At 58.5% G+C, this 60,948-nt stretch overlaps 3 protein-coding genes across 3 annotated transcripts; 1 reads left to right on the top strand and 2 right to left on the bottom strand.

Annotated features, from left to right (window-relative positions):
• Window positions 1-12,211: 12,211 nt before the first annotated feature.
• Window positions 12,212-25,614, bottom strand: ABCD1 (ATP binding cassette subfamily D member 1). The gene is made up of 10 exons (XM_056108687.1): window positions 24,429-25,614; window positions 22,312-22,492; window positions 17,354-17,496; window positions 17,111-17,279; window positions 16,893-16,987; window positions 15,578-15,723; window positions 14,362-14,507; window positions 13,458-13,542; window positions 13,247-13,372; window positions 12,212-13,147 (listed from the first exon to the last, which is right to left on the bottom strand). The coding sequence occupies exons 1-10, from the start codon at window positions 25,350-25,352 to the stop codon at window positions 12,940-12,942; spliced, it is 2,223 nt and encodes a 740-aa protein (XP_055964662.1). The 5' UTR covers window positions 25,353-25,614; the 3' UTR covers window positions 12,212-12,939.
• A 444-nt stretch (window positions 25,615-26,058) lies between these two features.
• Window positions 26,059-44,857, top strand: BCAP31 (B cell receptor associated protein 31). Its single transcript, XM_056108714.1, has 8 exons — window positions 26,059-26,144; window positions 26,734-26,841; window positions 28,381-28,481; window positions 33,051-33,198; window positions 43,159-43,294; window positions 43,832-43,955; window positions 44,283-44,383; window positions 44,611-44,857. The coding sequence occupies exons 2-8, from the start codon at window positions 26,750-26,752 to the stop codon at window positions 44,647-44,649; spliced, it is 741 nt and encodes a 246-aa protein (XP_055964689.1). The 5' UTR covers window positions 26,059-26,144; window positions 26,734-26,749; the 3' UTR covers window positions 44,650-44,857.
• A 2,475-nt stretch (window positions 44,858-47,332) lies between these two features.
• On the bottom strand, window positions 47,333-53,002 carry SLC6A8 (solute carrier family 6 member 8). The gene is made up of 13 exons (XM_056108689.1): window positions 52,145-53,002; window positions 50,756-50,887; window positions 50,335-50,584; window positions 50,021-50,153; window positions 49,614-49,748; window positions 49,426-49,529; window positions 49,219-49,343; window positions 49,010-49,122; window positions 48,797-48,934; window positions 48,611-48,713; window positions 48,419-48,519; window positions 48,131-48,301; window positions 47,333-48,050 (listed from the first exon to the last, which is right to left on the bottom strand). The coding sequence occupies exons 1-13, from the start codon at window positions 52,404-52,406 to the stop codon at window positions 47,910-47,912; spliced, it is 1,908 nt and encodes a 635-aa protein (XP_055964664.1). The 5' UTR covers window positions 52,407-53,002; the 3' UTR covers window positions 47,333-47,909.
• Between the last annotated feature and the right edge of the window lie 7,946 nt (window positions 53,003-60,948).

Below are 60,948 nucleotides of genomic sequence, written 5' to 3' on the forward strand. Positions count from 1 at the left end.
TTAAACCAGAGGGTAGTTTTGAAGACTCCCACCACGGAAAGTACCAAAGAGTTTGAAGGCAATTAAGACAGGCAAAATTGGGGCTGGAGTGATAGCACACTGGGTAGGGCATTTGTCTTGCACATGGCCGGCCAGGTTTCGATTCCCAGTATCCCATATGACCCCCCCTAAACACCTCCAGGAGTAGTTCCTGAGTACATGAGCCAGGAGTAACCCCTGTGCATCTCCAGGTGTGACCCAAAAGGCAAAAAAGACAGGTAAAATGGAAAATTCTGAAAGAAATAGTAAGTAGAAATTTGACATATTATGGAGATTGTGTAACAAAGTTAGTAGCACTGGAGCACTATCCTCCTCTTGTTCACTGATTTGCTTGAGCAGGCACCAGTAACGTCTCCATCGTGAGACTTATTGTTACTGTGTTTGGCATATCTAATACGCCACAGGTAGCTTGCCAGGCTCTGCAATGCGGGCGGATACTCTCGGTAGCTTGCTGGGCTCTCCGAGAGGGATGGAGGAATCGAACCTGGGTCGGCTGCATGCAAGGCAAATGCCCTACCTGCTGTGCTAACGCTTCAGCCCAACAATTTTAGTAGTCGAAATAATTAATATTGGTTCTGGATATACAGGCTCAAATATAAACAACTTCTAGATGAAGAAAAATCCATAAATAAATATAGTAAGATCAATTTTTAAGTTGTATTTATGATTTTGAAGTAGGGAAGCCGTTAATAATGCAATTTATTCATTTTGCTTGTTTGTTTTGGACGACACCTGATGGTGATTGGGGACTGGAAATACAACCCAGGGCTTCACACATACAAGGCAAGTACTCTATCACTGAGCTACAGCCCCAGTCCCAAATGAATAGGTTAGTTTTGTACTGGAACTAAGCCCAGAGGTTCTTTTTTAAAACAAATTTTTTATTCAATATAATTTATAGGTTCGGCCCAAATCCGAGTAGGCTTGGAGATCTCAGCCCCGGAACCCGCGTGACTTTGTCCCTCTGCCAGTACCTTCATGTGTGCGGAGAGTGGTCTCAGCATGGTGGTGGCTGGTCCTGGAGGTCTTTGGCTGCCGGAGCCCTGGTCAGGGAGGGGAGGAAAGCTCAACCCGCTCCCCTCCAAGGGGCCCCGGCGGCGAGGACAGTCAGGCGCAGGGGCAGGAGACTGCACTGTTCTTCTTCCGGGAGCTGGTTTTTATAGTCTCTGAGTCTTGGCCGCTGATGGGATTACACGGTGCCAGGGGGCCAGTTGGTGGGTGTGACCCCCCACCTACTGGAATTTGGAGGATCTGGGTGGAGGATGCTCGGCCCAAATCCGAGTAGGCTTGGAGATCTCGGCCCCGGAACCCACGTGACTTTGTCCCTCTGCCAGTACCACCAGGAGTAATTCCTGAGCTCAGAACCAGGAGTAACCCCTGACCATTACTGGGTGTGGCCCCAAAAGGCAAAAAATGTCATAAATATTTTTAAGAGAGAAGGGAGGTGATTATTTTACTTTATTTTGGGGATTTTGGGGCCACACATGGTACTGCTTACTCCTGGCTCTACAATCAGTCGTTACTCCTGTGGGAGGGACTTGAGAGACCACAGAGGGTGCCAGGAATTAAACTCCAATTGGATGCGTGCAAGGCAAGCGCCCCACCTGCTGTACTATCACTCTGACCCCAAGTCAAGTCATTAGTATTTTTGTTTGTTTGATTTTTGGCCACACCCAGGGATTTTCAGGAATTATTCCTGACTCTCTGATCAGGGATCATTTCTGGAGGAGTTTGGGTGACCATATGCATGCCAGAGATGGAGATCAAACTCTCCTACATGCTGTACTATCACTCCAGCCCTGAGCCATAGGTATTTTTTATTATTTTAATGTAGGAGTATTGCTATTTATGCAGCCATTGATTAGGCTGATTGAACTGGGCATGAAGTCCACCTTACTTTTTTTCTTTTCATAAATTTATTTATTGAATCACCGTGAGAGCAGTTACAAAGTTTTTGGGTTTAAGTCTCAGTCATACAATGATGAAACACCCATCCCTTCATCAGTGCCCATTTTTCACCACCAAAAACCCCAGTATACCCTCCATCCCACACCCTCCCCTTACCTGTGGGGCAGATGATTTCCACATTACTCTCTCTCTCTACTTTGATTACATTCAAAATTTCGACACCAGACCCACCATTATTATTTGGGATATTACTCCAACACTCAGATCTGCCAAAAAGTCAACCGTAGACAATTTGTATTCTATTGCTGATTATGAATAACATATGATGCCATGCGGCCGCAGTAGTGACTGCACAATTGTGGAATTCTGAAATTTTAACAATTAAATCTGGAGGGATTTCTGCCAAAACCTGCTGGGTCCCGAGATTTGTTCCTGAGTCTCTGGGATCATGGCCGTTAAGCAGCTTGGTCAGGAGTCAGAGAAGCCATTCGTGAGCGGTGACTCAGGGTCTCATTGGGGCAGGAAGGAAAGGGCTGGTTCCACCCTCATCCCGTGAGGCCCCCCATGTCTTGTCACTTCGGGCCCAAACCTGACTGTCCAATGGCCTCTGGAGGATGGCGGCCTCTGAGCCTCCAAGGGGGAGCAGGTGGAGGGACAGCACCCTTTCCCCCCTGGGGTGGCCCAGTGCCAGTAACCTACTGCGGGGACCAGACACATTTCTGCCAAAAACCGCTGGATTCCGAGATTTGTTCCTGAATCTCTGGGATCATGGCCGTTAAGCAGTTTGATCAGGAACCAGAGAGGCCTTGCCTCCAATCATATTGCTGAGCCAGAGGTGGTTTGTGGGTGTGTCTCCCACATACCTAACTTTTGGCCGTTTACTTTCTTGGTAAACTTGGCCCCAAGTTGTTGGGGTCTGGCCAAAGGCACAGGAGCAATTTTGGGGTATCTAGAAGTCTGAAGGCACCATCAGGTTGCTGATGCACTCGCTTCACAGGTACAGATTGACCTGCTGGCGGCACCATACCTGAGTCATGGGTATTTTTATAACATGTTATATACTTTTATAGGAATACTGCGTGACACATCATAAGACACCAAAATGACTGCCCTCCGACATCCTGATGGATCTATCACATCTTCCAGAAGGGCAATGGAGAAGATTATTCATGACTTCTACTCAGATCTCTTCAATAGCCATGTCTACCTGCCGACATACCAAATTCCTCAGGATGGATATGTCATTCCCAAAGTTCTCCCTTCCAAAAACCAATATGCCATTTTGTCGATAAGCGAACAGCAACCGGCCCAGACAAGGTTAGACCTGAACACCTGAAGAACCTGCCGTCAGTACTCATCAATACACTGGCTCAGTTTTTCACACGCTACCTGTCTGAATGCAAGGTTCCGTCCCAATGGAAAACCAGCAGGACTACACTACTGTACAAGAAGGGAGACATTGGCAACTATTGCCGAATCTGCCTGTTATCTATCGCCTACAAGCTGTTCACTCGAGTCGTCCTGAATAGGATTGGCAGAACAATAGATGAAGGAAAACCGTGCAAGCAAGCCTGTTTCCGAAAAGGATTCAGCACAATCGATCATATCCACACGATAACCAAGCTCACTGAGGTTTCTCTGGAGCTCAAGATGCCTCTCTAACATTCATTGATTTAAAGAAGGCCTTTGATACTGTTGAGAAGGAAGCGATCATCAAAGCCCGAGCCAAACAGGGCGTTCAAAGTCACTACATCAGGATCCTCTGTGAGCTGTATTACAGATTCACTACCAGGATCTCACTATTCTACAGGGAGGTGATCATTGAAGTCAAGAGAGGGATTCAGCAGGATGATACCGTTTCACCGAAACTCTCCAGTGCCACCCTCGAGAACGTCAGGCGACAGCTGGAATGGGAAGAAATGGGAATGAAGATAGACGGTCAGCAACTACACCACATTCACTTCGCTGACGACATCGTTCTTATAACACCAAACATCAGCCAAACTGCACAAATGCTGGCCGACTTCAACCATGAGTGTGGAAAGGTTGGACTGCAGCTGAATCTCTTGAAGACAATGTTTATGAGAAAGGTGTCATTCCTGACGTTCCATTCTCTCTCAACAGGACGAACATCTCCAAACGCTACAGTTATGTGTACCTAGGTGGAGAAGTCAACATGACGAATGACCTGGCACCTGAGTTGCTCAGGAGAAAGAGAGCAGCTTGGACCGCCTTCAAGAACCTTGAAGAAATAGCTAAGAGGGCGAAGAACCTTCGGCTCCGGGAACATCTCTTCAATTTCACTGTTCTTCCTGCATTAACATACGCCTCAGAGACCTGGGCCCTACAAAAACAGGATGAGAACGCTATTCGGGTCTCCCAAAGAGGAATCGAAAGAGCTATGCTTGGAGTATCTCGTTTCACTCAAATTAGAGAAAGAATCTGGAGTTCTGACCTCTGTTGACAGTCAAGAATCAGGGACACTGTCTCGTTTGCCAAGGCATCGAGAATCAGATGGGCTGGACACATAATGAGATTTGGAGATGACCGCTGGACTAGAGCCACTGCTGACTGGATTCCACAGGATGTCAAAAGATCACGTGGCCGCCCACCTATGAGATGGTCAGACTTCTTTGTCAAGACCCTGAATGATTGGTTTGAGGCTCTTCGTGTTCCTAGAATGAGCAGATGCCATTGTGCTAAATTAGCACGCGACAGGTACAATTTTAGACATTTACTGGCGCCCACTCGAGCAAATCGATGAGTAATGGGATGTCAAGTGATCAAGTGATACTTTTATAAAGGACTATACATTAAATGGGTATAATGCTTCGGGCAAGATTGGCATTTTAACAATAATTATCCTTTCCATCATGAACAGGGGATGTTTCCATTTCCCCATGGACTCTTTAGTTTCTTTTGTTTTATAGTTTTCTTTGTATAAATCTTTCATCTCTTTAGTTAAACTGATTTCCAAGTATCTCATTTTCTGAGGCACGATTCTGAGTGGGGTTGTTTCTTTTTGTTAATTTCTCCCTCTTCTATTTCATTATGAGACTATAAAAACCAGTTCCCGGAACCGCGTGGCCGCGACTTCTTATTATGACATCTTATTATCTCATTCCTACTTTGGACAAACTGGCAGGCTACCGAATGTAGCCTGCCCACACGGCAGAGTCTGGCAAACTCCCCGTGGTGTAGCCAATATGCCAAATACCAGTAACAATGATGGGTCTCATTCTCCTAAAGAGCCTTGAATACAGCACTTTCCGAAAAATCTCAGGGCTCGGATGAAGGAGACGTTACTGGGGCCTGCTCGAGCTAATCGACGAATAACAGGATGGTCGTGATTCATGATTATTTCATTATCTGTATACAGAAAAACCAAGGGTTCCTGAACATTGATTTCATAGCCACCTGCCACTTTACTGTACAAGTTTATTGCTTCTAGGAGCTGCTTTGCAGAGTAGGGTTTTCTAAGTAGAGTACCTTAGCACGCCATCTGCAAATAGTGAGAGCTTGACTTCTTTTCTGTTCTGGATGTCATTAAAATCTCTTTCTTGCCTAATCATTATGGCCAGGACTTGCAAAACATTGAATAGGAGTGGTGAGAATGGGCAGCCTTGTCTTGAACTGATCTCAGAGGGAAGGCTTTTAGTTATTCACCATTGAGTATGATGCTTTCTGTGGGCTTGTGGTAAGTGGCTTTAACTGTGTGAGGAAAGTTTCTTCAACACCCATTTTATTGAGAATTTTTATCATGAATGACTGTTGAATTTTGTCAAATGTCTTCTCTGCATTCATCGATGTGATCAAATGACATTTTTGGCATTTTGCACCATACCAGCAGTGCTCAGGGGTTACTCCTGTCTCTGGACTCAGGAGCTACTCCTGCCAGTGCTTGGGGATTAAACCCAGGTTGGCTTTGTGTAAGGCAAATGCTCTCTACATGCTGTACTATGATTCTAGCCCCTGATCAAATGATTTTATTTTGATACAACTTGCATAGACATGGTGTATTACATTGATTGCCTTGCACATTTTAAACCATCTTTGTATTCGTGGGATGAATCCTACTTGGTCGTGGTGTCGGATTGGGTTTGTTAAAGTTTTGTTGAGAACCTTAGTGGCTGTGCTCATCAGAGATGTAGGGCTGTCATTTTACTTTCTCGGTGGTGTATTTGCTTGCTTTTGGTGTGATTTTGGAGTGATTTTTGCCCCCTAGAAGCTGTTTAGGAGGATTCCTGTGTCTTTTACTTTCTGCAAGAGCCTGAGAAGTATTGGGAGTAGATTTGGAAGAACTCATTAGTAACTCATTTGGGTCTGAACTTTTGCTTTTGGGGAGCTTTTTGATTACCATTTCAATTTCTTTTTGGTTTGGGGGCCACATCCAAGGGTGCTTAGGGGTTACTCCTGGCTCTGTACCCAGAAATAATTTCTGGCAGGCTGAGAGGACCATAGGGAATGCAATGGATTGAATCTGGGTTGGCCTCACGCAAGGCAAACACCCTCCCCACTGTACTAGCACTCTGGCCCCTCTATTTTCTAGTAATTGGTCTGTTCCGGTGTTCTGATTTCTCCTGATACAAGCTTGGAAGGTTATAGGAATCCAAAAATGTATCCATTTTTCCAGATTCTTCAGTTTTATGGCATAACAATTTTCAAAGAATTGGGCTGGAGCGATAGCACAGCGGGTAGGGCGTTTGCCTTGCACGCAGCCAACATGGCCGACCCGAGTTCGATTCCTCCGCCCCTCTCGGAGAGCCCGGCAAGCTACCGAGAGTATTCGATATGCCAGACACAGTAACAACAAAGTCTCCAATGGAGACGTTACTGGGCCCGCTCGAGCAAATCAATGATCAATGGGAGGGCCTTTTTTTCCCCCCCGTGATTCTTTGATTATCCGTGATATCTGTTGTGACATTTCCCCTTTCATTTCTGATTCAGTTCACCAAGGTTTTCCCTTTCTTTGTAAGTCTTGCTAATGGTTTATTTTTTTAAAAAAGATCTTGAGCCCATACAGATAGTACAGCGAGAAAGACACTTGCCTTGCATATGGCCAACGTGATTTCAATCCCCAACATCCCTATGGTTCCTGGATCCTGTCAGGAGTAATTCCTGCATGCAGAGTCATGAGTGACCCCTGAGTATCACCATGCTTGGCCCCCGAACAAAAACAAAAAACCAAACTCCCATCTCTTGGTTTTATTGTGGCTTTTGTTTGTTTTAGTTTCCACTTTATTGATTTCTGCTCAGTTTTATTACTTCCTCCCTTCTGTTTGCTTGGGTTCCTTTTGTTAGTTTTCCAACTGCTTAAGCTGAGCAGTTATGTTATTTATATGGTCCCTTTCTTGCTTCCAAATGAATGCTTGCATCACTATAAACTTTCCTCTTAACTTTCTCTGAGTCCCATATGTTCTGGTAGCTAGTTATCTTCATTCTTATTTGTTTCCAGGGATGTTTTTATTTCCTCTCTATTTTCCTCTTTTAACTGCTGGTTGTTCAGTAGTGAGTTGTTTCATTTCCACATGTTCAAGTTTTTGCTCATTTCTCTGTGAGATTAACTTTCATTTTCAATGTATTATGGCCTAAGAGTATAGTTGACACAGTTTCTATCATCTTGATTTTACAGAGGTTTCATTTGTAACCCAACATGTATTCTGTGTTGAAGAACGTCCCAGGTATACTAGAGAAGACTGTGTATTTGACTTTTGGGGGATGAAGAGTTCTGTATGTCTTCCATCTCCTTCATTTCTTCCTTCAAAGCCAGTGTTTCTTTGTTTGATTTTAGCCTAGTTGATCTATCCAGAGGTGAGAGAATGGTGTCAAAGTCTCCCACTATTGTTGTGTTGCTTTCATTATCTTCCTTCAAATCTCTTAGCAGTTCCTTTAAGCATTTTGATAGTCCATCATTATGTGTATAAATATTTAGGAATATGAATATTTCACAATATACATATCTCTTGATCATTAAGAAATAACGTTCTCTTACCCTTATAACTTGTTTTTGGTTTTCAGGCCACACAAATTGTGCTCAGGACATACTCCGGGCTCTGCTCTCAGGATTTACTCCTGGTGGGGCTCAGAGACCATATGGCATGCCAGAGATCAAACCTGGGTCAGCTGCATGCAAGGAAAGCTCCCTATCCACTGGACTATCTCTCCAGCGATCCTCCTTATAACTTTTTTTCTACTTTTTGGGTCACACCCGGCGATGCACAGGGGTTACTCCTGGTCTGCACTCAGGAATTACTCCTGGCAGTGATTGGGGGACCACATGGGATGCTGGGAATCGAACCAGCTTGGCTGCATGCAAGGCAAACGCCCTACCAGCTGTACTATTGCTCCAGCCCCTCCTTATAACTTTTAAAGCTTAAAGTCTACGTTGTCTGATATAAGTATGGCAACCTGGCCATTTGAAAGAAATTGTTGGTTTGAAATATCATTTCCAGCCTCTGACTCTGAGCCTTTGCCTGACTGTTCAAATGTGTCTCTTGTAAACACCAGAAAGTTGGGTTCAGTTTTTTGATCTACACTGCCACTCTGTGTCACTTGATTGGTACATTTAGGCCATTGATGTTGAGTGAGATTATGAACATGAAAGAGATTCGCCATCACTGTGAATGCCCCGTCACTGTGTCTTGCAAAGTTGTTTTCAAGGCTGTGAAGTTCCTGAGATGTTACTTATCTGTGAAGTTCTGCATTGTTCTTCGGACCTGAATGCTAGTCTAGCTAGGTATTCTTGAGGACATGTTCAAATATCGTTGAGTTTTTGTTTAGTATCTCCTACCATTTTTGCTGTGCATCTTTTTGTTTGTCCTTTGGGCCACACCTGGGGGTGTTCAGGGCTTATTCCTGACTCTGAACTCAGAAATCTCTCCTGGGGGAGCTGAGGGGACCATATGGGGTGCTGGGACTTGAACCTGGGTCGGCGCCCTGCAAAGCAAGTGCCCTATTCACAGTACTAGCTCTCCAGCCCCTCTGCTGTGAATCTTAAGGAAGAGCCTTTTGTATGTAATTTCCTTCTTTGATCTTGCTGCTTTCAATATTCGATCTCTTTCTTTGGCTTTTGTCATTCTGATTATAATGTGTGTTGGATTATTTTCATCTGGGTCTCTTTCAGCTAGGACCCTTTGGGCTTCTTGAAACTAGATGCAGACACTTCTCAGCTATGGGAACTTCTCAACTGTGATTTCTCTGACTGTTTCTTTGTCAATATCATTTTCCTATTCCTCCAGTTCTCAGAAGAGTCTTGTTGTTCCCCTTGAACTCATCCCATAGTTGTTATGGGATCTTCACTGACTTTGTGACTTTTCCCTGTCTTCTGTTGTTTTCTAGAGGTTTCCTGCTTCTGATCTTGAAGCTCACTGATTTGTCCTCAGCTGCCAAGACCTTCCACTGAGATTCTGATTTCACCTGAGCTCTGAGTTCTGTCACTTCTGATTATAGTTTTGTCATTTCTGACCTCATACTTCCTTGCACCTGTATCACAGCTTTGAGCACTTGAAACATTCTCAGCATCTTCTCTCTAAAGTCTTTATCTGAGATGTTAGCCAGCTGGTTCGTACTGGTCAGGTCTTCTGAGCTACTTTCTTCACTCACTGAGCATGGTGGGGTTCAATGCTGCTTCTCCATCACATCTGTTGCATCTGGGGGTGAGTCTTCCTAATTTACCACACCCATGTCCGCACACCAGGAAGCTCTCCAAAGGATTCTGATGATTGTTGCTCTCTTCCTTCTCACTAGCTGTCTGGAGTTTTGTGTGAGTGTTCCAGGGCTACTTTTCCTGTCATTGACCTGCTTTGTCTATTCTGGTTGTAATTAGTTTTCTGTGACTTCATGCTACTACTTTCCAGTATTGGTTACATGTGTGCATTTTGGTGGGAACAGGTGTTCAAACTCAGGGCCTTGCAGGAGCCAGAGGTACTCACCACTAAGCCACACCCGGCCCCAGTGTTGGCCTCTTATGCTGCTAAGTGATTTGTTCCCCAAGGTTGACTGATAGCAATGTCTCTTCCAAACCCACTTTCATTTGTTATAGTACAATATACCATTATATGTTTCATTTTATTTGGATGGGTAGTTGAGTCAGATCTGGTGGTACTCAGGACGTAGCCGTGGCTCCTAATTTCTTGAACGGGCTATTTTAAGCACTGTGCTCGCTCTCATCCATTCTCCTCATCTCACTTATCCTTACCTTACCTGCTTACCTATCCGCCTATCAGCTCTCTATCTGTCCATCTACCCACCTACGTTCCCAGTATCTAGCATCAGCCTCTATTATCCACCCAGCTACTGGCGCTTCCATTCACCTATCCGTCGCTTGTCTAGTCTATCTGCCCATCTCGCCTTTGCCTGTCTGGCACCTGGCTGCCTGCCTAGGTAATCTGCCTTCCTATCACTTACTACCCACTGTCTGTCTATTTAGTTCTTCATTCATTCATTCATCTTTTTCTTGTTTGAGGGCCACACCTAGAAGCACTCAGAGCTCACTCTTGGCTGTGTTCAGGGATCACTCCTGGTGGTGCTCGGCGTACCCTATGCCGTGTTGGGGATAGAATCTGGGTGAGCCACGTGCAAGGTAAGTGCCCTACCTACTGTACTGTCTCTTTGGCCCTGTCCATCCTTTTCTCATGATGCTGGAAATCAAACCAGGGACTCCCACCTCAAGACGTATGCTCTATCACTCGGCCACCTCTGCGTCTCTCTGCCTCTCCCTTTCTGGCTATCATCATTTGCCTGTGTTTCTATGCATCTGTCTGGCTCCACACGTTTATGCTCCCTATGGACCATGAGATTTGCACACACACACATTTGTCCTGTGTGTCATGGACTAGTGTCTCTAGCAATCTTTCATACCTCCCTACCTATCCATCCTGTTTGTCATCTGTGTCCGACTTGCTTGTTGTCCACTGTCTGTCAGTCTATCCCTCTCAGTTCTGTCATCTGTCATGTACCTAGAACCTTTCACCTAATCTGTCATCTACAAATCATCTGTTTTTTTCTTTTTTTGCTTTTTGGGTCACACACGGCGATGCACAGGGGTTACTCCTGGTTCTGTACTCAGGAATTACTCCTGGTGGTGCTGGGGGGACCATATGGGATGCTGGGAATCGAACCCGGGTCGGCTGCATGCAAGGCAAACACTCTACCCGCTGTGCTATCGCTCCAGCCCCTCATCTCTGATCAATGCATGTGCCATTTCTCGTGTAATCTTTAAAATATTTGATTGGGGGTGGGGTGGACAATACTTGGTGGTGCTCTGGAGCTATTCCTGAGATTGGGGGTTGCTCCCGGCAGTGTTCCGGGGACCGGGTGGTGGAAAGGATCAAACCAGCGTCGGCTGTGTGCCCTATCCTCTGTTCTATCTCTCTGGGTCCATTTCTCACAAATCTCTCATGTTCCTTGTCCAAGAACCTTCTATCATCTAACACCTGAGTTACCTTGCAGGGGGACGTCCAGATGGCATTTTCCCTTCACAGAGCACGATGCAGCACCAGCAGCGGCCAGAACCTTTGAATTCCAGAACACTTCCATCATCCCAAAGGGAAACCTTGTCTCCAAAGCAGTCTCGGCCCAGCCCGACACCACTACTCTGCCTGTGTCCCCACAGATGCAGCCCAGGGGGTGGTCTCGGGCTGCTGACCCAGGTGGCAGACTTACCACCGTGAGGGTGCTGTCCAGCAGTGGCTGAGGCAGCCCGGGAGCCCCGGTGCGTGTCGGGGGCACTGCGGTGGGGGTGTAGCTATGGCCTTTGCGTGCCTCCTGTGTCCTGCCTCCTCTCCCGCTTCACCCTGTCAGTCCCGGGCCCCAGCACCCACTTTCATTCTTTCTGGCAGCGTGGCCCCCCAGCACCCTGATGTGTGACTTGAGGGTGATGGTGGGCTGTGGCACGCCGCTTCTTCTCCACTGGCATTTGCTGTCCTGAGGCGCCTTTACAGTGTGTGCACTGGAAACGCCCCAGCCAGAAAGAGGCCATCGCCGCCCCAACATGTGCCCGAGTGCCATGTGTGCTAGCACTGAACCCCACCCAAGCCCCTCTGAGCAAGATGAGAGAGGCCAGGAGCTGGAGCAATAGCACAGTGGGTAGGGCGTTTGCCTTGCACGCGGCCGACCCGGGTTCGATTCCCAGCATCCCATAGGGTCCCCTGAGCACCGCCAGGGGTAATTCCTGAGTGCAGAGCCAGGAGTAACCCCTGTGCATCGCCGGGTGTGATCCAAAAAAAAAAAAAAAAGGATGAGAGAGGCTGGACTCAGTCTCTACCAGAGGTTTTACTGAAAAGGACCAAAGGCGGCTCCAGGCCCAAGGGCTGAGGGCCCGGAAAGGCACGGCGGCGGCGGCGACGACGGCAGCGGCGGGGCCTCCTCTGGGACCAGAGGCCAGCTTGGCAGTCCCAGCGCCCCAGCTGACTGACCCCTCTTTGGCACTGAGCTGGAACGTGGGTACCCTCCCTCCCTGCATCCACCCCCGCTTGCTCGGGCTGGCAGTGTAGGCTGGTGGGGTGATGGCTGCCTCCCCCGCTGGCACGGAGCTCAGGTTGGCGACGTCGATGCTTCCAGACGGGAAGGCAATAAATTAGCTGTGGCAGGAGGCAGGGGGCACGTTCTTCACGGGGCTTGCTGGGAAATGCTGTGCAAATGTGGCTCAGCGCTCCAGGCGCCCGGCGGCGCGAGGGCGGGACGGGGACGGCTGTGCCCGGGGCGCCGCTTTGGCAGCTTCTGTGGCATGAGGGACATCGCACGGGATGGGAACTGGGGACCAGCAAGGGGCCACTGAGTCTTTCACACGGAAAAGACTCCACTGGGGTGCAGGAAAGAGGCAGGCAGGGCGCGGCCCCTCCATCGTTTCCTTGCCTGAGGTAGGGGCGGGACCGGGACCCCACCTGCTTTGTGGCCGACCTGGGCGGAGGGAGAGGCACGGTGTGGGGACCGGGGGCTGCACTTTCCTTCATGTGATCCGAGGGCTGGGGCGCTGGGCAAGGAGAGAGGCGGTCAGGTGGTGCTCTCCGGCTCACCTGCCGCCTCTTGGCCCAGAATCTGGCACAGCTCTTGCAGGCGCTGCTGCATGGCGGGAATGCCGGCCAGCTGCTGCTCAAGCCGCTGCTTCTCCTCCGTCAGGCTCAGGCGGGCCGCCGAGTCCAGTTTCTCGAACTTCCAGCCGCCCTCCCCGTCGAACTGCAGCAGGTGCGTGTGGTACTTCCTGCGCAGGAGAGGGACAGGGACCCAGGTGCAGGGGCGCCCCAGCTGGAGCCAGGGCCTGGCCCGCCCCCCGGCCTCCACGGGGACAGAGGGCACCTACCACAGAGAGGGCCGGTGCGTGATGGAGAGCAGGGCGATGCCCGCGTCCTTGGCTGCCTGGAAGATCTTCCCTTCCACGTCAATGCTCACGGCGCTGGTACACTCATCCAGGAGGGCATACTTGGGCCTGGGGGCGCAGGGGAGCAGGCTACTGACCGGCCCCTCGCCGCCTGAGACCCCACCTCCTGGAAGCCCCGGGGCAGGGGGCTCACTTGTGGTAGAACATGCGGGCCATGCCAATCCGCTGCTTCTCGCCCCCCGAGAGGACGTCCTTCCAGTCACACACGGCGTTCCAACCTGGGGGGCAACCAGCACCTGAGTCAGCAAACCGGACCTGGAGCCGCATGCGGGAGCCTAAGCCACACGCCTGCGGGGGCTTATTTGGAGACAGGCATGGGGAAGCGGCAAATGGTGGGGTCCTGGGCACCCCCACCTACACACCACAGCTCTGGGCTCCAGTCTCCAGGCCTCTGCTGCTGGTCCCCCTTTCTGCTCTCGTCAGCAGCCCCCTCATGCTCTGACTGGGTGGGTGCTGGGTAGGTGCCAGCCACAGGTGGGGAGGCCTCCTTGGCCCCTCTATACGCCCCGGCTCCCTGCAGCCTGGGAATGCTCACCACCGATATACAGAGTGACCCTCTCTAGCCTGCTGCGGCAGGGGTGGGAGTCACATGGAACCGTGGACATAGTCCCCTGGTGGCCCTTTCTAGTACATTCGCATGCCCTTGCCAGTCCTGGCCCTTCCTCGGTCCTCTCAGCCAGGAGGGAACAGGACAGCACAGAGTGGGAGTCAGTGTGAATGGTGGGCACGTGGGGTGCCCCCGAGGCTGAGCACTGGCACACTCCCACGGAGAGGTGTCAGGGCCCCAGAAGGTAGACACAGGAGTGCTAGTCTTCCCCTGCCGCCCCCCAGGCACCCAGGAGTGCAGATAGGGGGACCTAGGACCCCCATGGAGTGTCCAGTGCTCACCTTTCACTGCCAGCTGTGCCCAGCAGGGGGCTCCTGGAGGCCCTAGCACTTTGGACTCTGTATGGTAAAACAAGTTGCCACCCACGGCCAGGCTGAGTTTGGGGACAAAGGGCGATTGATCCCCACCTGCCGGCAGGGCCCACCCCTACCTCCCTCCCGCTGCAGGATGTGACGCAGGTGCACAATGTCCAGGATGGCCTCCAGCTGCTGCTCCGAGCAGCCCTTCCTCCGCATGGCCTCCTCCGAGTCGGGGTAGATCACCTGGTCACGTAGGGAGCCCACCGACATGTAGGGCCTGTGGGACAGCGGTGTGGGCACGAGGGACTCAGGGTGGGATGCACAGCACACGCCTAGTGATACACACACACAGCCCTACACACATGTGGACACACACACACACACACCCTACACAAACATGCACCTAGAAATCTGCACACACACATGCATTCGGCAATCCACACACACACTTACAAACATGTGCACCCAGCAATCTACACACATGCACAAACATCCCCACACACACTCAGCAACCCACACAGACACACGCACTCACACATACCTACATACATGTGCACTGGCAAGCCACACACACCTGCACACACACAATGTGTTCCTGCCACGCCAGGGCCTACACATTCCTATGCACACATCTGCAGACAGACACATATGCTCACCCACGTACCCAGAGCGCCCAGCAGAGGTTCCCAAAGTTACCTGCCTACTGTCTCTGTTTCTAAACAGCGCCCTCCAGCCCAGAAATCTACCTTCTTTATGGTTTGTTATTTGTTTGGGGTTTTTGTTTGTTCTTGGGCCACACCTAGTGATACTCAAGGGCTTCTCCTAGGTTTGCACTCAGGAATGACTCCTGGCAGTGCTCAGTGGCCCAGATGTGATGCAGAGGATCAAACCTGGGTCAGCCACATGGGAAGCAAATGCCTTCCCTGCTGTACTGTGGCTCTAGCCCCTTTGTTGTTTATTAGTTTGGCCCCACGTGACAGTTTTCAAGGCCTCCTTTTGGCCCTGTGCTCAGGGACCACTCCTGGTGCAGTTCACAGAACCATGTTGGGTACCGGGCTTTCAAACCAGGGTCAGGCATGAAAGGCAAGAGCCTTAACTCCTGTCTCTGGGGGAAATCTACCTTCCTGTGTTTTGGTTATTGGTTTGGGTTTGGGGGCTGCATTGCCTGTGCTCAAGTCTCATTCCTGGCAGGGCTTGGGGGACCCCGTGGGAATCAAACCAGAAGTGGTTGCGTGCAAGGCAGTTACTTGACCTGCTCTAGTGTGTCCCGCCCTTCTGATCAACCGCTCTGCCCGTCGGGCAGGGGCACACGCACATAGTCAAGCGCCCGCAGCCCGGTCCACGCACCTCTGCGGAATGTAGAACATGTGCCGTGGCGGGGGTTTGTAGAGCGCGCCGCCGTACGTGGGCCACAGCCCACCCAGGATCCGGAACAGCGAGCTCTTGCCACAGCCGTTGGGGCCCGTGATGAGCAGGTGCATGCCCTCCTCCACCTGTGGGCAGTGCTGGACTAAATCAGGGGTCCCCACACCCCCAAAGGCTCAGAGAAGGGGCAGGGGCCTCAAATTTCGGGAGCCCGAACTGAACCCGGACTTGGACCCCCACCCTGTCCCTTCAAGCCCTACCAGCAGCTCCCCCAAGGGGTGGACACACCAGCAAGCCCCGGCAGCCCCGGGCCACACCATCCTGTTCCCACTGGGCCGCGCCTGAAAGGCACCTTCGGGGTGCAGCTTTGCGCTTCATGCCCTGCCAGGCCCCGGTGCCTGTGGCCTTGTCCCGGTGCCACGAAGCTCCGCTTCCCCTTGGGGGACTAGCAGGGCTGCGGAGCTGGGGACACAACTGGCCCCCGGCCCACTCCCTGCCATGACAGCAGCACTCTGGCTTCCCTCAGTCTGTGTGATGGGGTTCCCCCAATGCAAAGGACCCCCAACGCGTCAGAATCTCACTGTATTCGGAGCCAGAGTCCAGGCGGATGCAAGTGGGCGTACTTAGGCATGGCCATGGGGTGTACTTATGTAGAGGGCACATGCGGAAGACGTGCCCGGGGAGGAGGCCCGCGAGGCTTTAGCAGACAGACAGGCCTGCTTGGGTCCCCATCTGGCCTGGGTCCCCCATCTCCTTCCCTACCCCTGGCTGGCCATGCTGACCCACTTCCCCTCTCAGAACATCAGAGGCTGCCCTTGCCGAGTCCCCCAGCCCAGGCCTGGCTCACTGCCCTCTGCTGTGGGTGACCCCTGGCCTCCCGGGGGCTCCAGGGTGTGCCTCTCCCCTGACCTGGGCACAGGCCTATTGACCCAGCCGCTTGGCATCTACACCCAGCATGCCCTGAACTCCAGGTCCCTTAGGACCCAACTCTAGGGGCTACCGCCCAGCAAGCCCCCAACCAGGCACCATGCCATGGCCAAGAGCATGCCCAGGGCAACCCCTACCAGCCAAGTGCCCAAGTCCTGAGCTTTGCGGGGGGCTGCGGGGTCCAGAGCAGGACAGTACCCTCAGTGCCTCCGGCCGACCTGCTTTCTCGTCGCCTGCGCTGCCCACAACCAGCCACACACATCTGGGAAGCAGGCCACTGGCCAGCTGGACGTTGCCCCAAGACAGACCCCAGAGTCCTGAGCTGCCTGTCAGCCTACACTTCCGGGGGCCTGCGCCTCCCCCGACCTACCCGGATGTTGAGACTGGCCACAACCACCTCTCCTGTAGGCGTGATGATGGGGATGTTCTCGCAGACAATCCCCTGCTCCACATCCACCACTTGGCCTGGCGAGAGAAGGTGAGACTGAAGGGGACATCCCGGCCCCCTTGGCAGCGAGCCCGCGACTTAGGGAAGCCTCCCGGGCAAGGCAGGACGGGCGGGCAGTGAGGAGGAGAGGGCCGCCTCACCTCGGATCTGCAGAGGCCCCTCCACACGGACGCCAGACCTCACCGTGGTCCTGGGCCCCACCGGCACGTCCTCTGGGTCCCCGGGCCTCTTGAAATGGCAGCGCTGGACGTCGTCGAAAACCTGGAACATCTCATGCACGCGGGCTGTGTAGCCGGCCAGCTCCGTCACCTGCGGGGTCGGTGCCACTCAGCTGTGGAGGGGGGCGCGGCAGGGGCGGGGCGGGGGGTGAGGCAGCGGGTTACCTCCTTGTAGGAGGAGATGATGCGCTCAATGGCGTCAGCCGCGGCCGTGAGGAGGTTGCGGGCAATGGTGAAGGCCTCGGTGCGCTCGCCCACCAGCTCCTCCTCCTTCATCGCCAGGGCTGCCTTCCTCACGGCCTCGGAGTCTGCAGTGGGACATCAATGGTGACGTCACCCCCCGTGAGCAAATGGGGCTGAACCACCCACACGCACAGCAACCCCCCCCCACCTCGCAGCCCACTAGGGGCCGGCACAGACTTCGCATGTGCGGGGCCCGGGTTCGATCTCCAGCACCATCCTAGCATCACCAGGTGTGGCCTCCAAACCCCAGCCGCTCCCTCAATTTCAAAAACACACCCTCACTTCAAACGCAGCCCTGGGCATCTGCACGTAAGCAAAAATGACAAATCCGTTAGAAGAAATAAGGGATTCATCTTCGTGACCCTGGATTTTGCACAAGGTGGCTGAAAATGATAGCTGAACCCGTGCAGCTGGAGGGGCTTTATCAACATGAACAATATTTGCGCTCCAAATGCCGCAGTGAAGGAGTGAAATGATACCACACGGATGGGGGGGAAATCTGCCAAGCACGTGACCGACAAAGGAGGCACTGGAATCTGTAAAAAGCTTGCAGGGCCCGGGAAAGAGCACAGGAGTGGAGCACTTTGCCCTGGGTTCAATCCCTGCCATTTCAACTTTTTCTTTTTAAAATGACACTCGGGGCCCAGAGAGAGAGATAGTACGGTGGGTAAGGCACTTGCCTTGCACGTGGCCGACCTGAATTTGGTCCCCTGCCCCCCATATAGTCCCCTGAGCTTACCAGGAGTGATCCCTGAACACAGAGCCAGGAATAAACCCTGCGCATCACTGTATATGGCCCCAAAGCCCTCCCTCCCAAGAAAATGAGACTTGGGTTTTAGATCTAGCTCAGTGGACGAGCACTTGCCTTGCAGGTGTGAGGCCCTGGATTCCATCCCTGGCAGCATGAAAAAATAATTATCTCACAGTGATTCAATTAAAACACACGCACATATAAACACATTCTTAAAACATGAGGAGACACTCTTTCCTTCTTTGTTTTCTTCCCCTTCCATCCTTCCTTTCTACCTCCCTTCCATCTTTCCTCTCTCTTTTTCCCTCTTTCCTTCTCTTTTTGGGCCACACCTGGCAGTGCTCAGGGCTATTCCTGACTTGGAGCTCAGGGTTTATTCTTGGTAGTGCTCAGGGGACCACATTTGGCTGGGGATAGAACTCAGCCTTCCCGCATGCAAAGCATGTGCCACAGCCCACCGAGCCAGCGCTTTGCCCAGTTTTTCTCGATTCAACCAGAGACAACCCAATTGAACACTAGTCAAGGACCTCAACAGACATTCCCCTCCCCGCCAAATGCCATGCGGATGGCCAATCATCACAGGGCCAGACATCAATATCACAAACGATCAAGGACACACAAATCCGACCTAAACGAAACAGCACTTCTTACCCATGAGGCTGACTGTAGTCAAGGAAAGATATTAACAAGGCAGTAAGGAAACGAGGACTTGGAGCCCTCCCACGAGGGTGGAGGAGCGGGCAGGTGGAGAGAAGAGGTCAGCAGCCCTACAGTTACCCTCCGCTTCCCAGCCCATCCAGCCAGCCACTCCCACCTGGACACCCGAGAGAAACGGAAACGCCAAAGCTCAGAGCAACATCCCTCACAGCAGCCAAGGGTGGGAACGATCCCCGTGTCACCCACGGGCAAGTGGCTGAGGCCACGGAGGGCCGGGCTGACCAGATTGTTGCTCCCAGCCATAAAAGGAAGGAGCTGGAGAGTCATCCTGTGATCGAGGGGGACCTGGAGAGCACCATGCGGAATGAGAGAAGCCAGAGCCCAGAGCTGCAGTCTGTACTTCTGTTTACATGAGCTGTCCAGAGGCGAATCCAGAGACAAAGCAGGTTTGTGGGGGGCAAGGGATGGGGCTAAGACTCGGCAAACGGATCAAACCCACTAATGACCTCAAAAGGGTGGAAATCAGGGGGGCTACTAACAGCGGCTCAGGAATTCCGATAAGAAATCACTGCGAGGCCCTTGGCTCTCATTCTTGGCTCAACTGGAGGCTGCGTCCCCTCACTGCCCTCTCCCAGGGTCTGCTACACACGGTTCCTTCCAGTTGGCACAGCGGAGAGCCCCAGGGCTGACATCCGAGAGAGCTCAGGAGTTGTCACACAGCCCTCATGCCACACAGCAGCTCGCGAGCAGATACGGGCTAGAAGGAACGCAAGAGGAATTCCCAAAAGTGAGAGGAGAGGCTGCCAGGTGTCCGTGGGCCCCCCGGGAGGCCCGCTGCCCAGCTTCCCAGAGCTGCTGTACCCCAAGCCTCTCAGGCTCTCCTCCCTCATCTGCTGTAAACGTGTGGCCTTGGGCCTCCATGAGAACACAGCCCTGGCCTGACTGCTGTCTGCGGAGACCCCCCTCACTTGGTCAATGATCTCCTCGTCAAAGACCAACGGCCCCCTTTCCCTGCATCCTGGGAGTCCCCCCAGAGGAGCAGGGCTTTAATAGAAGAAAGGTTCTAGAAATGGCAACGGGGAACAAGGAGGCCAACTCTCAGGGACTGGGGTGAAGGTCATTATGCAGTGTCCACTGCGGTCCTCACAGGGTGGGAAGTTTCGGGAGAGAGTGCAAGGACTCTACCCCGGGGCCAAACGGAGCCCCAGATGTGGGCCCTAGGACTACGCTGGGGGAGGGACTCAGTGCGCAGGAGACAAATGGGTGGCCAGCGCACCTGTACTGCTTTGAGACCTGGCACAGGACCGTTCAAAATGTGCACTGGTGGGGGGTAGGCTTCACCCCTCAAGTGGATGGTGTGGGCCAACTTCTTGCCATGTCCCCAAAAGGCAGGAGTGATAGATGCCCTCCTGCTGGTGTGCTTGGGGGCCCGGGCATCATCTGCAGTGCTAACAGGCCACCTGTGCCAAGTGTTCGAGTCTGTCCCCACACGGCACCCCCAGCAGCCCCTCATCTGCCACTGGCCACTGGATGAGAGAGAGCAAAGCAGAGGCCAGACAAGAGCACAGGTCTTGGGCAGGCTGAAGGACCAGGGACCCCTGAAGGCCCCAGAGTCAAAGTCCCCCCAAGGCAGAGGAGACACCAGCATGACTCAGGCCCCGGGCAGAAGCACGCCTGGCACTTGGAGGCTATCCCAAGCTACGGCAGCCCACACCGAGGGACCCGAGGCTGGCAGTGTAGGGCCCTGGAGGAATTTAGGCTGGGGAAAAGCCAGGCTGTACTATTCCCAGGGCGACCGAAGGTGGCTTCTCCTCAGAGGTTCTCTGGCTTCGTCCTGCTGCAGGGGTGCCCATGGCAGCTCCGCCGTGGCAAAGCCCTTGCTCTAGTTAGATTCCCTCACCACGGGGGGCACAGCGGAGAGCCCCAGGGCTGACATCTGAGAGAGCTCAGGAGTTGTCACACAGCCCTCATGCCACACAGCAGCTCTCAGCAGATACTGGCTAGAAGGAACGCAAGAGGAATTCCCAAAAGTGAGAGGAGAGGCTGCCAGGTGTCCGTGGGCCCCCCGAGACTGGAGCGGGGAGCTTCGCACGCAGGGCTGGGCCCTGGGTCCTCTGAGGAGCAGGCTTCCTATGGGAATTTGTAATCCTGCGTCAGAGGCAGTGAAGAGGACGCCAAGCGCAGGAATCCACGTTGCCCAAGCTGAGAAGCCACAGGAGATGAACCGCAGAGCTGGGGAGACACTGCATCCCAGCACCTCACGCACCTCGGAGCACTGCCACGAGAGAGCCCGAGCAACACCGCCCGTGGCTCCCGCAGCAAGGGAAGAAGAGAAAATGCCTTCAACTAGTTCCTTGGCAGGAAGGCTGGGCACGGACCAACACGTGAGCCAGCATCTCAGGGGACCCCCAGAAGTCTGGGTGCAGGCTGGCAGATGAAAGATGAGGCTGCCCCCCAGTGTGGTCTCCAGGTACCCCAATCATGAGTGACAGACCATCGACAAAGGAGCAGTGAGTGACAGCAGAATGGGGACACGCCACCAGTTTGCCATTTCTACTGTCAGGGCAAATGTGTTTCCAAATGTCTGCTTGGGAGAGAGAGAGAGGACTCAGGGCAAGTACGTGAAAGCCAGAAGAGCCAAATCCGGTGAAGGTAGACGGAGAGCGAGCTGGCAGCGCCTGGGAGAGGCGCAGAGAGGGGCCGACCCAGGCACTGGCAGGGAGGAGAAGGAGCGCCAAGCAATACAGAAACCATGACAGGCCAAGGCCCCATCTCCAGCAGGGTCGGGAGGCCCGACAGGGAAGGCCGGAGATTGGGGTGCCTCCAGAAGCAGCCCACACCCAACAAATAGTACTTCATTACTTGGGGGTATAGGGGCAAAACAAAGACCTTTTCTTAGACGGCAAAATAATCGCGGCGTTCCCACGATGAAAATCAGAAAGAACTTTCTGGAAACTGTCTTTCTGGAAGGAGGTAACCGCGCTGCAGGGAAAGGGCTGTGAGCAAAGAAATTCGTCAACAGTGGATCAGATTTGAACACGTAACGACCCAAGGGGGCAACAGCCCAGTCTGAAGGCCAGGGGGAGCCTCATCCATAGAGCCGAGGGTGGGCGTCGGAGCTGCTGACTGACCCCTACCAGCTCTCGGGGTGCAGGCAACCAGATAAGGCTGTGCACGAAGTGAGTAAGAGGAGGAAGGAGACAGAAGCTGTCCCGATTGTGGCAGATGTGGTGTGACGGGCTTCCCAGCCCCATGCAGCGGCAGACAGCTGCCCTTATCTCTGGACAACAGACCAAACCCAGCACGGTTCTTTCCCCAGCCCCCTGCCTCCAGGCCGCAGTGGGACCTGTGGGGTTCCAGGACCTCGGTGGCCTGGGACCACAGCCAGCAGGCGCAGGCGAAGGGTGTAAGGCCGTGATGCTATCTGGGACTGCGTTCTGGTCCCAGGGTGGCCCGGAGCTACGGCTCTCACCTGACTCCGAGTAGCCAGTGGCGGTGATGATGGGGACGGCCACCATGAGCAGGCCCGAGGCGCTCCACACATACTTCATGAGGAACTGCTCCAGCATGACGTACCACAGGCGGCCCAGCAGGATGAGGTTGATCTGTGAAGCCAGGTCCTGGTAGGACTGTCGGAGCAAGGCCAGCTCAACCTGTGGGCGACAGGGGCAGGCTCACAGGGATGTGGGGGCTAAGGCACGACCAATGGGCACGGGCTGCCCACGTGAAGGTATCTGGGTGGCTGCCTCACAGACTTGGGGGTCAGCTGCGGTGAAGAGGGGACTCCCACCTTCCAAGCCCCCCACTTCTCTCTTGGCTCCGAGTTGGGACGCTCATCAGGCTGGATCCTGAACCAAGAAGAGGGTCCCTGGGGGGCAGAAGGCAGTGCCTCTCCTTGGCCAGGCCTGGATTGTCGCCCTGATCCCAGACAGCCCACGCCCTGAAGCCTCAGCCCAGCAACGGGCTGGGCTTCCCGAGTGCTCGCGTCACCAGGAAGTGGACAGTGAATGCCTACAAGGAGCACCCCTGTGGCAGTGGCAGACAGGTGGGACGTCGGGGTCCCTTTCCCAGCTGAGCCTCTGTGGATTTGTCCCCACGGCCTGCAGGGTGTGCGCGCTCGACGGCAGAGGCCCCAGGAGACCCGCGGCTAACTAAGACAGCACTCCTGCTTGGCCAGAACGGGGTGCGTGTGCGTGCCTGAATCCTTGTCCTAGCAAGAGCCGCACAGTCTGCGGTCTACACTCCTGTACCTCTAAGCCCGGGTCAGGGACTGTGGGGATGTCGGGGTGCTGCGTGAGTTACACAGCTAAGGTTCTGTCTACCTCTGCGGCCAGCAGCCCAGCACTCACCCCTGCCCTGGGACGGCAAAAGGCTGGGGCCCGTGCCGGCTGGGGCCCCACATCCTGACGACCACAATACCACACGGCGCAGGCAATCTCTCTTCTGCCCCCTCAACCCCAATGAAATTGGGCTTGGCCTCCTGCCCTATCTCCCGCACGCCTCTCAGAGCGCCCTGGCAATCCCGGCTCGTGCTGAGAGCTGGCAGGAATGCCGGCCAAGGCTGACAACCTAGCTCCAGGGACCGTGCCAAGCACCTCACCCAGGGCCACAGCTGTCTGCCCAAGCCCTGCAGGCCGCCCAGAGTGCGGGAGTGCCGGAGCAGAGGAGAGAGCAGGGCGCCCAGCTGGAGTTGTTCTCTTTTTAGGAATCCAAGGAGACCGTGTCAGAAGGCGGCCCGCAGCCCCAGGCCGGACACAGAGCCTTCAGGCGAAGGATGTGCCCCTCCCCCACCCCCGCCCCCCAGAAGAACTCGGAACCGAAACCGGAGTCGCAGAAAGCCAGGCCTTAGGCAGCTGCAACCCCAGGCACGAGGAAGGGGAGGGGCGAGGCGAGATAAAGGGAGCCCTGGCCTGCAGTAACCTCGGCCGGCCCACCAGGAGCTGCGCCCATGTGGGGGCCCCGGGCGGAAGGGCGGCCACGGGGAAGGGGGCAGGGTGGCTGCCAGGCCGGCAGGAAAAGTGCCCTGCCGAGGGGGCCCCAGCCAGGCATCCCGGCGGCCCCTGCCCCCTCACTGGCCTGAGGGCTGGAGTGGGGGAAGGCCTTGACCCCGGGTCCAGCTCCCCCACTGCTGCGGCCTCCACGCTGCTTGTTAACCTCGGCTTGGGCTGAGTCATGCCCATAATGCACGCCAGCCCAGCCAGCCAGCTGGGCGTCCAGCCGGCCTTCAAAGGGCCCAGGGGTGGGGGCTTCGGGGGCCCAGGAGCGGGCGACCCACCGACGGGCCCAGCTCCCACCCGGCAGGCGCTTCCTCCCAGCCGGTGGCAGCAGTGAGGGGAAGCTGGCGCTGTGCGCGCGCGGCTGGAACCGCTAGAATCTAGGCTGGCAGCCCCAGGCCAGCCCGGCTGCTTGCGGAGCAGGAGAGGAAGCAGAAGTGGCCTGGGGCGAGCAGGCAGCCGCCCGTCTGCACCCACCCAACGTCGAGCTTCTCTATTTCTCCGCCAGGGCCCCGTCTGGCCCCCAGCCTCCCTCCTCCGGCCCACCGCGAGCCCCTGGCCTCGGCTCCCTGCTGCCTCCCAGCCGCTGCCCCACCTCATGACCCCCATAGAAGGCGATCTCCTCCGAGTTGGCCACCACGCGCGAGTGCATGTAGCGCAGCTCCCCCTTCCTCCGTGCCTCCTCGGCCACCAGCTCCCCAAACTTGGGCGAGAAGGCTCGCAGCACGTTGGCGGTCAGGAACACCACGAGGCCAGCGATCGCCGACGGCCAGGCCGTTCCCGCCCCGCGGGAGCGGGCTGCCCGGACCAAGGTGTATGCGGTCACGGCTACGTCGAGCAGCGGCTTGGTCAGGTTGGAGTAGAGGTGCGCCACCGAGGCCGCGAAGGCCACCAAGTCCTCCGTCAGCGACTGGTCCGGGTTGCGCAGGCGCCCGTCCATGTTGCTGACTCGGTAGTAGGTCTGCTGGGCGAAGTAGAGGCTGTAGGCGTGGGCCACGAGGCGGCTGCGGAAAGCCAGGGCCAGCTGGCCCTCCAGGTAGCGAATGGCACTGTTGATGAAGGTGGCCGGCAGCGCGATGAGGAGCCACTGCATGAGCTGCCAGCCGAAGGCCCTCGGGTCCTTGCGCACGATGCTGCGCGCCAGCCGTCCATCCAGGCGGGCCACATACACCGACAGAAAAGTCCGGCTCACCAGGGTGGCCGAGTGCAGGGCCAGCAGCCCCGTCTCCCGGCACAGGAGCCGAGGGAAGAGCAGCCGCAGGAGCCACAGAAGGCGCCGCACAAACACCCGGTTCACCCCGGCTTTGGCCTCGGAGGCCAAGGCCGCAGGGGCCCTGGAGGTCCCCTGCGCGGATGCTCCTGCCCTTGGTGGCTCCTGTGGGCTCCTGGCCGGAGCCAGGCACTGGCGCAGCAGCGGGTAGATCTTGTGGACCCCATAGGCCGTTAGGGCCAGTACCACAGCGCTGCGCTTCAGCGTGCTCACCCGAGAGGCTCGAGGCGCCGAGAGCACCGCGGGCATGTCCCCTGCGGGTTGGACTTCACGCAGCAGCAGAGGCAGGTGGATGGAAGAGTCGATGGCTGGTGGTCTAGACAACTGGGAACTTCACTGTGGTTCCCGAGATGAGCGCTTCTGGCCACCGGGGCGGTCCTGGGGCCCCTGGGTGATGAGTTCAGGGTCCTCCAGCTTCGCAGCCTCTTCTGCCAGCTGAGGTGGAGGAAGTTGTCAGTCCCCCAGTCCTGGGGTCACAGCCTCCAGAGATCTCAGGCAGAGAGGGCTTCCCTTCCACTCCTCCTCCTCCTCCTCCTCCTCCTCCTCCTGCCCCGCTGGCGCCCCTCCCCGGGGTACCGGGAGCAGCGTCCGCTCTGCAGGCTGGCCGAAGCGACAGTGACTCCGCCACCCTCCCGGAATCCCCACCTACCCACCCCTCCCCAGGGGCGAGTCCGGGGAAGGGGAGGAGGCGGAGGAGGGGCGGGAGGCGGGGCCCGGAGGGGCGCCCCACCCCGTTCTCGCCCCACGACTGGGCCCCGCCTCTTCCCTGGACCACAGAGAGGAGGGATGACTCGGAGGGCTAGAGAGGCCTCCGCGCCAGGCTCCGCCCTGCCCCACCCATCCTCCCCCACATTCCCAGGCTTGCTCCCGAGTGTGAGGGGCGGGGCGGGAAGCGGCCCTGGGAGGAACCGCGGCGCAGGAGAGGGGGCGGAGCGTCCCGGCGCTTCCGGTTTCCGGCTGGGGGGAAGGGGCGGGGCCAGAGCTGTGGTGGGAGAGTTTGTCGGTGTTTGCCGGGCGTGTGCGGAGGCTGTGGGAAAGTCGGTGAGCGCTCCGGGCCGGGTCTGTCGACGAGGGGCCGCGACGGCCGCGGGGAACGACGAGGGCTGGGTCGGGATCCGGGCCTGGCCGGGGAGACTCGGGAGGGCGGCCGGGTGCGTGGCGCGGAGGCGGCCACGGAAGCCCTTTGCGGGTGCGCCGAGCCAGACCCGCAGCCGAGGCTTCGGGGGAGCCTTGGGAGCCCACAGGGACCGCGCCACCTCAGCGCGGGGCCCTTTCTTGCTGGACGAACGCCCCGGCGGACGGCGGCTCGGGCGCGCTTGTACTAGAACTTTCTATGAATGGGGAGGCGCCGGGTCCGGGCTCCCACCCTTAGGGGTCGTGTTTCGGGGGGCAGCGCGAGCTCTCGAAGTGAGCTGCTGGCGAAGCGGCTCAGCCCCGGTTGGGGCGAAAGTGCGTCCCTTGGCCAGTGCCGGCCTCCGGCCCGAGCCACTTCCTTGACCCCGCCAGGGCCCGCGCCCGCGAGGAAGGGCTCGAGGGGTCGGCCGAAGTGGGGTCTTTGTACCGGGGCTGAGGGGTGGGACGCGGCCGGGCCCTGCTGGCTCCCTAACTCCTGCCCCTGTGTGGCCCGCAGGAGACTCGGGGACAGGATGAGTCTGCAGTGGACCGCCGTGGCCACCTTCCTCTACGCAGAGGTTTTTGTGGTGCTGCTTCTATGCATCCCCTTCATTTCGCCCAAAAGGTACGGCCCCTGGCACGGGTGTGCAGGTGGTGGGACACGGGGCCAGCTGCGAACAGGTCAAACCTGTCTGGGCTGGGGGTGGCAGGGGTGCCGGCGGGGATGGCTGCCAGCCTTCCACACAGCCCTGCTTCACATCGGCTCCCCCGCCTCCCCTTGGGGCCCTGGTGGGCAGGGGGTGGCACCACAGGCTCCTGTTGCCGGCCTGGTGACTTCTGTCCTCCTAAGCCTTCTCTCCAGCATTGCGTAGTTGCCTCCTGAGCGTTACTCACTCTGTGGCGGATGAGGCCAGAGGCCCACTGAACAGACAGGAGCTGTTAACAGTGAAGAGAAAATGAATTTTTAATGCTACATCGGCCTGGGAACACTGATTTCAATTAGGATCTTTCAGATAAGGCGGCCTCTGCAGATACCCGAAAAAGGTTTATTGAGAAATGCAGCCCCTGGTGTGGCCCCCTGGGAAACCCCTGCTGCCTCCAGGGGAGTCCTCATGCCAGGATGCCCCAACCTGGGGCCATCCACGCCTGGTACAGTCCGGAGGCTGTGCGCAGCACCGGTAGCTCTGTTGGACCTGAAATTTGGGGGGCTTTGTAGACCAGCCTGGTTTCTACCAAAAGTAAAAGGGGAAGAGAAAAACCAAAGGATAAGGGAGAATAGCAGAATAAGAGAGTTAAGTTACTTAACACTAAAGTAAAGTAAAGTAAAGGTCCTCCCGTTGATCATCGATTTGCTCGAGCGGGCCCAGTAACGTCTCCATTGGAGACTTTGTTGTTACTGTGTTTGGCATATCCAATACGTCATGGGGAGCTTGCCAGGCTCTGCCGTGCGAGCGATATACTCTCGGTAGCTTTCCGGGCTCTCCGAGAGGGGCGGAGGAATCGAACTCGGGTTGGCCATGTTGGCTGCGTGCAAGGCAAACGCCCTACCGCTCCAGCCCACTTAACACTAAATGCAGATTCAAAGCTTACTCAGGCCACCTTGACACTAACCAACTAGTAAAAAAAATGCTCGCAGTGGACTTTGGGACTCGACTCTGATAATCAGGGATTCTCGTTGATATTCTTGAGGTCTGGCGATGGTGTTGTGATTGCATCAACCACTTCTGCAGACTTCTTTCTGCTAGCTGAATAGGGCCACAAAAACAGTGGAGGAAATGAAGAGAGGCTTGGATCTGTGTCATAAATACCCAGGGTGCTGAATGCTTCCATGAACCCAGATCGGTCACATGAACAGTTTAAACAACACGTGTGGGGCAGAGCATTTTGAAATCTATCTAGGGGGATGAGAGAAGCAGATTTTCCTTCTGAGACTCCCACTCGATAAGAATGGTTGTCTACAAATTTCTGTACTTGAACATGAACATGCATTTTTTTTTCTAAATTGCTCCCAAACAGATGTCAGGTTGGAGATTTGTAAGCAGCTGAAGCCGAGTGTTCTGTGGGCTCTTCAGCTGTCGGGAGAAGAGTGCATAACTGGATCAGAGGACCTTTCTCCTGAGGGTTCTTTCCCTCAGCCTCTATCTGTTTTGTCTTCCTCTGGCAGGTGGCAGAAAGTCTTCAAATCCCGCCTTGTTTTGCTGGTTGTGACCTACGGCAATACCTTCTTTGTGGTTCTCATTGTTATCCTTGTCCTGCTGTTTATCGGTGAGTGCCCCGTGGCTGAGAGTCTCGCCCTTTGCTCTGTCTCCGCTGCAAAGCACAGAGCCATGGTCTCTCAGGAGTCCCTGTCTGTCTTGAGGAGGAGACACTCTTCATCCAAAAGAGGCGGGGTGCTGACTCACCTGGCGGGGCATTCCAGTTGCCTAGCAGCTTTGGGAGGGCCCGCTCATGTTTTGGGGCATCTTCTCAGGTTGTGCCAGGACTGAGAGAAAGGGAAACAGGAGTATACAGACCTAGGGCTCAGGCACTGTTTCCCTCGGGTCCTTGGGCAGCATCGCTCTGCTCTGTAATTGCCCGAAACAGGCCTAGAACCAGTCAGAAGCCTCCTTGGGCTGGAAACTACAGTGTCCTGTCATATTTGGGGACCATGAGGTCTCTGGAAGTATGTTTTGGGGGGGTTACACTCCAAACCTCCAAACCTCTCCTTCCAGCTCTGAAATTGTAGAAACCTCACATTGAGGTGCACAGCTGCAGGGGCTTGAAAGACAAACAGATCCAAGACACTCTTGGGAGTGGACCAGGGGCCAGAGTGCTCTGTCTGGAGGTAAATGTTCTGTGACTTGCCAGCCAGTGTGATTGGAGAGCAGAGGAATCACTCAAGCTTGAGTGTGATGGCGGAAGGTCCTTTTTAGCTATGCTAAGTGGATTCCTTGTGCCCTGCTTGGGCAGCAGTATTGGTTTGACTTGGCTGCAGGTCTTGACCGCATCTCTCAGCAAGATGTCTTTCTCCCTGAGTCCTTAGCAGAAACTCTCCCAGCATGCTGCTGAGACTCCGGGACCTGCACAGCCCTGCCTGCTAGCTGCAGCGTTAGACATTTCTCCTTCCCGATGCCTCAGGGCCAGAAGGGATCTGTTCAGGCAGCACTTTCTCCAAACAGGCCAGATTTGGTCTATCCCTTACCAGCCACGCCAGTGAGTGTCAGCTTCCAACAGACATCACCTTTCTTAAAATACTTGGCAAAGCCCAAGAGCCAAACATTGTCAATAGGGCTCTCTCCTGAGTGGCCTTTGAGCCTAGAATGGGTAGGGAGCAAAGCGTGTTCACCCCTCAGCTTGAAAAGCGGGCTACGGAGATTTGGAAATGAACATGTGAGATTTTGCTTTTGGGCATGGGGTGGGGGCAGGAAGAGGGTTGTTCCACTCGGGTGGGCTAGGGATGCTCTTTGCAGAACCCAGTAGTTGGCCATGGTGCTGTTCTTTTGGGGTCCGGGAACTGTTTGGAAATGGAGAGACACTCCAGCTATGATGACCACGTCTATGTTCCTGGTAAGAAGCACAACCTAAGTTATAATAAAACACAAAACCAGGGCCAGAGAGACGGCTGAGGCACTTTGCCTTGCTTGTGGCCATGTGGTCCCCCAGTGATGGCTAGGGGTCACTCCTGGGCCGGGAATAGACCCTGGGCACCACCCGATATGCCCTTGGCCCCCGCGATATAAAGAGAATGACAAAAACTGAAATATGCGTCTCATCACAACAAGTAGAGTTTAATAATTCTTTCAGTGCTGAGCACAAGATTTGTTATAGATTCATTTCATTTTTATTTATTCTTTGTTTTGTTTTTTGGGCTGCACCCTGTGATGCTCGGGGTTATTGCTGGCTCTGTGCTCAGAAATCACTTCTGGCAGTCCTCAGGGAAGCTATATGGGATGTCGGGGATCGAACCCAGGTGTGCCACTTGCAAGGCAAGCGTCTTATTGTACTGTCACTCTGGTCTGATCCCTTCATGTAAGTTTTTAATGATTTTTTGGAGAAGAGAGAAAAGATAACCACAAGACAGTCGCAGAGCCTTCAGCGAATACAAGTGGGCCTGTAGCCAGTATTAGTGAGTGGTGTGGGGGAACCCGTGTACTCAAGGCAGCCTGTGCAACTTCCGCCTCCGCTCAGCAGGGCAGGGCACTGGAGAGGCCAGTACGCGCCTGTGACCTACCTGGACTCCATTATCAGTTTCCCAGCCTGCTTCTCAGTGCCCCTTCCCAGTCTGCTTTTGGCTGTGGAGAGAGCTGGTTCTGGGAGGTGGGGTTTCTGGATGCAGGTCACTTAGAAACATGGGTGTCTTTATTTGGTTCGATTTTATTGGGGGACATGGTTTGGTCCACACTCAGCAGTGCTCAGGGCCTATTGCTTTGGCTATTGCAGGGGTGACCCCAGCTGTGCTCAGGACCATGAAGGGTCAGGAATCAAACCTGAATAGATTACATCTAATGTAGACTCCTTAGCCCCTGTTCTATCTCTGCCTGACCCCGAAATGTCTTTAGTCCCCCAAATAATACATCATTATTTCTTTATTTAGAAATTCTGTCTGGAAAGTGAAAGTCTCCCAAAATTCACACCTCCCAGATAACTGCCCTTAATACTTGATAATGTCTGGTGGGAACATTAAAATTTCTCTACTATTTTCTACTGTTTTCCCTTTTTTTGTTGTTTTATGGGCCACAAACAGTAGCATTCAGGAGTTCCCCTGCTGCCTCCCACCTCCCTTGTGTTTGGGAGTCACTCCTGGTGTTGCTCACGGGACCCTGCAGTGCCAGGGATTGAACCTGGGCCTCTCAAATTCAAAGCATGCAGTCACTCAGCCAATTAAGCTAACTCTCTTGCCCACTGCCTGCTGTTTGGAATTGAATTTGGTTCACTTTGCATGCTGGTTTGGATTGTTCTTTTTCTATCTATAGTATTTTTTTTTTTTTGCTTTTTGGGTCACACCCGGCGATGCACAGGGGTTACTCCTGGTTCTACACTCAGGAGTTACTCCTGGCGGTGCTCACGGGACCATATGGGATGCTGGGAATCGAACCCGGGTTGGCCGCATGCAAAGCAAACACCCTACCCGCTGTGCTGTCTCTCCAGCTCCCTTTTATAGAATTCTTCTCTTTTTTTCTGTTTTTGATTTTTGGACGGTTTTTGGACCACACCCAGCAGTGCTTATTTACTCCTGACTCTGTTTTCAGGGCTCTCTCCTGGTGGACTCTGGGTACCCTATGAGGTGCTCTGGATCGAACCCTGCTGCATGCAGTACAAGCACCCTTCTCCCCACTGTGTCCAGCATTCTCATTCTTTGTGAAGGTTGTGCAGTTGCCTGTTATGATTATAGTGTCATCTTAATTCCTTTTGGATAGGCTCCCTTGGATTGGCTCACACTCGGGTGATTACTACAGGACTGTATCCATAGTGGTACTATTGGTGAACAAGGTTCTAAGAGTTTTCAGAGTGTTTTGTTTTTCTGCCTTTGTCTTGAGGTCACACCCAGCAGTGCTCAGGGGTTACTCCTGGCAGGGCTCGGGGGACCGTATGGAATGCCAGGGATAAAACCCAGACAGCCACATGCAAGGCAACCTCCCTACCTACCCCTGTACTATTTCTCCAGCCCGCAAGAGTTTTCCATTTTCTGTATCTTAGTTTGACTCCTGAAACCGGAGTCCCATGATGGGGAGTTTTCTGTAAGACGGTTGTATTCTGTCGATTGTGAAGGTGGGAGAGTCTGGGCTCGGGGTGCCAGCAGGAGCAGTGTCGGGGAGGTGGGCCTGTGGGCTGGTTCATAGACGTCTCTGCTCACTGTGTCCTCAGTTGAGGAGTGGGTGCGGGAGCTCCCTGGGCTTTCTACTCAGAGCACTGATTTTACAAAGCCTCCACCCTCTTGACCTAGCCAGCCCCAAAAGCCCCCCGCCTATGGTTGTCAGCAATGGGGTTTGGGGGGATAGAACTGGGCAGCCTGAAACAAGTCAGGCTATGACCTGTAACTTCGTTGGCCTGTACTCTCCCTGGGATGCAGATGTAACCCCAAGACCAGTGTAAATGCCAGGGGTGTGAGCCGAGAGATGAGAAGCAGACGAGGCTCCCTGGCTGCTCTGGGGCGGGGAGAGTGAGCCTTTTCCACGGAGCTCTTCATGACCTGCCTGGCACAGCCCCCTGGGGTGGGGGGCCGGGGATGCAACTGTAGACGTGGGCTGGTTCGTGCTCTGAGTTAGCGATGAGCATGTGGTGGCCTCTCGGGAACAGGGGCTCCCTTCTCAGCGGTCATGGTGTGTCCCTCAGCACCCAGAACTGGCCCGGGCCCTGGAAATACTGTGAAACAGGTTCCTGTTCTGAGTTAGGGGTCTCGTGTGGGGGAGATGGACAGTCGATAAGGTGAAGGTGACAAGGGACCAGAGTGCCCACATGCGCAGTCACTGTCAGGGGAGAGTGATTCCGCCATTGTGAGACTCTTGCCACAGTTCTGGCACAACCTTCTTTTGTAATTGGGATCAAGCTGGCACCAGAGCTTGGGCTGGGGACTTTGGGAGCTTCACAAGTCATCCCCTGGGTCTTGACTGCTGGGCACTTGTGCCCCTTTGCCATGCACAGGAATTTCCTGGGCTGTCAGTGGGGTCCACGTATGGGGAGTAAAACATGGGGCTCGGGGGTTGTGGGGGGAGGGGACTGGCCCTCTAGCAACGCCTAGCCACAGTCAGCCTCACGCCCTGGAGAGCCACGTAGTTGGGGAGAGCTACTGTCCCCTCCCTTGGCAGCCTGAGTTGGACCAGGCGGGAGCTCAGCTTCCGCGTCTTTTTGTCGCAGATGCCATTCGTGAGATTCGCAAGTATGACGATGTGACCGAGAAGGTGAACCTCCAGAACAACCCTGGGGCCATGGAGCACTTCCACATGAAGCTTTTCCGTGCCCAGAGGAATCTCTACATTGCTGGCTTTTCCCTGCTGCTGTCGTTGTGAGTGAGGGCTGAGGGCTGGGGAGGGACCCCCAGGCTAACTTAGAGCTTTGACGCCTCAGTCTGTGGCCTTGAGCTGACTGCCCTGTTGGAGATCAGGCGGCTACAGTAGCCCCCAAGGCCTCAGCTGTTAGCTGACCCCCAGAGGCACTGTGACAGCCAAGAGAGGACCCGTATTCTCCCTCTGTTCTGCATGCTATGTCCGTTCTTGGGATGAGAAACTGGGTGTTTGTGTTGTCTTTGAAAAAGAAACAGTACAGAGGACTGAGACCTACTCCCCCCAGGGCCTCCTAGAAAGTGCTGGCGGGAGTGTCTATGTGAAGTGTCCTGCACTGAGCATCCAGTGCCCAGTTGTTCGAGAAAGGCCAGATACCTTCGTCCCTGGGGCCAGAAGTGGCTGGGTGGGCGCTGCTACAAGGCCCTGCTCGCCGCTGCCTCCTGCTCGCAGGGCTTCCGGTTCCTGAATGTACCAGGGCAGACGGGTGGGGGGCCTTGTCGTAGGGCACTCAAAAACTGGGGAAGACTGTGGCCTCCCAGCTGCCCTCAGCCTCTGGTCACTTGAAGAATTTGCACTAGACATGCAAGTGACTTTGCATCTAGGTTTCAGGTGTTCAGAAAACCCACCCGGGCGTTTGGGGAACATGGGGACTGTGCCACAACTGCGGAGTGGCAGGTGGCGCTTTGGGGTGGTACATGGGGTCACGGGGCCTCTGTAGACAACGTTGACTTCAAACTTCCGGCAGTCAGGCCAGGACAAGGCAGGGGAATTGGTCTTGTGTTCTGAGTTCTGGGCGCTCAGAGCACTCGACAAATGAAGGCTGAGCTGGGGGCATGATGGCTGGAATGGGCAGCGGATCTGGAGCCTTGGGCCGCCAAAGCAGGATCTGGGTTTCACTGGCGGCCTCAGCCAGCTCCGAAGGCCCGAAGCAGCTTCTGAAAGGTCTGTCCTGGGTTCTAGGAAGTGGGAAACAGCAAGGCTGCGAGAAGAGCGGGCCTTGCGAGGAGGCCAGGCTTGTGCACATCCACGGAAGGAGCCGCGAGTCCGGCCTCCATGCGCCCTCCGCAGATCGGTTCATTTCTATCCTCTTCAGGCATAGAAACTCGCTGGGGTAGAGGTCGGCTCCTGCTCCTGCCTGGTGATGGTGGCCAGGAAGGACTTCTCCTTTGCCGTAGGGCAGCGTGAGAGCACGGTACCCACCCAAACCATGTGGGCTTGCGGGAAACACCATCACAGCGCTTAGTTTGGTGGTGCCATTGAAAGGAGTTAAGAGTTGGTCACTGTGAAGGCGGTCAAGCCCACAGTGCAGGTAACAAAGGAGGGTGAGTGAGCGACCCGGACCCTTTTCCGGGCTCAGATGTAGGTAACAGTTGCATCACCTCACAACTTTGTCTGTGCCACGCACGATGTTAGGTTTTTCCTTTGTTTTCCTAATTTCTGCTCTGCTTTGACTTGCTTTGTGTACCCACTAGTACATCTTAGCGATATTCCCAGGGGACTCACCCAGATCTGCAGTTCCTCTTAATGGTCCCCTAGTGTTCAGCTCACGGGGTGTGGGCTGGTTCAGTTCTGACCTTTCTAGGCAAAGCCCCCGGCCACCCTGCTGTGCGCCATGTTCCTTTTGTTCTCTCGCCCTGTTGGGGCTGGAAATGGGTCGTGGTGTCCTGGTCTCCTGGCGCTGCTGCAGCCAGACGCTGGGCAGGGAGGTCCCAGCCAAGCTCCTGCACACTAGTAGGGGGACCCAGGCACCGATCCCTTGCCCTCCCCCTGCACCCCGCTGTCTTCAGGTGCACCCTGTCGACTCTGTAGTTGAAGCGTTTCTCTGCAGAATGCACTGTCCTCTTGGTGTTTCCCACCCCTACGCAGTGAGCCAGTCCCTAGACTCCAGTTCCCGTCTAGATCCCCAGGAGCTCTTGTCCAGGTGCTCTGCAGATAAGCCGCTGACTCGGCCTGCTGTGTGCCAGCATGCGTGCAAAACCAAGAAAGCCATTAGCCCTTCGCTGGGTTGAGTGTCGCTACATATGAGAATGGTTTTGTGAGGCTCCCAGTCACTGAGCTTAGCTCCACGAACATGAGCAGGCTGTTGCTCCAGAGAGGATAAGAAGATAGGGCTGGAGAACACAGTACGGCGTTGAGTTCCTCAGCTCAAATCCCAGGCACCGTCTCATTCCCAGAGCACTGCTGGCCCTGGCTCTGTGCTCAGGAGAACCCCTGATGGTGCTCTGGGGATTAGAAGTGGTTCCTGGGATGCGAGCCAGGGTCGCTCCTGCTCCCGCCAGGTGGCAGTGACAGTGCTTCGTGGGAGCCTGGAGAACACAGTACCCACCTGAGTCTCGCAGGCTTGCGGGAAACACCGTGATGGCGCTTAGTTTGCTGGTGCTTTTGACAGGAGTTCAAGCTGCTCGCTGTGAAGTCAGCCACACCCACAGTGTAGGTAACAAAGGAAGGCGAGTATCCGAGCCCAGCTACAGGTACCAGTTGGGTCTTTTCACAGTTATTTCTGTGCGTGAGGTTGGGTTTTTTGTTTGTTTCCTTTTAGAAAGTTCTGCTCTGCTTTGACTTGCCTTTTGTACGTACTAGTACATTGTAGCAATTTTTCCAAATGACTCACCCACATCTCTCTGGTTCTTTCTGAGTGTGGATTTCCCCACCCCAGGGTTCTTTTTCTAAAGAAGGTAGAGTGTTTGGGGAGAGACCAGCAGCTAGCCTGACCTCACCATACTCCCTCGGGGCTAGAGCGAGGGGTGCCCGGGGTGCCCAGAGTGTCGTGGGATGTTGTCTGGTTTAGGTAGGTGTGGAGCAGAGGCGTGACTTTGGGAAAGCAGCCAACACTTCCAGCTTACAAGAAGGGCACAGCTGGAGGGCTGGGTGGCCCCCGCTCTGGCCATTGTGTGCCTTTCCTGTGATTTGAGTGGTGGTGAGAGCTCGGGACTCCCTGTGTCAACGGGGAGCAGCCCTAGAGTTAGGGGCCTAGTGGGCCCAGGTCTGGGGCATCTCGATTCAAGCTGTGGTGTCGGTGTGGACTGTGGGTGCTGAAGGCTGCTCGCCTGCGCCTCAGGAGCCCACAGAGCACCTTGACGTCTTTTCTGACTGGTTGTTACCAGGCTCTTGGCGGGAAGTCGAGGGGGACCTACCCGGGAGCTCAGCTCGGCACCCCCATTGCTTTTGTGCTTTGTCCTCGGCACTCTCGGCTGCACCCCACCTCGCTCACTTCAAGTTCCTGCTAGTGGCTGAGGAGTCGGTCTGAAGTCACCTGGAGGAAGACAAGGCTTTGACTAAACAGAAGCAGATTCTCTGAGATGCCGTCAACCACAGGGACATGCACTTGGGCCGTCTACCTTCGCAGACTTGACCACACCCACCGGCATCTCCCGCTTCTGTTCTGCGTGCCAGGCACATTTTCATGTTGGTTCCGGGGCTGAGGCTTCAGCTCTGCTCTTTCTCCAGAGATGTCCCACGCCGCTGCAGTGCAGGCCACCTCCAGCCACAGCGTGGGAGCTTGTGATTTTGCCTGACTGTCATGGGCTAAGTGGGCCGTCTCTGGCATTCTCCGGGCTAGCCGCTGAATTCTCTGTCAGTGACCACGGAGCCGTGGTTTGGTGAGCCGTGGGGAAACCCATTCCGTGCCTCTGCCCGTTGCTTCCGTTGCTCCAGGTTCTTTGGGCCCCAGATGTGTCTGAAGTGTCCCATCTCCCTCTGTCTTCACGCTGCGTGTGTATCAGGGATGGGTTCTGGCCCCTGAAGGACCCAACTAAATTCAGGTCAGGTGGCCTGAGCAGTGGGAAGGAAATAGGATAGGCAAACTCAGAGTTTGTCCCTGAGCGCCGCGTGGTAGAGTGCTGGGTGAGTACTTGTAGCAGCTCCGCGCACGTTTTAAGTTGCGGTGAGTGTTGGGCAACGGTGTGTGCTTGGGAGTTGGGGAGCAGAGCGGAAGGCGTGAAAGCAGAGACCAAGCAAGATGAAGTCACGGGAGTGAAATGCTGCTGGCAGCCAGCCCCAGGCTACAGTAGCAAGGGTTGGGTACAGTCTGGAGAAGGGCCGGGGTGCAGGGCGCAGGCCCCACTGGCCAGGGGGAGGGGAGGGGAGGCAGGAGCTAGTTGGGAGCTGATGTCTGAGGTGGCAGCGCTGCTGTGGTCACCTGCCGCAGGGACTGTGGTGGGCCTGTTCTCCAGAGGCGCCTGAGCTCAGCGTGCCTTTGCCTGCCCCGTTTCTCCCCCTTTCTGGGCTGTGCCCTTTGTTCTGGTCCCTCCCAATCTCCCTCCCATTGGCAAGACAGGGAGGTGCCTCCCAGGAGTTCATGCATTGTGGTTAGGAGGCCCAGGTTGGGGTCCGCGGAGCAGTAACTCTAGTGTGGGGGTGGCCTCACCAGGAAGCGCAGCGCCAGTCTGATTGCCCTGTCTGTGAGGGTCCAGGTGAGCTGTGTTCCATCCGCTCTTGACGTCTGCTGCGCTGCACTTCTGCCTCTATCCGCCTCCTGAGCTGCCTATCCCCTCGTTCTAGAAATGCCACCCCCCACTCGGTGCTGTCATCTCCACTAGACTTCCTGCTCCCAGCCACGCTCCCCAGCCTGTGCCACCCTGTCCCATGATCTGGTGCACCCATCCCTTCCTGCTTTCACGGTGGTGACTGAGCCTTCTGGGTCCCCTTCCACAGCCGGTCGGAGACTCTCCTTAGAAGCCCCCACTCACGGCCCTTGCTGCCCTCTGAGTGCCCTGTCAGCTTGCGAGGTATGGTGCAGGAACCTGGGCTCGTGCCCAGTAGGCCAGTGGGCTCTGCCAAGGACTGGCCTAAGGGGACAGACAGCTTGAGGCCCAGGTCCAGGCTGAACTGGTGGCACTGCCACTCGAGCTGTCCCGAGTTACAGCAGCAAGAAGCCGATCCAGGTGCTTCTGACGCTGGAGTCCCTGGGGGCACCTCTGTTGGGAGGACAGGCAGGGGCAGACTGTGAGGTCTGTGGCTTCCTCTTCCGTTTCCTGGGCGCCCTCCTCATCCCCCTCTGGAGTGACCTGAAGCGCACCCTTGCGGCTGACTTGCCGATTGAGTTGCACACCTTGTTTCCTCAGCCCTCCCTAAAACGCCACTCATTCGAGGCCACCACTGAAGGGCTGGCCACCCACCCGAGTCCCTGGATTCCGGAAGGCCTGAACTCGGGTTGTAGCGATTGCTGGGTTTCTGCCGCCCCCACTTGGCCATCCGGCATGGCCGCAGACAGGCCTCCCCTCCGCGCCACCTGGGGAAAGGCCAGCGGCGACGCGACTCCTGGCCACCTCTGCTTATTGCCTCTGGCTCTGCTCATAGTTGGCGCCATGGGGCTTCTGGGGCTTGCGCTTGACGGGGAGACGTGCCCGGGTGTGCATCGTGTGCCAGGGTCCAGCCTGGCCTTGGGCCCCAGGCCTGTTACACCTTCAGACTCTCAACACGGAGCACAGTGATGGCACAGCTCTCATGGGCTGCACGTGGGAGGAGATTTACTTCAAGTCGCACCAGTGTGCCTGGTACATGAGAGTATGAGAGTGGGTAATGAGCCGCAGCTGTTGGCATCGTCCTGCGTAACGACAGAGGTGGGGGCATTTTCCTACCCCGGTGCTAGTCTCTGCTGGTCCTGCAGCTGCCCTCAGGGGGTTCACGTCTGGGCTGTGTGCTGGGTAGGGTGCAGAGCAGAGAGAGACAGGAGACCCGGTTGGGACGGAGAGTCACAAGGGTCTGGCGGAGACCTAGTGGGGTGTGCAGGAGCTTCTGGCTCAGTCGAAAATGCAAGCGTAGGGGCTAGAGAGCTATTACAGTGGGTAAGGTGCTTGCCGGGTACACACCTGACTGGGCTTAGTCCCTCGAGCATCGCCAGGGGCAACAAAAGTGCAAACAGAAGGAAGAGAGCCAAATGTCCCCAACATCAAGTGTCTCCCGCACCTGCAGCTCTCTTCTGGCTGTGCATGATTTGGCAGCAAATCACGGCTCGCCATGTTTATGGGTAAAATAAAATAAGGGCACAAGACACACATGTTACACACACATAGCAGTGCTGGGGATCCAGCCCAGGGCCTCAGGTCAGGCAAGTGCACCGCCACTGAGCCCCTGGAGGAGACTTCCCTGGAAGGCCTCACGCGTACCCTGTGTGCGTTACCTCCAAGACCCTGCCTGCCCTTCCTGAATGCCGTCTGGCTGTCAGGCGCCACTCCTGGTTCCTTGCAGCTTGCTGGGTCAGTTGGGCTTCAGTCCGTGACCGTGTGAAGGTGATCTTGCATCAGGACCACAGTTGGGGCCCTAGTCATTGGATCCGTCCGCAGCTGCCACATCTTCCTAAGCATGGATCAGGACAGTGCAGCCAGGGGCTCTATTCCCCAGCTGGTAGGAGAGTCCCTCAGTGGCTAGGTGGTTTTGTTTGTTTGGGTGCCACACCCAGTGATGCTCAGAGATTAGTCCTGGCAGTGCTGGAGGACCATGTGGGATGCCAGGGATAGGACCCCAGTTGGCCCCGTGCAAAGCCAGTGCTGTATCTGCTGTACTCGCCTTCTGTTTCCACGAATGGCTAGTTAGAAGTCATTGTGAGGCCTGAGAGTGTGTGGGGCAGGTTGCTTGCCTTGCACCCCGGTTTGAATCCCTGGCACCACATATGGTCCCCCTGAGCACCACAAGGGCTCATTCCAGAGCAGAGTCACGAGTATGTCTCTAAGCACTGTTGGGTGTGGCCCAACCTCCCCTCCCCCGCCCGTCCCCAAAAGAAGTCGTCTGGATACCACGACAGAAACCCAGCTCATGGCTGGCCCCAAGCACAGGCAACCCTTGGTCTCTGCACTTGGCCGGAGACGTGCAGGCCAAGTGGCCCAGGACTGCCCATCACTGTGTCTGATTAAGGCATCGCTCTCGTCTTTGCCTGCCTCGTTGTTTTCTGAGCACTGGACTCTTGGGGATGAGCTCTCGGGGCGTCCGTGTTGCTCCTGTTGTGTTTTGCCTGGCTCCCGGCCCCTCGGTGCTCCATTTCTCTTGGCCAGTTGCCCCTGAGGCAGCCCGCCTGGAAAGCCAACAGGTGGCGCTGTGGCACCAGCTTCTCACTTGTCCGGCACAAGTGAAGAAGGGCAGCTGCCTGTCCGGGGTGGTGTCCCGAGTTACCCAGCTCACCTGGGGGCTCCTCAGGATCCGGCCCCCCTTCCCGCTTGCTTCTGCGCATCGACCTCGTCACCCGCAGGAAGAGACAGAGTTGGTGTGGAGCGTGTGCCCGTCCACGTCTTCTCCTGTGACTGGCCTGTTGCTCGTGTCCACACACAGATTCTGTTTCCTGCCTTCTCTTGTTTGCTCAACCTTTGCGAGAGCGAGTGAGCCAAGTTGAATTCAGGGGCTGTCGTCTGCCAAGGACGCGTGCGCGCACCCTGAAGGTGGCTGCCTTTCCGTCGCACCCACACGGTCGGTCAGCCCTGGGTCTTCAGGAACCCCGCCGACGCCCGGCTTCTCCCCTGCGAGAGAAGACCGGCAGCTCTTGCAGTGCCCCGGCAACTCAGCCCTTTACGTGGCCTGCCCTCGGAGGTCAGGCCCCACGATGCCTCGGCTGGTGAATGCCCTCAGCAGAAGGGTCCCCTGCGGTGTTGGGTCTGGTTAGGGACATGGAGGGCAGGGGGTGCAAGGGTGAGCAGCAGTGAGGCCACGGGGATGAGGGGCGCTGTGGGGCCCCCTGTAGACTTGGCCAGGGCACCAGGCTCTGCCCGGCCTTGGTGACGTGTGTTTTCCTGTGTGCCTTGGCTACCACCACAGTCACGAGCCTGGCTGGCTCATCAGCATGGGTTTGACGTCGTGCTGTCCCCCTCACCTCACCAAGGGGCGCGGCCTGTGCGGTGCAGCGAGGGGGGTGCGGGGGTGGGGCAGTGATGCGGCGGGCTCACCCAGGCATGGGAGGAGCCAGCTGTGGCCACCTGGGGGGCGTGTGGCAAGCCAGGAGTCTGTCCGGAACGGCAAGTTCCTAGTGTGACCAGAGCAGTGCCACGTGTCAGTGAGGGGAAAAGGACCTCGGAGGGACCAAAGTGGGGGGAGGTGGTCAGCGAGGCTTCGAGAAAGGTCACAATCTGGGAAGAGCTGGCCGCCCGGTTCCCATGGAGGGGGCTGGAGAGCCAAGCGCTCGGCCTGAGGACCCCATGGCATTCCATGCAGTGGGCGCTCAGGGCCTTGGCCACCACTGAGAGGGAGGGAGGTGGAGAGTGGGGCGGAATAAGGCGCGTTTACATGAACAGGCCTAGTGAGACCGGAGGGGACGTGGTTGGGGCGGGCTGGGCCCCTCTGGGTGGAGGGTGTGACCCTGAGCAGGTATGACTGGCCGAGAGCCCTTGGTTGCCAGAAACCTCCCCAGACAGGGAAGCGGTTTGCTGCTCCCTAGCTGGGAAGGGTGCTGAGGCTGCGTTCGCTGCCACTATCCCCTTCCCGGGTCACTTGGTGCTGCTGGAGTCCCGCCGGTGGCAGCCGCCTGCCTACTGGGGGCGGTCCCCCGCGAGCTGGCCAGCTAGGGCCACCAGGTGGCACCCATGCCCCCCCACCCCGTTTCCAGCTGGGAGGAGCAGTGCTCCTAGGGGTCCTCGGAGCCGCCTTGCCCTACGCCACGCCACGCTCTGGGGGAGAAACACACACAGACTTGCCTTTCCTGCCGGGAGGCCCTCGGTGACTTCCTCCAGCCAGGCCCGTGGGCCTGCGGTGGCTGCCGTGTGGCAGCTCCGCACGCTCCCTCCGCATCCAGAGCTGCTGCCCAGTGGGGGGCAGGCTGGTGGGCAGTAGGGGCTGAAACAGGGAAACCTGAGCCCTGGGCCACGAGGTCCCAGCTGCTAATTTTAGAGACCACATGTCATTGGAAACTCACTCTTCCTGCCAGGAACCAACGACCTGGCGCTCCGCATACGGTCAGGGGCCCCTGAGCTTCTCCCCAAACCAGGAAGCCCCTGTGAGCCCACTCTCTTGGGGTGATCGCTTCCAAGAGGGATCTGCCAGGGCCCTGGTCGGGGAGCACGCCCGCCGGATCTCATCCCCAGCGCCTCCTGGGGTCCCCCCAAGCGTCCCAGCGCCAGATCTGACAAGGAGCCCCCCTAACAGGCTGCCCGGCCTGGAGCTGCGACCACTCTGTCTCCTACAGCAGGCACCTGTCACAGGGATGCCGAGGGTAGCACCGTTTCCCCCTCGGCCGCCTCAGGCCGAGCCAGCCCGGGCCGCTGTCCCAGGCGTGCGGGATCGGTGGGCGGGCGCCCCATTTTGATAGTCTAACTGAGCTGGAGGGAGTCCTTCCTTCCTTCCTTCCTTCCTCCCTGCCAGACGCCGTCGCTCTGCCAGGCCCACAGCGCCTGCCGGGAACTGGAGCAGTGCGTGCCCTGAACTGCCACCCGTGTGCTCATCATGGCTGCTGCGGGTGGCGTGAGCTGAGCGCTGTGCCTTCTGTCCCAGCCCGAGATGACCGTGTGGCAATGTACCTGACAGACGTGTTCTGGCGGCTGCCTGTAGGAACATGTTTGGAGAGGGGGGTGGGGACTCTTGGTGATTCCAGCTCGTTCTCTCGCTTGGGAGTGGGGCCCGGGGCTCACGAAGGTGCTGTGGTCCCGAGCGGGGGCCTTGGGTTCCCAGAGATGGGGTGGCAGCACAGCCACGGTGCTCTCGCCCTTTTGACCTTGAGGAGCGGCTGCGGTCTGCCGGGCCCAAGATCCGACGAGGGAGCAGCCCGAGTGTTGGGGCCACGAGCGGACCCAGGCGGCAGCGTCCTGGCTCCTGGGCCCGCTCCGAGCACCGTTCCTCCTCGGGACGGGAAGACGCTTCCCTCCCAGCCCCACCTTTCCCCTGGTGCCAGATCCAGGCGGGCAGCCTCACGCTTGGCTACCCGGGCAATCCAGGAGGGCAGGTCTGGGCTGGAGGCAGACGTGGGGGAGTGACTGAGAGCAGGCGCGCGCCAACCCTTTTCCTCTGTCTTTTGCTCACTTCGCCCTTTTCTTTGTAAACAACCTCAGCCTGCTGCGGCGCGTGGTGACACTCATCTCCCAGCAGGCCACGCTGCTGGCCTCCAACGAAGCATTTAAGAAACAGGCGGAGAGCGCTAGCGAGGCGGCCAAGAAGTACATGGAGGAGAACGAGGAGCTGAAGAAGGTGTGTGCTGCGCCGCCTTCCCGCCCCCGCACGGGCTGGAAAGCTGGAGTGCCTGGGGGCAAAGGGCATGTCAGCGACCGGTGCCCTCTAGTTCTTGGGGACTTGAGGGGCAGGGGCACCTCTCTCTGCTGCCCCCAGCCTAGACTTGGGCTGCAAGCAGCTCCCCGGTGAGCCAAGGCTCTCAGCCGGGAGGGGGAGGGGCGAGGCGGGATTGGGCAGTGGCCGGACCCAGAAGGCAGGTCAGGAGGTGAGCCCCGCTGGGCAGGAAGGGCCAGGCCCTTTCTGAGCGACGGGGCCTGGGAAGAGGAAAAGAAGGAAAGAAAAGTATTTGGTCAGTGGTCAGTGGGGTGTGACTGGAAGTCACCAGACAGCCGTTGAGTCACCGATGGCTGCCGACGTGTGTGGAGCGGCCGGGCCTCCTCCTGGGATTGAGCAGCAGGCCCGCTCTGCACTGTGTCTGCCAGGGCCGGTGCCCAGCACCATTGGGGAATCCTAGCACCTCCGTTCGGGCGTCTACCCTGCTCGCTGTCTTCGCAGGCGGTCGGTGCCGGCGGCGGGAAGCTGGACAGCAAGGACAACCTGGGGAACGTAGAGGAGGAGAACCGGACCCTGAAGGCCGACGTGAAGAAGCTGAAGGACGAGCTGGCCGTCAGCAAGCAGAGTGAGTCTCCGGATGCGCAGGCGGCCCAGGGCCCCAGGACTCCCTGCCCAGCCCTGCGGGGGGCGTAGTGCTCAAGGTGGGGAGAAGAGAACGCAGGCAGCGTTTCCAGAGCCCCGCCCACCAGGGTCCACAGGCAGGCCGCCCTGCCTCCTGCTTGCCCTCCCCCACCCGGTCAGCTTTGTCCTCGCTGAGTGTGGCCGGTTCCCATCAGCTTGGCTGGCCAGCCCGCCCCACTTCGAGGCGACATCTTCCCACGCTCGGGCCTGGGGCCTGTCTCCAGCAAGTAGGTCGCCCTCAAGCCTGTGCTCTCTGGCTTTGTTCCCCCAGAGCTGGAGAAAGCCGAGAACGAGGCTCTGGCCATGCGCAAGCAGTCCCAGGGCCTGACCAAAGAGTACGACCGCCTGCTGAAAGAGCACGCCCGGCTGCAGGTCAGACCCCCGCCTCGGAGAAGTGCCCGTGGGAGGCAGGGAAGGGGCGTCCCCGTCAGGAGAGCTGGGATGGGGGCGTGGGGCGGGCGGAGGTGCAGCTCGAGGCCTGAGTGCCAGCCGGGTCCCAGTAGGGCCATCCGGGCAGGCTCTTGGGCGCTGCCCCCAGGTGGAGAGCTCAAGGCGGGAGGCCCCGCTAACTTGGCGCTCTGCGGTTTCTGTCCCTGCAGGCGGCGGTTGATGGGCCCACAGACAAGAAGGAGGAGTGAGGCCTGGCGCCTCCTTGCACGGGGCTCTCCACTGCTCGTGCTGCCTTGAGGCTCAGCGCCCTCCCCCCCCACTTCCCTGCATGCTCCAGTTCAGAGCCCAAGGCTCCTTCTCTCGGCACTATCGAGAGGGTATGAAGAGGCAGTTGAGTGTTCATCTTGGGGTCAATAAAGAATCTGTTCTCCGTTTGGGGGACGGAGTGTGTGTAGACCGAGGCTGTGGAGAGTGAGCGCTCCCCGACAGGCCCCCATCTTGGGGCTGGGGGGCGGGTGGTTTGTGTTCTGCTGCTGCCAGCTCCAGTGCCCCCTGCCCCCGTCTCGCTCCTTGGGACAGGTCTGTCATCTCCTTGGGGCTTGGCACTTGGGGGAGATGTAGGAAGCCAGTAGGGCTACCAGGTGGCCAAGAGGCCTGCCTGCTTGCGCCTATCATCCTGTTGGGGACAGAGAAGGTGGCCGGGTGCCACTGTCACTCCCTGCCCCACCTCCTCGTGAAGATTTGCAGGATGACCTCTGACTAATGCCAGCTGTCAGAGAAAACTTGCCCTTGGCAGTGACCTGCGGCCAGCCGTGGGCAGCGCGTGGCAGCAGAGAGGGGTTCTGGTTGGGGTGGGGCCCACTCCACTTCCGTCCTGCCCCCTGGAACTGGTGGTGGCTCCCTGGGGTTCCCCACTGACTCCAGCTGGCAACTTTCCTAAGCAGGACTGAGTCCTCACAGCTGGCCTGTACCAGATCTGACCTGCCACCTGCCACGTACATCCTGTGTGGCCATCAGGGCTAGAGGGCAGTGGAGGGGGCTTCCCAAAGATTCGGGACTCTTGCAGCTGGTGCTGACGGCCAGTGGGGCGACTCCCGCTCCACTCCTGCCTGCCCTGGCCAGGATGCCAGCTCTCTTCTCCAGTGTCCCACGGCTGTCACAAGGAGTGTCGCCCCTTCCCGGCCAGTCGGGGGTGGTGTCCGAGGGGAGGGCCTGGTGCCACCCTCTTGGTGCCCTGCCAGGGCTGCAGGCTCGTGCCACTTCTCCAGGAAGTGTCCCCGGCTCCCTGGGCCTCCCTGGGCTCCTGAGGCAAAGTCCACGCACACAGTGAGCCTGCTGCCCGGACCTGCTTGGGAACATCCCATGCACTGAGTGGAGGGCTTCCGGCTCCCAGAGCGATTTCGTGAGCAGGCAGCAGAGATGGGGCTTGGGATGGCCATGGTTTGCCGGCGGTGCCAGGCTGGAGATTGCCGGGAGGCAGCCAGTTGCCCGCAGCCTTGGATGCAGAGTCGGGGCCTTCAGGACCCCAGAGTGGGTCTGTGCAGTCGGAGAGGGCTGTGCTCTGCGGGGACCCTACACCCTACTGGCAGCTCACTGGAGGGCCAAGGGCCAGCCCCCAAGTCATCTCTCCCCCGAGTCTGCGGGAGCAGCCCCGGATCTGAGACAGCTGCTTGGGGACGGGCGATGAGGCGCACCTCAGGGCATCACACGCCACGTGACCCACAGCTGTCCCCACTCTGCACTTACTGTCTGGGGGTGCTGGTTTCCTGGGGAATCACATCATGGGTCCTTTGTGACCACATCAGTGACACGTGGCTTCAAGCTGAGTCCAAGTGGCCTTTCCCCCCCATGTGGACCCATCGGAAGTTTGGGGTGCCTGCACCCCTCTTTCTTCACTTCGGCAAGCCACCCCTCCTCCACCTCTCTCTGGACCTCTGATCTGGTCCCCAAACCCAGGATCCTCTCCTGCCCCAGCCAGCTCTGCGTTTGCCAGTTGAGTGTCACCTGAGAGCCCAGAGCAGCCAGGACCCCTGCACTCTTGGGGTCTGCCCGCCACTCGCTCCACGTCCACCGCACCCCAGACCTCTGTCCTGGTGCCGCTGCACCTGGCGAGCCGCCCCCAGCCCAGGCTTCCCATGCTGCCTCGCTGGGCTCTGGGACTCCCGCTCCCGTGCTCTGCACCTGGGAAGGCCACTGCTCACGGGTGGGAGCTCCTCCCGCCTCCCGGGCCAGCCAGGCAGTTCCTGAGGGAAGGCCTTCCTTCCTGCCCCTGCCCGTGGTGCCCCTCGGAAGCCACGCCCCACCCACCCCCGCAGAGGTCAGGAGGCGGCTTTGGAAAATGACATGTTTTTATTGCTATGTTTGCAGCGGCTTTTCGGCACAGTAAGAATGCAACCCCCCGCCCACCCCGCCCCACCCTCCCCCAGTCCCACCCCCAGCCCAGGTCCAGGCACGGGGGTTGGGTGGCCTCTCTCACGTCTGCGCTTGGGATTGGAGGTGACATGATGTGGGTTAGTTAAAGCTGCTACATGAGAGCCTTGGGGCGTGCCAAGTGCATCAGCTTGAAGCTAGCAGGCGGGGACCCTGCGGGTCCCTTCTCTGCAGGGTGCCCACCTCCCCGCCTGCCCAGCCCAGGGGCAAGGGGAAGGGGAGACCTGTGCGTGCCCCGTGAGCAGCCCTATGCCCCGGGGCTGCCGGGGGACCAGAGGGGAGTGCGTTTTACCGCCCCAGTCAGCACTGAGGACTCGACATGCGTCCCCACACAAGAGACTCGCATGGCTTGAAGCTTTTGTTTTGCCTATGAAAATTAGATCTATAAATTCACGCTCCTTGGCTGGGGTCAAAGAGGAAGGAGGGAGGGTGGAAGGGCACAGGGAGTGGCCAGGAGAGGGGTCAGGGCTATTTTTCTCTTAAGAAATATACAAGCAGAAATCTCTCTCCCAGTTTTTATAAAATGTGCAAAATACAAGCCTCGTGGCCCGCAGGCTCGTTCACACTGATGTTCCCCGCGGCTGGGCTGGAGGGCGGCGCCCAGGCCACAGGCACTCACTCACACACAGGCTCACACAATGGGTGTCGGTGGCAATGGGCGCGGGAACCGCGGGTCCCTTTGCTGGCTCTCTAAGCGTCTAGAGTGGGGATGGGGAGACGGGTTTCGCCCAGCCCAGCGACGTTCGCCATTCGCCTGGCCGCCGCGCCACTGCCTCTGGGGCCAGAGCCCCGGGCACGCACGGAGCCAGGGAGGCGGGGCGGGCGGGGGGCCGGGAAGCAGCGTGCACACCAGCTTGCTGGGGGGGGGGGCAGGGAGGAATCTATTTTTGGTGGGTTGTGTGATATTTTTGGCGTTTTATTAAAAATGGAAAAAAGTTCTAGTGCGCACTCGTGCTGGTCCCTGCCCTCCCCCGGCAGACCCCAGCAGTGTCAGGGAAAGGCAGGCCCCTGCGGGAGGGGTGGGGGCGGCCGAAGCGGGGGCTGCTATGGCTACAGGAGGACTTGCTGGTGCGGCCCGTCACATGACGCTCTCCACCACCACCACCTTGCTGCTCTCGGACACTGGGGTCAGGGTGGTCAGGCCCCTGACGTCCGAGTCCTGAGCTCTGTATTCCAGGTGGTGGAGACCCCACACGGGCTGGGTCAGGTGCTGCCAGCGCTGTGGGGACAGGCGGTGCTGAGTGTCCCCGCCGGCGCCCCGCTGCCTCCCGTGCTCCCGCCCGCCTGGCCCCAACTCACCTCCGCCAGGCTCCCCTTGGCCCTGAGGAGGGAGCCCAGGAGGTAGAGGGGTACGCAGAGCATGGAGGAGAGCGCGAAGCCCCAGCCCATGGCCTCGCCCCACCACGGGTACACGTAGGTGTTGTTGTACACCAGCGGCTTGTAGTATACCAGGTTGAAGATGAAGATACCCTGCGGGGGGTGGCGGTGCTTAGGGGGCCCTTGGTGCCCCCGCCCTGGCCCCGGGCCCTTTCCATGAAGAGCAGTGGGGGCGCCAGGCTCACCCCTCGCCCTGGCCCTGCCCCTTACCATGCAGACCAGCGGGGTGAACAGGGACCAGCACCATTTCATCCAGGGGCACGGGCGGTACCCGATCATGCAGGCCACGTCGTCCATGAAGCGGTCAGCTCCTGGGGCCGGGAAACAGTCGGTCACCCTGGTGCCCCCAGGCCTGCCCCGCTGCCCAGCCCCCAGCCCTGCTTGCCCGTGCAGCCCACCTACCGTACACCCAGGCGACCACCACGCACTCCCAGAAGGCCTGCCAAAGCAGGGTGGTGCCGCTGGCCGAGTAGTGGTCGAAGAGCTGGAAGACATACATGCCGCCCTGCCGCAGGCGGGTGGGCGGCCCTAGGTCAAGGGAGGGGCAGAGGCTGCCGAGGGGGCCAGGCGCCCCGGGCCCCTACTCACATCGGTCACCATGGAGAGGTCGATGACGAAGCAGAGGGCGCAGCACAGTGCCACCGAGATCTCCCTTTGGAAGCGGAAGTAGTAGGAGGCCGGCAGGAGGTCCAGCAGGCCGGTGATGAAGCCCTCCACGCCTACAAACTGCAGCGGAGCGTTAGGCCTTGGCCGCCCTCTGCTCCCACCTCCCTGGCCCCTGCCCCCCCCCCCCCCACAAACCTGGCTGTCCAGGCCGAGCAGCAGCAGCATGAAGAAGAAGAGTGCAGCCCACAGCGGGGCCACAGGCATCAGCGTGACAGCCCGGGGGTAGGCGATGAACGCCAAGCCAGGCCCTGGGGGACAGGTGTAGGTCAGCCGTGCTCGAGCCAGGGCACCCGCTGCGGGCTTAGGGTCAGAGGTCACCGTGAGCCCCGGAAGGGCGCGCGTACCTGACTCTGCCACCTTGGAGATATGCACGCCTTGTTCTGTGGCCATGAAGCCCAGGATGGAGAAGACCACGAAGCCGGCGAAGAAGCTGGTCCCGCTGTTGATGAGTGCCAGGATGATGGCGTCCCTGTGAGCAGAGGGGAGGAGAGGGACACGTTTGGCCGGGGTGCCTGGCACCGCGAGGGGCAGGGAGTAGGGTTGAGGCCTACTTGTAGCAGTTGTTGTTGAAGCGATTGTAACTGCCCAGGGCCGTGAGGGCTCCCAGGCCGATGGCATAAGAGAAGAAAATCTGGGTCCCTGCGTCAATCCACACCTGGAGAGGGCGGCAAGGAGCTGGCGTGAGGGGCCTGCGGGGTGGCCCGCCCTCCCCCGCCCCCGCCCGTCTGCCCCAGCTCACCTGCGGGGACCCCAGCTTGGACCAGTCGGGTTTGAGATAGTACAAGATGCCGTCCAGGGCGCCGGGCAGGAGCACTCCACGCACCAGCAGCACGACGAGGACCACGTAGGGGAATGTAGCGGTGAAGTACACGATCTAGGGGGCCAGGCGGCTCAGGCGGACCCCAGCACCCCAGCACTGCAGCTCAGACTGCCCCGAGGCATGCGAGTGTGTGTGCGTGTGTGTGCGTGTGACCCCTGCTCACCTCGGATCTGGCAGGGAACCTGAGCGTGGGTTACCCAAGTGGGGCCCCGGGGACAGGAAGGCAGGTGAGCCCATGAGCAAGGAAGAGAGAGAAGGGGAAGGGGACTTCCCAACCCAGAGAAGCCCCTGGCGGTGACCTCCCCTGCCCCGCCCTTCTCATGTACCTTTCCCGTGGACTTGACCCCCTTCCAGACACAGAAGTAGACCAGCACCCAGCAGGCCAGCAGGCACAGGGTCACCTCCCAGTTGAGGGCCCCTGGCACCTCCAGCCCTTCCGAGAGCCGCAGGACTTTGTTCCTGGGAAAGAGCGAGCCTGTGAGGGCCGGGCCAAGCCCCCGGGAGCTGTCCCCGCGGTGGTGCTGCCCCTCCCGCAGCCCAGAGTCTGTGGGGCGCTCGCTCGCTCGCGCGCGCAGGCAGCTGGGCCTGCAGCAGGGGGGAGTGCCCGGCCGGGAGCAGGTGCCCGGAGCGCCTGACTCACTCCCAGAACTCGATGACTGGGGAGCGACGGTCAGCAAGCTGGTCACATGTGAGGTTGGCTAGGCTGGCATTGGCACAGTCCTCATGGCGGAATATCTCCACGCAGTCGGGGCTGTTCCAGGGGTGGCCGCACGTGGCCCAGGGCAGCGTGGTGGTGAAGGACTTCACCAGGTAGTAGAAGCCCCAGGCCAGCACCATGATGTAGTAGGTGTTACAGTAGAAGACGATCACCATGGAGGCGTAGCCCAGGCCTGGCGAGGGAGCCCGTCAGCACCTGGCCTGCGCTGTGGGCTCCCCAGAGCTGCGCTTCCTTCACCCCCGGGCTCCCTTCTCCAGTGCCCAGGAGTAGCGGGACCCAGGGCCATGCGGGGGACAGTGATGGGGGGGGCTGGGGCCCGGGGAGGTGCAGCAAGCACACTCACCTTTGAACACGGGACAGATGTTCCACACGTTGATGCTGCCGGCCTTCATGAATTGACCCAGAGAGATCTCCAGGAAGAAGATGGGGATGCCTCCCACGAGGGCGATCAGGACGTAGGGGATGAGGAACACTCCTGGGGGCGGGGCAGAGTGAAGGCGCATTGGAACTTCCCAGCAGCCCCAGCCCCGCCAGCCACCTAGGGCGACCTAACCGGGACGGAGAACACACGTGCTTCCAAACAGCCACCCCGTCTGCCAGGGAGCGAAGGAAGGAACAGGCGTGCGTGACAGTGCGCATGCTCACCAGGGCTGGCACGGGCCGGGGCCTGCCTGGGAGAGCCCCTTTCTCTGTATGTACGGCCAGCGAACAGGGTGTGTGTGTGTGTGTGTGTGTGTGTGTGTGTGTGTGTATGTGTGTATGTGTGTGCGCGCGCGCATCTGCGTGCGTACGTGCGTGCGCACACGCAGCAGTCCTGGCCAGGGGTGCAGTGCGTGGGGTGTCTGCAGGTGTGAGTGAGCAAGGACTGACAGACGGGAAGGAATTGGGTGGGGGACAGGCTGGCAGGGAGCGAGCAGGGCAGGCACCGCCGGGGCCCAGAAGGCTTCGGGGCTGGGGGAGCTGGGCCGGCCAGCTGCTTCCAGGGCCCTCGGCTCTGCCCTGCCGCACGGGGCTTGGCGGCCGCTTGCTGTGCCCTGCCAAGCATCCTTCTTGGCTGTGACCTTGGGCCGAGCCCGGTGCTCAGAGCCTCAGTTTCCCACCCTTTGCCCGCTCACAGCAGCCTCCCACCCGGCCTGGCTCTTCGGGCGGTCACAGGATCCACGGGTCTGTGGCTGTGGCTCAACGAGCCGGGTGGGCGGGCACGGGGCACCGGGGAGGGTGTCCAGTGGCGGCGCCAGGCAGCCCAGGCCGCAGGCTTCCCAAGCCTGGCTCAGGCACCCCAGCTTCCCGGCTGCTGAGGGGCGGGGGAGGGCAGGGGAGGGACAGAGTGGCCCATTGTGTGTGTGTGTGTGTTCGTGTGCACACACGTGGGGGCCCACACAATGTGCCACTGTTACGGCCAGCAGCGGGGGCAGCCAGGACTCTTCACCTCTGTGCGCCCCCCCCTGGGGCCCCGACCTCGCCTCCTCGCGTCCCGGCCACCCCTGCCACCCCTCGGCAGCCAATTCCTCCGCGGGCGAGCCCTGGAGTCCCCGGGTCTGGGGGAAGCAGCGGCCTCGGGGCGCCCTCCCCCTGCTGCCAAGCACATGACCCGCCAGGGGGTGGAGGCTGCCAGGCCGGGCCCTCCAGCGGCAGCCAGGATGCCGGCCCCCCGCCTCGGCCGGCCCGCGGGGACCTCTCCGCCCCCCCTCCGGACTTTGGCCTTGCGCCCCGGGAGGGCGGAGGCGCTCACCTCCTCCGTTCTTGTAGCACAGGTACGGGAAGCGCCACACGTTGCCGAGCCCCACGGCGAAGCCCACGCACGACATGATAAAGTCCATCTGGCGTGTCCACGTCTCGCGCGGCGGCACGGCCAGGTGGGTTCCGGGCGCCCCCAGGACCGCGGGGACGTCGCTCTTGGCCGGAGCCCCGTCGGGCCGGGGGGCGATCAGGGGGCCCTTCTTCTCATCTCCCGACACGCTGTAGATGCCGTTTTCGGCGCTTTTCTTCGCCATGGCCCCTGTGGGGCCTCGGGGCGGGCGGGCGGGCGGGCTGGCGGACGGGCGGACGGGTGGGGGGCTCTGGGGGCCCCGAAGGCGCGGGCCCGCCCGGGGGCCTCGGGGCGACCGGGCCGGGGGACGGGGCGGGCGGGGTGCGGGACGGAGGGGCAGTCGCGGTCAGAAGCAGTCCACGAAGCACTTGAAAGTGAGCCTGAAGAATCTCATGTGTGTCGGGGGCCCGGGGGCGCGCGGGTGGCGGCGGGGTCCGGCCGGGCGGCGGCGGCGGCGGCGGCGGCCGAGGCTTCTGCCCGCGGCTCGGGCGGCGGCGGCGGGCGCTCGCCCGGCCCGAGGCTCAGCCTAGCGGAGCGCAGGCGGCATCGGCACCGGCTGTCTGCGAGCGGCGACCGGCGCGGGGCCCGCTCCCGCGCCCCCAGCCCCCGCCCGGCGGCGCCCCGCGCTCCCGCCGCGCCCCTACCAGCACCCGCTCCGCCGGCGGCCGGCGCGCCTCGCCCCTCCTGCGCTGCGGCGGCGGCGGCTCCAGCCGCTGTCGGGCCGCGGCGGTACAGCGATGGCCACCGCGCTGCCACCGGCCCTCTCCTCCCCGGCCCGACCGGCGGCCGCTTAAGAAGCGGCTCCCGGGTGATGTCACCGTCGCCCCACCCCCACGCCGGCGCCCCCTCCCCCTCCCCGCCTCCCGTCTCCCCGCCCCGCGCGGCCGGCCCGCCGCGCCGACGCCGCTCCCGCGGGGCGCGCGGGGCTGCTACCTGGGACGCGGCCGCCGCGCCCCCCGCCCGGCACCGGCGCCCCCCGCGCCCGCGCCATCCTCGCCGCCCTCTGCCCGTCCCCGCTCCTTCCTGCCCATCTCCGGCCCGCCTCCGGCCGCCACCTGGGGGTTGGGCCGCGCGTGGGTACCGCCGCCCGCCTCCGGCTCGGAGCGAGCGGGGGCTCTGCGCGGGGGGGTCCCGGGGCTGGGCTTCGGCTTCGGTCCCGTGCCTCCCCGCCGCCCCCCCGTCGCGCACCACGCCGGGACACAGTTCTGCCCGCTGGAGGTCAGCTCGGGAGTGCCACACTCGCTCGCCCGGATGGGAAGGGGTCGGGACCCCGCGCCCCCATCCCTGCCCCGCGGAGCTGGGGGCTCAGGCCGGACGGTGGCAACGCTGCCCCCTGGTGCCAGGCGGCTGCACAGACCCTGCCCCCGAGGCCTCGCGGCGGGGCTTTCTCTCCCCCTCTCCCCGGGCCCTGCCTGCTCCCCCAGCGAGAACAAGGCTGCTGCTGCCTCCGCTCCGGCCGCCTAACAGCCGCTCTGGAATTTTCCAGGGACCAGAGCTGCCTTGGGATGGGGAAGGAAGGGTGCCCCCTCCCCCCCATTCCTGGCTCCCTGTCGCCTCACTTTGTCCCCAGCTCATCCCTTCAAACTCAGCCCTCGGTCCGCCTCAGCTTTCCGAAGGGAAGCAGTTCCGGCCCCCGCGGGGGTGCAGGGGGCAGGGGTGGGTCGTGCCCGGTGGCAGGAGACCCCAACTCAGACCTTCTCTGGCTGGGGCCAGGGCTGAAGCTGGTCAGGAGACAGAGTAGAGAAGTCGGCGTCCCCGAGATGGACCGGATGCAGAAGGGGGACAGAGGGACTGCACGAGGCCTACAGGGATGCGGAGCACAGGGGCCACAGGGGAAGTGGGACCAAGTGGGGCGCTGGCCCTTTTTGCAGAACTGCAGATTCTGCTATTCTCAGGCTTTGGGGAACTGTCCTTCACTCTGGGCCGTGGGAGGGCCCAGTAGATAGAGCTGAGGCGGGCAGGCGGAACTGAGGGCGCGTCCCACATTTTTCCTTCCCCAGCCCTGCAGCTCCGCTGGCCTTGGGGCCTTAAGCCCAGGAGTGGGGTAGGACTTGGGGGTGGGCGTGGACGGGGCGGCAGAGGGGATGTTCCCATTGCCAGGCCGCAGCAGGGTGTCTGCACCAGGGACCCCCGGATGAGACTCACGGGGGTCCCCCTCTCCATGCAGCTGCGGGCACCCTCCCCCGACTCAGTCGCTGGGAGCCGATGGAACTCGTCTCTGGGGCCCTGCAAGACCGGGCAGGAGCTGCCTGCGGTTCCCTTGAGCCTGGCCTGCGCGCTGCACCCCCAACCCCCATCCTGCAGGACTCAGTTCAACTGCCACGGGACGCAGGGAGCTACAGGGGAGCGTGGGATCCATCCGGCATGTCACTTGCCTTCGGACACACAGCACTGCCTGCATCTGTGGACCAGCTGGGCCTGGCGGGCATCTGTGGTGGGCCTGGGCACAGACCCACTGTGCCCTTAGCTGGCATTTCTGGGTTGCGGCTGGGGGGGGTGTCCCCTGGCTTTTCCAGGGACAGGAGAGACACTGAGCGCTGCGGGGTGTCACACTGGCCCTTCTGTGGCCTGGTTTCCCAGCACTTTGCCAAGGGACGCTGCCGCCAACCAGGGAAGCCCAGAGTCGGTCCCGCTGCTCCTGCCAGGGCTTTAGGGTACAGACCTGCCTGTCAGGGGGCCTGACAACCTGTCCCCCACAACTTCCACCATGGCTCCCAGGCCAGGAGCAAAGTGTTCCACAGACCAAAATGACCCAGCTGCCCAGGCCTGACCACAGCCCTGGGGGTGCTAAGGAGGGGGAGCTGGCAGGACAGGGTGGCTACAGGGCTCCCATTGTCCTGCGAAGCCTGGAATCCAGGCTGGAACCCAGTGACCAGGGGCTGGGGGGACCAAGGGGCTGCTGTGTGGGGAGGGCCATGTCCCGTGGGTCTGGGCAGCTGGGCTAGGGCGGGAACTGGCTTCTCCGAGCTGTGGTGGCGCAAGGGGCTTTGGAATTAGAATGAGCTGGAACAAAGGCTGGGCTGGAATCCACCTTGAAGGCCTTTGTGGGGCCTTCTCAGGGGAGGGCGGCTGGGTTAGGGTTAGGAGGGCGGGGCTGAGGATGGGCAGGCTCAACCCCTCTGCCAACGCCCCTTGACCCCATGAACCCCCAAAGTGCTGGTGACCCGGGGCAGACAAATTGCAGCAGGAGCAGGCACCAGCCCACCCGAGCCCAATTCCAAACTCCTACCCGCACCCCTGCTGTCCATCAAGTTTCCCGGCCTTCCAGCCCCGTCTCTCCGACCCCTTGGCCTTCCTTGCACCCCCTTATGCCCACCCGGGCTCCGTTGCCGTTGTCATTAGTGGACAGGTTGGGGGCCACAGAGAGGAAGAGCCTCACTCAGCTAGGCCGCGCCCCGTCTGCTCACACTGGGGGTGGGTTGTGCTCGGGCCTGGGGACCGCCCCCTCGTGATATGCTGCCAACCCAGCTAGTTGGGTTAGTCCTCTGCCGGGCACAGCAGTGTGGGGGCCTCGGGAGGACACCCCGCAGCACTGTGTGGCCAGCATGGGAACTTGGCCACGGGTCTCTGAGCCCTGAGCTTCTCCCTGACCCGGTTGAGAGCTGCCAGCCGTGGCTCCTGTTTTAGTGCTCTGTGAAACCCCTTCATCATAACTGGGATTTGGGTTCACAGCCTCCTGTGTTGGGTGCCCAGCCTGTTTCAGCTGGAGTCCTGGGGCGCCTGTCATTGCATCCTGGTTCCCTCTATCATCCCCAGGTCCCCAGTGGGATAGTATGAGTGGACGTGTGCACATAAGTGAGTGTATGGTTGTGGAACGAAGAGTGGTACGGGAGGGTGGGTCCGTGTGAGCCTGCGTGTGCAAGAGTGGGAATGGGTGTGAGCGTGGGTATATGCCCAAGCGCTCTGGACTCTGGACCACAGCTCCCTGCAAGCTCATCATGCCCTTTTCGTGCTGGACCCTGGCCTCTGTCAGATCTTCAAGGAGCCCTCATTGGAGCAGGGTGGCCTGGAGTTCTGGGCCAGCTCCGTGGTACTGGGGGCCTGTTGCTTCCAGGACTGCTGATCTGCTGGACCCAGAACCAGCAGTGACTTGAGGACATGGACTCCCTTGGGCTGGAGCCATGGGGCAGTGATCCCTGAGCACAGAGGCAGGAGTAAGCCCTGAGCACAGCCGGGTGTGCCTCAAACCGAACAAACAAACAAGCAGGAGCAGATATTAAGATGAGCCAGAGTTCCTACTGCTCAGAGAGGAACAACAGATGGGAAGTTAGCTAGAGGGTTCCAGAACAGATCTGACATGTCGGGGGCCAGCTCAAGCCCCAGCACCTGAGCACAGCTGGGAGGACCCCCTAAACAAACAGAACACAGTCCCCAAACGGACTCGGCCACGTCCCTGCCCAGACTTGACAGCTAATCTAGCAGCGGCCGCAGCCTCACCCGGAGGCATCATGTGAAAGCAGCTTGGCTTCTGCTCAGGCCGCATCTACCGGGCTGTTCAAGGTGTGGACCTTTCCTCTGGCCTGTTTCCCACAGTTCATTCCAGTGCCCCTGCCGCATCCACTGGCCGTTTCAAGAAGCCGCTGTGTGTATGTTCTTTGTTTTCACTTCTCCTTACTTGTAGGCTCACATCCAGTTCACTCGGGGGTTCGTCCTGGCTCTGCGCTCGGGAACCACTCCTGACGGTGCTTGGGGGGCCCTAGGGGATGCTGGGATTGAACCCGGGTTGACTGTGTGCCTGATAAGTGCCCTCACCGCTGTGCTCCCAATGTGCATTCCTGCACGCGCCTCCCCAATCTCATCAAAGCTGAATTCCTTTTCTGTTTTCGCACGCCTGAGGGGAGTGTCTGGGGGCGGCTCCCAACAGGATGCAGTGAGAAAGGTTGTTCCCGGCAGTGCTCCGGGATCCAACTCGGGCTTCCTGCCTGCAGAGCTTGTGCCGGAGCCAGTGAACCTTCTCCCTGGGCTCTCGAGTGATGTGCACATTCCACAGGAGTCAGCTCACGCTGCCTGCGCTCCCATCCCCGGCCCTGCACATGCCCCGGGGCTTCCCCACTCACGAGGGCGCTCACCAGATAGCGATCTAGGCTTGCTTTTTCTGGAATGTCATTCAAATGGCAGCACCCACGTAGCTCTGGGGTCTCTCACGCACTTCGCAGCCGGGCTTTCCTGGCCGGAGAATGCTGCATTATTTTTGCTTTTTCTTCTTCTTTTTTTTTGCCACTTGCTTTCCGGGGCAGCCACCGGTTCTTTACCCATTGTCCGACGGCAGAGCTTTGGGTTGTTTCTGGCAGACTTTCCCGTGCAGGCTTTTGTGTGGACACGTTCGCGACTCCTCTAGGTAAACGCCCAGGAGCGCTCCTGCCGGCTGGTGGGGAAAGTCTGCATGTCTGGCCAGATGCTGCCCCGTTGTCTCAGCAGCCACCCGCCCGGTGTGGATTTTGTCGGCAGTGTCTGGTGCTATGGCCCTGTCACCATATGCTGCTCTTACTTTTGATCTCCTTGATGACGTCGGGCATGAGAATCTTTTCTTGGGCTTCTTTAGCATCGGCAGTTCCTGATTGGCAAGGTGTCTGTTCAGATCTTTTGTCCGTTGTGTGACTTCTTTTCATTTTTGAGGGGGAGAGGACAGCCACACCCAGTGGTGCTCAGAATTACTCCTGGTGGGGCTTGTGGGACCCCCTAGGGTGCCGGGGATCAAACCGGGTTGGCTGCATACAAGAAAAATGCCGTCTCCCTTGTACTGGCTCTCCGGTCCCCTCTTTGTCTCTTTTGGCCCCTTCCAAGCATATGGTCATGAGTTCGAGCCCCTGACACTGTCCTGCCTGCACAGAGTGGGCCAAGTAGCCACTGTCTGTGACCCCTGGCACCAAACGTGCTTTCCAGCTGTACCTCAGCCAGCTGTGTGAGCACCACGAAAATGTACACAAGCCTCAACGAGCAACCCAAAAGTTGGGTGAGCGCCATGGCCAGGGAGTGCACCCTCTTGTGCATGCGTGTGAGCGGCACAGCGACCCCTGGCTAGTAGCGCAGTTCAGACTTGCGTGTCTCAACTCTGAGCGCTCCCGAGCACCTCGGGGCAAGGACTGCAGCTGGCACCAGATGCACAAATATAGCTCAAAACGCGCGACAACAACGTCAGCAAAAATGAAAGGAAGGGGAAGGGAGGGATACGAATGTCTTTTTGCTTGGCTTTGGGGATCACTCCCAGGAGTGTGCAGGGCACATTCGTGGCTCTGTACTCAGGGATGACTCCTGGCCATGCTGGGGAACCACGCCCCGGCCGGCCGTGTGCAAGGCAAGTGCCGCCCCCCTGTCCTGGCTCTCCGACTCCTTTTTGTTGTTCTTTCACGGGAGGAAGGCCCCCTTCAGTGCGCTCCTGGACCCTGCAGTACTGGTCACTGACCAAAGCTAGCTTGCTCTTCGCTCTTCCTGTCCAGTCATCTCCCGAGCTCAATGGGTCAAAGGGGTGCTCAGGAGACACTGGGGAGCCCTCCCGGTGGCTGTCACCAATGAGGCCAGTGATTCTGTGCCAGGGCCCTAGGATGTGGTGTGGTGTGGGGCTCATGGTGCTGGGGACCCCGGGGCCGCCCCAGTAGTGCTGGCGGGGGAGGCCTCCAGGAGACCATGTGGGGCGGGAATTGAACTTGGGTCACCACGTGCTAGTCCCACACCCTAAGGCCTGTGCTATCATCTCTAGCCCCCTGGAAAATCACTGAGAAGAGTTCTTGGCGTATATGGACATCAATCCTCCATCGGCTCTCTGTTCCTCATCTCCCCGGCCGGTCCTGAAGAAGTAACAGTTTAAAAACCTTCATATATTTAGACACCAATTCTTTGTCTGGTGTCTTCCACAGACTCCTCCTCAGCCAGTGCTGGTTTGTCTTCTGGTCCTCTCTCCTCTGTGTCAGCTGCTGAGGAAGGCGAGTCTCAGTCCCTTCCCTGGCCCCTTCTCTTACCCAGTCCTTCCTGGCGCCAACGCTCCGGTGTGACACAGCTCACTACGTCATTGTTACTTTCTGCCCCCCTCTTATAGGGGTGGGGGGTGGGGGTGAGCCATACCAGCGGAACTCAGAGGCTATTCCTGGCTTGGTGCTCAGGAGTGACCCCTGGTGGTGCTCAGGGGACCATAGGTAGTGCCAAGAATTGCAAGCAGAGGAGCCACAAGCTGCGTGCAAGGTCTGCGCTGCCCCTCCCTCGGCTTCTATCTCCGATGACATATTTTCTCCGTGGCCCGTTTCCAGAGGGTACCCACAGATTTAGTACAGATCTGCTAGTTTCCGTGTAGGAAATAAAGCTCTCTGAGCTCTTTGACTTGCTTTTCTTGCATGGGATTCATAGGGAGGATTTTTGGTTTGGGGGGTCACACTTAGCAGTGCTCAGAGATCATCCTGGCTTGGTGATGGGGGGGGGGGAATCACCTCTGGTGGTAATCAGGGGACCATGGCGTCCTGGGGATTGAACCTGGGCCTCACAAGTGTAAGGCCTGTGCTCAGCTTGTTGAGCAATCTCCTTGTCCCCAGGAAAGATCTTTGAACACCCGTCCCCCGAAAACATTGGGGAGATAACCTCCGGGGTCTCGCACGAACACTGGGAGCAGCAATGTGCCCCTTCATGCCGGGGCATGCCGCTCTCCTCTCCTGCCTTGCTTCTGGCCTGGCCACCCGGTGCCCTCTCTACCCATGGGCACCTTTTTTTTGCAACCAGAAGCTCTGATCATGTTTCTCGTGGTCACTCTGCACAGGCATGACTGGGGAAGAGTAGAACAAACCTCCAGTGGTGTCATTTCTGCCATTTCCGGTGTCTTCAAGGTCATCTGGGAATGACCCAAGGGGAGGGAGGCCTGGGTCGGCCCTGTTTGAACTGACGGATGGTGGGTGCATTGGGAAGCAGGAGTGGCTGAGCCGGGCAGGGCCTTCTCACATGTCCTGTGGGAGTGGAGATTGCTCGTTTTGCTTGATATGGGGCTGGATATCACAGTGGGGAGGGCACTTATCTTGGAAGCAGCTGACACTGGTTGAATCCCCAAAGCCCCACGTGGTTCCCTGAGCACAGCCAGGAGTAATCTCCGGATGCAGAGCTAGAAGTAAGCCCCAAACAAAGCCAGGTGTGGTGCTCAAACCAACACCAACCAAACACAAAGATTTGGTTGATTTTAATTCGAGGGGGCCTGCCTGGTGGTACTCATGTTGCTCTAAGCTCAGTGCTCAGGGGTCGGTCCCAGTGTTGCTCAAGGGACCAGACAGGTCTGGGAATTGAATTTGGGTCCTTCCCTGCCCAGCATGAGCACCTAGCCCTTTAGCTATATCTCCCACGTGGGAAAGAGGATTTTTATTTGTTTTTTGCTTTTTGGGTCACACCCAGCGATGCACAGGGGTTACTCCTGGGTCATGAACTCAGGAATTACTCCTGGCCGTGCTCGGGGGACCGTATGGGATGCTGGGAGTCAAACCCGGGTCGGGCCGCGTGCAAGGCAAACGCCCTACCCGCTGTGCCATCACTCCCGCCTCGAAAGAGGATTTTTAAAATACTCTGCTTAGGGGGTCGGAGCCATAGCACAGCGGCTAGGGTGTTTGCCTTGTACACGGCTGACCCAGGTTCAGTCCTTGGCATCCCATATGCTCCCCTGATCGGCACCAGGAGTAATTCATGATTGGAAATCCAGGAGCAACCCCTGAGATTGTAGGGTGTGACCCCCCAAAAAACACAACACGCTCTGCTCAGGAGCT

The sequence above is a fragment of the Sorex fumeus genome, unplaced genomic scaffold (assembly GCF_029834395.1).
Source record: "Sorex fumeus unplaced genomic scaffold, SorFum_2.1 ptg000232l, whole genome shotgun sequence".
NCBI classification, from domain to species: domain Eukaryota; kingdom Metazoa; phylum Chordata; class Mammalia; order Eulipotyphla; family Soricidae; genus Sorex; species Sorex fumeus.

Coding starts and splice junctions, on each gene's coding strand:
- BCAP31 (XM_056108714.1), top strand. CDS start 26,750: ATGAGTCTGCAGTGGACCGCCGTGGCCACCTTCCTCTACGCAGAGGTT. Junction 26,842..28,380: donor CCCTTCATTTCGCCCAAAAG/GTACGGCCCCTG, acceptor TTCCTCTGGCAG/GTGGCAGAAAGTCTTCAAAT. Junction 28,482..33,050: donor CCTTGTCCTGCTGTTTATCG/GTGAGTGCCCCG, acceptor TTTTTGTCGCAG/ATGCCATTCGTGAGATTCGC.
- ABCD1 (XM_056108687.1), bottom strand. CDS start 25,352: ATGCCCGCGGTGCTCTCGGCGCCTCGAGCCTCTCGGGTGAGCACGCTG. Junction 17,497..22,311: donor CACTGGCTACTCGGAGTCAG/GTGAGAGCCGTA, acceptor GTCCCACTGCAG/ACTCCGAGGCCGTGAGGAAG. Junction 14,508..15,577: donor ATGTTCTACATTCCGCAGAG/GTGCGTGGACCG, acceptor GCTGTCCCACAG/GCCCTACATGTCGGTGGGCT.
- SLC6A8 (XM_056108689.1), bottom strand. CDS start 52,406: ATGGCGAAGAAAAGCGCCGAAAACGGCATCTACAGCGTGTCGGGAGAT. Junction 49,749..50,020: donor GGGTCAAGTCCACGGGAAAG/GTACATGAGAAG, acceptor CTGGCCCCCTAG/ATCGTGTACTTCACCGCTAC. Junction 48,302..48,418: donor TCACCCCGCTGGTCTGCATG/GTAAGGGGCAGG, acceptor CACCCCCCGCAG/GGTATCTTCATCTTCAACCT.